Source organism: Hippopotamus amphibius, chromosome 6 (genome assembly GCF_030028045.1).
Source record: "Hippopotamus amphibius kiboko isolate mHipAmp2 chromosome 6, mHipAmp2.hap2, whole genome shotgun sequence".
Lineage (NCBI taxonomy): Eukaryota > Metazoa > Chordata > Mammalia > Artiodactyla > Hippopotamidae > Hippopotamus > Hippopotamus amphibius.
Window position 1 is genome coordinate 129,828,117 of NC_080191.1, and position 71,931 is coordinate 129,900,047.

At 43.5% G+C, this 71,931-nt stretch overlaps 2 protein-coding genes and 1 long non-coding RNA gene across 3 annotated transcripts; 2 read left to right on the forward strand and 1 right to left on the reverse strand.

The window, feature by feature from the left end:
• The first annotated feature begins 5,521 nt into the window (after positions 1-5,521).
• LOC130854818 (BET1 homolog) lies at positions 5,522-5,878 on the forward strand. Its single transcript, XM_057737674.1, has one exon. It carries the CDS (start codon positions 5,522-5,524, stop codon positions 5,876-5,878), a length of 357 nt encoding a protein of 118 aa, XP_057593657.1.
• Positions 5,879-13,438: 7,560 nt separating this feature from the next.
• SIAH2 (siah E3 ubiquitin protein ligase 2) lies at positions 13,439-30,595 on the reverse strand. The gene is made up of 2 exons (XM_057739315.1): positions 29,634-30,595; positions 13,439-14,059 (listed from the first exon to the last, which is right to left on the reverse strand). The coding sequence occupies exons 1-2, from the start codon at positions 30,057-30,059 to the stop codon at positions 13,502-13,504; spliced, it is 984 nt and encodes a 327-aa protein (XP_057595298.1). The 5' UTR covers positions 30,060-30,595; the 3' UTR covers positions 13,439-13,501.
• A 38,413-nt stretch (positions 30,596-69,008) lies between these two features.
• LOC130856045 (uncharacterized) lies at positions 69,009-70,133 on the forward strand. The gene is made up of 3 exons (XR_009054419.1): positions 69,009-69,201; positions 69,297-69,672; positions 69,987-70,133. It is a non-coding gene; the product is annotated as an uncharacterized LOC130856045 (long non-coding RNA).
• Positions 70,134-71,931: the final 1,798 nt, after the last annotated feature.

Consider the following 71,931-nt stretch of genomic DNA (forward strand, 5'->3'; position numbering starts at 1 on the left):
TTGGACCGTCTTCTCAGCAGCATTCCGCAGTCGACCCCTCTGTTCTACCTGATCCCAGAACTCTCCTGGGAGGGGAGGGGTTGGGACACCACATTCTCTAGGATTTTCCTTCACTTGGACAGCCACTCCTAGAAGTCCCATGTCTGTGCTCTGGTTCCTCACGTCACCTCTATGAGATCGGCAGTCCTGGGACAGGGGCCTGAGTTTGTCTCTTTTCCATCCATATTATCGCCCAGGTCTTCTCACCCCACCCCACAGCTCAGTTACCCTACAGATGGTGATGGTCCTAAATGGTACCTCCAGCCTGGCATCCCTCACAACTCCAGTCTCAGATGAACAACTATCTGCTTATTGTCTTCAACACGTGTCTCTCTCCGGACTTCTCCCCTGAACCGGCTCTTTCCTCCATCTCTTTCATCTCGATAAATGGAGCTCCCCTAGTTACTCAGAGTGAAAACCTCGGAGTGACCACCTCTGGCTCTTCCCTTTTTCTTATTCCTATGACTACTTTCCCACGCCGTCTCTCCTTCCAGTCCTTTAGCATCTCCTGTCAACTCTGCCTGTAAAACATGGCCCCTGTGTGCCCACTTCTCTTTAGCTCTCCCATCCTTGGCCAAGCCAAAATCATGTTGCCCCTGGACTAATGTAATAGGTTTCTAAATGCTTCCGTTCTTGCCTACTGCACTCATGTTTCTTCGCTAAGCAGCTAGAGCTAGTTTGAAAAATCTAAATCAGGTCATTTATGTTCCTTCTTAAAATTCTCCAGTGGCTTCCTCTTGAACCTGGAAAGAAATCCAGACCCCTAGCTTTGGCCTCATGGTGCAAGGATCTAGTTTCCCACTGACATCCCCTCAAACCATTCCCCCACCGTCCATCGCGCTCCAGCCTCGCTGGCTGGTCCTGCCTCAGGCCTTTTGCACCTGCTGTTCTTTTCTTGCTGTGATGCTTCCCTCCAGGTGGCTTTGCATTCATTTACATTCCTCAGCCACTTGATCTAAAGTAACCATCTGGTCATTTTTAGCACATTACCCCATTCCTGTTCTCCACAGAATGCTTCTCATATTTTCCTGTTTGGTTTCTCATCTCTTGTTCGTCTCCCCCCCGCCCCGTGGCACATATATTCCATGAGAACAGGTGCCAGGCTGGTTCTGTGCGCTGCTTTGACCCTAAGACCCAGCAAGGGGCCCAGCACACCCTAGGTGCTGTCAGGTCTAGAATTTGATTCTACCCTGCTCATAAGCTAGCAAGTTAGCCTTTTACTCTTCCATGGGTGCTGGCAGGAGACATGAGACTCCAAGGTCGGAAACAAAGGACTTTATTCCTCCTGGGACAGCAAGCAGCATGTTTGCACCAGGCTGGGTAGACACGACCTGGGCCAGATGGAAAGGACATGCACAGTGAGCTGTGCTCTAGGTGAAGGACACAGAGCTTGGGAAATTCATGACTTTGATAGTCAGCAGTATGCAAGCCTGTTCTTTGTCCCAAGGGAGACATTACTTCATCTCTCAAGGTTTCTTGCTGACGACACAGCCTTGAGAAATGACCCAAGTAAAGAGCAGTCAGGCCTTGTATCCTTGGCATACCCAGCTAGGTGTGTAGGTGTGAGTCCCATGGTGGAATGCGGTAAATATTTGTTGAATGAATGAATGAAAGAAAACCAGTCTAGTGACCAGGTACCAGGTGTTAATGTCTGGAGATGGTCTCACCTGAAGTCAGTATCTCCCTGGATCCCTGCCTCTTACTTACTCTGGGATTCCCTTCTTCTTTTTTTTTTTTTTAATTTATTTTTTTATCTTTATTGGCGTATAGTTGTTTTACAGTATTGTCAGTTTCTGCTGTACAACAAAGTGAATCAACCCCATGTATACATGTATCTCCATATCCCCTCCCTCTTGAGCTTCCCTCCCAACCTCCCTATCCCACCCCTTTAGGTCTTCACAAAGCATCAAGCTGATCTCCCTGTGCTCTGTAGTAGCTTCCCACTAACCATCTGTTTTACATTTGCTAGTGTGTATATGTCAGTGCTGCTCTCTCACTACGTCCCAGCTTCCCCTCCCCCAGGTATCCTCAAGTCCATCTCTACGTCTGCATCTCTATTCCTACCCTGCCATTAGATTCATCAGTACCATTTTTCTAGATTCCATATATGTGTTAGCATACGGTATTTGTTTGTTTTTTTGGTTTTTTTTTGCCTTAAGACATGTGGGATCTTAATTCCCAGACCAGGGGTCGAAGCCGCACCCTCTGCATTGGAAGCACAGAGTCTTTTCTTTTTTTTTTTTATAAATTTATTTATTTATTTATTTTATTGGCTGTGTTGGGTCTTCTTTGCTGTGTGCGGGCTTTCTTTTTACTTGCGGGGAGTGGGGGCTACTCTTCGTTGTGGTGCACGGGCTCCTCATTGCCATGGCTTCTCTTGTTGCGGAGCACAGGCTCTAGGCATGTGAGCTTCAGTAGTTGCAGCATATGGGCTCAATAGTTGTGGCTCACGGGCTCTAAAGCACAGGCTCAATAGTTGTGGCACACAGGCTTAGTTGCTCTGTGGCATGTGGGATCTTCCTGGAGCAGGGCTTGAACCCATGTCCCCTGCATTAGCAGGCGGATTCTCAACCACTGCGCCACCTAGGAAGCCCCTCTTTTTTTTTAATTAATTAATTTGTTTATTTATTTTATTGGCTGTGTTGGGTCTCCTCTTGCTGTGTGTGGGCTTTCTTTAGTTGAGGCGTGTGTGGGCTCCTCATTGCCGTGGCTTCTCTTGTGCGTGCTCTAGGCACGTGGGCTTCAGTAGTTGCAGCACATGGGCTCAATAGTTGTGGCTCACGGGCTCTAAAGCGCAGCCTCAATAGTTGTGGTGCACAGGCTTAGTTGCTCCGCGGCATGTGGGATCTTCCTGGAGCAGGGATCGAACTCGTGTCCCCTGCATTGGCAGGCGGATTCTTAACCGCTGTGCCACCTAGGAAGCCCTGGTATTTGTTTTTCTCTTTCTGGCAATCTCACTATAGGCATATACCCAGAGAAAACCATAATCCAAAAAGAAACATGTACCACAATGTTCATTGCAGCACTATTTACAATAGCCAGGACATGGAAGCAACCTAAATGTCCATTGACAGATGAATGGATAAAGAAGATGTGGCACATACATACGATGGAATATTCCTCAGCCATAAAAAGGAATGAAATGCAGCTATTCGTAGTGAGGTGGATGCACCTAGAGTCTGTCATACAGAGTGAAGGAAGCCAGAAAGAGAAAGACAGATACCGTATGGGATTCCCTTCTGCCACTGTTCTTAGCCCTCACCATGCCTCACTCCTGCCAGAGTTCAGTGAGGCTGAATGTCTGCTGAAACTGGTAGCATCTTCTGCTACTGCCTGAGCCAGATATGATCTTCTGCTTGCTGGGTGGGGCTGCCCCACAGTGGCTGCAGCTGGCTGTCTTCTCAGAATCTCCCCGCCACATCGCCCTGCCGTTAAATGGCCCAAGATTGGCCCTGTCCCAACACACGGCACGAGGCGTGTTAATGATAGTCCTCTGATGGCATTTTCTGGTATATCCTGGGCGTGTAAGAGCAGGGGTGGCTGCCGTACTTCTCTCGCTCCTCACCCTAGGAGGTACTCTGTGAAATGGCATGACGTTGTCCTTTACCATAATCCAGGGTCCAGACTCGCGGATGTAGAAGGATCAGATTTCTAAATTTTGAAACTTTGAACCCAGGCAGTGTCCTGGGTTGACGTAATTAGTGATGCGGACTGACCAATAGAGCTCTCAGAGAATGAAGAAATATTTGAAAACCAAGTAATTTAGTTAGCAGAAAGGCCTGTCGGATAGTTGGAACATTGACAGTAGTCGACCCAGAACATTCTTACCTGGTAAACAAACTACATGGAAGGTTAGATTCTATTTAGAAAGTGGTCTGGCAGGCACAGAATTAGACCCCACACTGCGAGGAGCTGGCCCGGTGACAGGGAGGGTTGATGGCATCCTGCTTTGGGAGCCTGATGTATCTGTCTTCATATTAGAAACATTCCCGCCAGCCTGAGCCTTATTGTTACCCTAAAGAGTTCTTATTGTGAGCCGATTGTTGACTCTTGGACTCTCCTTTTTAAATATTTCTAGGGTTGACAATTCTCCCTTTTTGATCAACAGAGTTTGTTAGTGATCTTTATTTTTTCTTTACATTTTTCTGTTTTCTTAACATAACTCATATATTATTTCTATAAGGAGAAAAAAGTTTTCTTAAGAAAAAAGGGTCTGTCATACAGAGTGAAGTAAGTCAGAAAGAAAGACAAATATTGTATGCTAACTCACATATATGGAATCTAAAAATGGTACTGATGAACTCAGTGACAAGAACAAGGACGCAGGTGCAGAGAATGGACTGGAGAACTCGAGGTTTGGGGGGGCTGGGGGTGAAGGGGAAGCTGAGATGGAGTGAGAGAGTAGCATAGACATATATATACTACCAACTGTAAAATAGATAGCCAGTGGGAAGTCGCTGTATAACAAAGGGAGTTCAACTCGAGGATGGATGATGCCTTAGAGGACTGGGACGGGGAGGGTGGGGGGAGTCGAGGGAGAGAGGGGATACGGGGATATGTGTATAAATACAGATGACTGACCTTGGTGTACCTCAAAAACTGGTACAAGAGTGTAATGCAATTATATTCCAATTAAAAAAAAGAAAAACAAAATAAAATAAAATAAAAATTAAAAAAAGAAAAACAGAAAAGGAAAAAGGGACTTCCCTGGTGGTCCAGTGGGTAAGACTCTTTGCTCCCAATGCAGGGGGCTCAGGTGTGACCCCTGGTCTGGGAACTAGACCCCACATGCATGCCGCAACTAAGAGTCCATATGCCACAACTGAAGATCCCACATGCTGCAACTAAGACCCAGCACAGCCGAAATAAATAATAATTAAAAAAAAAAGAAAAAGAAAAGAAAAAAGGAAAAAGAGCATAGCCTTTGGAATCCTGCAGACATGGGTGTGAATGCTGGCTGTAGCCCTTTCTCTCTCTCTGGCTGTGCACATACTACTTTACCTCCTTGAGCCTCAGTTTCCTCATCTGTAAAGAATGGGTATAACACTCCCTCCCTCTCTTATGGGGTTGTTATGAATAAAGTATGTGAAAGCACCTGATACATGGTTGTCACTCACTAAATCAGTTCTCTCCCAAGGAGAAGAAAATGCATGTTGCCCTGAAACCCCTGAAAATTTTCTAATTTTACACGTGCAAGGTTTCAGAGCTGCAAAATTATGAAGATACTGTGTATGCATATGTGTAGGTGTGTGCAGGAAGAAAGGGAATATTCGAATAAAACTGTTAAAAGGATGAACAACTATGCGAGTGTACTTAATACCACTGAATTGTGCACTTAAAAATGGTTGGGACTGCTGTCATGGTGCCTTGGGGGAAGAAGTTGGTGTTTTGCCAGGCACTGGTGCTGAGGACGCGGTCCAGGTGGCCCCTGGCCTCTTCCTACCCACCCCTCAGGCAGCCTTTTCTCCCCTCATCTGGCAGGATGAGGCGTGCAGGCCTGGGTGAAGGAGTACCTCCTGGCAACTATGGGAACTCTGGCGATCCTAATAGTGGGTATAGTGCCTGTGAAGAAGAAAACGAGAGACTCACGGAAAGTCTTAGAAACAAAGTAACTGCTATAAAATCTCTTTCCATTGAAATAGGCCACAAAGTTAAACATCAAAATAAATTATTAGCTGAAATGGATTCACAGTTTGATTCTACAACTGGATTTCTAGGTAAAACTATGGGAAAACTGAAGATTTTATCCAGAGGGAGCCAAACAAAGGTGTTGTGCTATATGATGCTGTTTTCATTGTTTGTCTTTTTTGTCATTTATTGGATTATTAAACTGAGGTGATGCAAGTAAGTGTGTTTGGAATTTGTTCCAACTTAATGGCTTGGAGTACCACTTCAGTAAAAAATCAGCATCAGGACATTCTTAAATTTCAAATAATACTATGGCTTTTTCCATCAAAGATTACTGAATTTTACTTGTTTTATAAATCACATTTGATAATACAGTGCTCTTTGAATACTGTTTCTTAGCGATTCATTTTTTGCCCCTGTTTTCAGGGGTACTGAGGTGGTCCAAGGTCAGTCTAGCCCTAACAACTTTTCTTTTCCTGTTTTTTTGCTGTCACATTAAATAGCAGTATAATATTCTGTTGTTACCATAAATGTAGGTTTGTGTTCCACATAAAGAAACTTAGAGGGAGAATACAGTGCCTGGAGAGCCTGGTGCTGAGCTCTGGAGGTGGTGAGCAAGTTTGTAATGGGTGGTAAATGTCATTTCCTGAGCTGTCATTGCCCCTGGTGATGTACTCTCCTTTCCTCCTTTATTTGGTTAACATTCTAGGCTGATTTCTTTTTACCTACAGTTTTCCTAAGAATTTTTGATGATATGACCCTTCTTCTGCCTCTTCCCAAGGACCTCATTCTTTAATAAAACTTGTTATTTTGGCATATTTCTGGTAGGGTCCAAAACAAATGTGTACCAGTGTAGTGGTCATTTTGTATTAACTTTGTATGTCTACCATTGACTTGGCTTATAATAGTTTTATGATTTTAGCTACTTAGGCCATTTGGTTATCATTTATGACAGAATAATGTGAAGCTGAAGTGATTGCTAAGCTCTGAATGGAAATAAAATGTTCAAGAAAAGTAATTGCCTCTGCTTTATTATGTGCTCAAAATAAATACTGGAATACTCAGCTGTTGAACTTGGGGTTAAGAACACTGTTGCTTTCATCCAGTGTATTTGTCTATAGAAAACAAAATGCAAAAGTGGATTGCTGAATAGAAAGATATTAAAATGTTGTAAAATATTCTGTATTGCTACTATTTTGGAATTTGCCCATTTATGGGCTCCAAAAATAAAATTTTTAATGAAATATAAAAAAAATGGAATGGTAATTTTATGTTAACTAATTTTATCACACCAAAAAATGTTTTTAAAAAAAAACTGCTAAGAGTGAGAACACTCCTTTTCTTTCTCACACCTTTTAAGCCTTGGATTTTCTCAGGTAAAGATGCAAAGCCACATTTTATATTTTCTTAGTTTCAGTCAAAGGGGCTATTTCTACCTGTGTTCATTCAACTGTTCCAGTAAATATAGATCAACATACAGTATGAAAAATGTTTTCTTTTACTTGTATATTAGAAAGAAAAAAACCTCAATTCTTATACATCTTTGACCACTGATACAAGCTGGTTCTCCAGTCAGGGTAGCTGGGGCAGGAAGCAATAGGGTGTAATTAGAGGTAGGGGCGGGTGCGGGGGAAGGGAGGTGCGGGGTCTGGGCGGTGGGAACATGTGGAAAAGGAGAGCGCCCTTGACTTCCTTTCCTGTGGACCTCACTTTCAACCACTTCTGCTTCTTTTCATCATAGTCTTAACGAACGTTTTATCCACACACTGGCTCCACACTTGGAGAATATGCTGGGGGAAGGAATTGCAGTGTTTCGGCTCTTGAATCCTTGGACAGCCATCTGCTGCTGCCTGGGTCGATCTGACTTGGGCGGTCAGAGTAGCTGTGATTTATCCAGGTCCTACTGTGTGCAAGCACAGATGTGCCGTCCTCTGTGCTTTGCCTGTATTTCTCACAGTGACCCGCTAAGGTGGGCATGATTACCTGCATTTTATAAATGTGGAAGCTGAGATCCAGGGAGGCTGGTGTTTTGCCTAAAGCCTCACTGCTAATAAGTGGCAAAATCAGGGTCCAGAGTTTGATCTGTTTAACCTCTGAAGTCCATGTTCTTTTCATCATGCTTGGTGGGTGACTTCACTTGTTTTAACTGTAACATAAAAACAAGGGGAAGAGAAAAGAAGGCAGTGGAACTGGGCTAGATTGATGGTTCTGGCTGCATATTGGACTCTTCTAGGAAGCTTGAAAAAGCACACAGAATCCCTGCCCTACTGCCAGGGATTCCAGCTCAGGTCCTGGTGTGCTTTAAAACTGCCCGGGTGATTTTAAAGGGCAAGTGGGTTGAGAACTGCTGGTCTACACCAGTGCTTCTCAAACTTGAACTGTATCCAGTCCACTTGGGTTTGTGTTAAAATGCAGATTCTGATCCAGCAGGCCTGGGTGTGGCCTGAGATGCTCCGTTTCTAACAAGCTCCCAGGTATTGCTGCTGCTGCTGCTGCGTGGACCACACTTTGAATAGGGAGGGTCTTAATGACCTCTAGGTTTCTGTGCCCTTCTGACACGCTGTGCAGTGCAGAAAGCAGTTCTGAAGCACAGGTGTTCTGTTCTGTATCCACCAAGCTTCCAGCACTCCTATATCCTGTCATCCTTATCTGTTACAAATGAGCGGTATTTCTGTTGGCGGTCAAAATATGAAAGCTGAACACCAGCACTGATGGACCATGGGACATAGTGAAGGGGCATGGACTATGCGTGGCTTCATATCCCAGTTCTGATGTTCACCAGCTGTGTGAGTTCAGGCAAGTTACTTGATCTCTCTGAGTCTTAATTTCCTCAACGCCAAATTCAGGATAATAAACCCTTATTGCATCGGGATATGGGGAAGATAGAGACAAAGCATTTTGTACCAATAGGTGCCCAACAAATGGCAACTGCTGTTATCTTGGTGGACTTTCCAAGTTGATCTAATCCTATGATAGAACTCCCTGCAAGTCAGAGGAACCTTGATCTGTGTCCTCTGCACAAAGCAGAGTCTGCCTTTGATCTGAATGTCAGGTGATGCTATGACATAAGACATCTCAAGACACAGGACCTTCGGGCCAATGTCCTTGCCTAGAGAACGATGGGGCAGAGAAACCCTTTGTTTCCGCCCTTCTCTGGATTGTTAGATTATCTCCCCATCTCTGTTCCTTGCCTACCTGTGGAAATTCCCCAGTGATTTTTGGTATAAAAATGGAGAAGAATAGTTCTTAAGGTATTGGTTCAATGCTGCTATCAGACTAATCGTTAGTAGTAATTTATTGTCAGTATTAATTGGGTGCCCAGGTGCCAGGAATGCAGGGACAAACAATACCTTCACAATCTCTTTCACCCTGGAGTTTGTCAAGGGGGTGGGAGCAGATGTTGAACAAATAAAACATACAGTTGCCATTGTAGAAAGTGCTATGAAGGGAAAGAACAAGGCTTCCTGAAAGAAGATACTGAAGAGCTTGTGGCACCATCAGTTTTCACTTAAAAAAAGCCTTGCGATCGTCTATGTGTAGACTGGGTTGGAGCAGGGCAGGAGGGAGGAGGACAGGCAGTTAGGAGCTCTGCCAGCAGTCCAGGCCCCGGTGGTGGCCGTGGAGCGGGGAGAAGTTGGTGGAATCAAGACTGGGGGCGAATTCCCTTCATTTGTCTTCATTATCGTAAAACGTCAGCTTGTAGTTTGAATAGTTTTATAATTTTCCCCCTTTTATTCAATACAGAAGACACCATGTCATCACCGCAGAAAATTCTAACTAGTTGTGTGGTTTTTAGGCCAGTGGTTTCCTCTCTGTATGTCTCCATCTGTCCATCCATCCATCCCTCTGTCCATCCATCCATTCTCTAAAATAGTGGTAGTGGCAAATGAACTTATTTACAAAACAGAAATAGAGTCACAGATGTAGAAAACAAACTTATGGTTACCAAGGGGGAAACAGGGGAAGGGATAAATTGGGAGATTGGGATTGACACATACACACTACTATATATAAAAGAGAGAACTAATAAGAACCTATTGCATAGCACAGGGAACTCTACTCAGTACTCTGTAATGACCTATATGGGAAAAGAATCTAAAAAAGAGTGAATATATGTATATGTATAACTGATTCGCTTTGCTGTACAGCAGAAGCTAACATGACATTGTTACTCCAATAAAAATTTTTTAAAAATAGTGGTAGTGGTAGCAGGTATTGGTATCAACAGGGTGTAACGTTCTTTCTTGGCCTGTCTTTGGGGACTCCAAGACAAATTAAATGTATTCACAAATAAAAAACTTTTAAGCTTCAAATGAGGAGTAGAAGCTGAAAGTTTAATACTGAGGGTGAGATTTCCTGTTCTTCAAGAACTCTTGACTCCCTTTCTTCTGGGCCAGCACAGGTCAGTGAAATTAAAATCGTACTTCAAGCCCAGGATGCATGAGTCAGGAAAGGTCAAGGCCACAGGCCCCTCAAGGCAGAACTACAAAGCCAAGCTGATTTTGATGCCCAGGCACCCTCCCTGGCTCTAAACCGTGGGAATTGAGAGGCAGCTGGAGCGTGACTCACCTGCGTCATGTTCCAGCTGCCTCACCTGCTAACTCTGAATGACACATGCTGGGTCGCAGTTATCCCTGGACCACCGCATTCAGAGCCACGCTGGAATGACTTACACACCTTAAATTTAAATAGCTCAGTTGTCTCACGAAACTAGTACTAGCGTAAAAACATTTAGAAAATAAAACTTCAAATGTTGCAGGTCAGGACATTTGGGACCAGAGAGGTCAATTCATGGACCTAAGGTCACACGGCTGGCTACTTGGCAAGCCCCAAGAGCCTGAAGTTAGGGACAAGGAGAATTTCTTTGGGATGGTATTGTTCGGGAGTTGTAGGATTCTGCTTCCGAGGCAGAGATAGCCATTTGTTTGAATCTGAGGGTGGAGTTTCAGATTCTACTCCGGTGCATTCCACGATGGTTGATGCCTTCGTGGCCTCTTCTCTGAGGTTTCCCATAATTTGCACTAGACAGTTCGCTGTGAGGACTCCATGCTCTTAATCCTCTAAATCTTAAGGATTCAGGGAAACCAAGGGCAGTTCCTCGTCTCGGAAAAGTTGGGAACCCCTGATGTCAAGGCTGGTTAGCTTAAAATGATTTGTAAGAAATCAGAGAATAATGTAAATACTAATATAACATCCATCGGATTCCTGCAACCCAGAATTAATGACTATTAACACTTCCTTCAAGGTATTTTGAGAATCTTTTTTTTCTTTAGAATGGCTCAGGCATTGTAAGATACAGGCTGAATCTACCTTCTTGCTTGATCAGCCAGATTTCTATCAAATTAGAATATAGAACTAGGATGAGAAAGAGAGATTTTTTTTTATATGGTACATAAATGGATCATGTGTTGAGTTCTGACACATGCTTATTATCACTGTGTTTTAAATTGCATTTTGTGATTGGAACTATAAAAAAGGAGATTTTAATTTACATACTCTTTTTTGCTATTTTCACTTCCCCTTAACACAGGGAATTAACCTGGGGATTTTTGTTTGTTTTCTGGCAGAAGATGCTTAAGTTTAAAAAAAAAAATCAGAGAGTAAAAGTTCAGTTTGCAGATTTCCAGTGACAGACATTAAAGAGAGCTAGAAAACTGTGGAAAGTGTAAGTTCAGTTTTGTTGCCTACACTTTACTTTCAATGTTAAGTTCTGGAAACAGGTTTGAATGGGGAGTCAGGAAGTCCGTATTCTAGAATGTGTGCTGCCACTAATGCTCTGTAGGACTGCTGGGCCATCCCTTTACCTCTTGAGGCTGATAACCTAACCTTTTATGATTTTGGAATAACTTGATTCCACTGTCTGCTCCTTTACAGTCTTTGATTATAGTTTTACCCTTCGGTACCTTGACCAATTGGTCCTGATTTCCTCCATCACGTATAGCAACAACAGTGAGCTATGGACACCACGGGATGATGACAAACTAGGCTAGTTTATATGCAAAACACATTGCCTGGGTGTTGTGCATGCCCTGGACAGCCACCCCGGGACCAGCTCTGCCCTGAGGGTCAAGGTCTACCTGTTCCTGGATCTTAGTGCCACCTCCAGGCATCCCTCTGTGTATTGGCTTGAAATGTGACTTTCTTGGTGACAAGAAGTGCAGTTTTCATTCACTTACCAAACATGTTATCAGCACGTTCTTTTATTCATGGCACTGTTTTTCACCTTTATATGAAGAATAGCCTCAAAGGTAAGTTTCTTTAGCAATTCCTTAACTGCCAGAACTCTTTCCTGACTAAAATCTCAGTCCTGCATCTCACCTAAAAAACAAAACAACTCTAAAGCCATCACTCCCACTTGGTGCTTCTCTAATGCCATCGGGTCACTAAGGGAAGCAGTCAATACTCACCAGGCATTCAGGGCTAATCTTGTGAATTCTTCTAAGAGTTTAGGGTCGGGACTGAGGGAGTGGGTCATCCTGGTTTCAAAGCCAGCACTCTGGACATCAGCTCTAGGCAAGCCTCTTCCTTCTGATTCTGTAAAGCAGGAGAAATACTCTCCTTCCACAAGCCCTGGTACTGTCAGGCAGAAAGAACCACTCCAAGGAGGAGACATACCACACCAGCGACACTCTGTGGTTCAGAGAAGTGAGTTCAGACCCCAGTGGTGCCACCAATCCACGCCACTATCTTGGACAAATGGATGTTTTTCTTCATGTGGAAACAGTGAGAGCTCCAAGCCCAGGGTAGGGGTGAAGCTTCACGGCACCTGCACATAGTAGGTACCCAATAACTATGCATTATTCCATTCAGAAAATGAAGCAGGATGTTCATTTTTGAAAAATATTTATTAAAAAACTAAAGTGAATGTGGCAAAAAAAAAACAAACCCAACACATACCTTTAAATAGCAAGCATATGACTGGTTATAAAGCTTTTCCAATTCTACTGATCTAGTCTTTCCCACCATCTAAGTTAAGGAGGGCCTCCAAAGGAAGCCACATGTAAACAGATCTTCTGTACTAGTGATGAACAAAAACTAACTACATGAGAGCCACCAAGTGGCCATCCGACTCACCTTCCTAGGCAGTCCACCCCAAACACAAGACAGTGACCCGACCTCAGGACTGTGTTCAGGGGACCTGTCATTCTAGTTTTAATTTGGAGGCGGGGGTGTGTGAAGGAAATAGTAGAAAGACAAACAGTATCAGTAGAGAGCAATCTTAAAGCACCTTTAAAATCTGGACCCTTTCCCATAATTTAACCCAGTAATTCTCAAACTTTACTGTTGGAAAGAAGCCCTCGATGAGATTGTTAAATTCGCAGGCTGCCCAAATTGCATGTTTCAGATGAGCACTCCAGGTGACTCTGTGCACATTGGTTAGCCATCCGGTTTGAGAAACAGTTTAAAATGCTTTAAAACAATTCCTACCGTCCCTAAACACAAGGTAAAAATAAAGTTAAGGAATCTTTTGACAGTCACTGTGCTTTCGTCAACTTGCAGGGACCAATATAGGGAGGCAGGAAAGAGCCTCCGATTCCTAATATGCTAGGTTTAGAGGAGCCTGAGCAACCTATCAGGTGCTGTTCAGGAAGTAAATAAAATTGAATAATAAAGTTGATTTTAGATCACAGAGCGGCCTCCAAATGACTAACAGGCCAACCTCATCCGTTCCCAGTTTAATGAACTTTGTTGAGCCAATGCCAGATGGGAAGCTGCCATTCAAACAGAACACGGGGTAACTGTGGGTCTTGACTTGTGAAGACATAGTGAATAAAACATCTATAAAAACCTTTATTAACCATAGAGCACTATATGCCCAAATCATTTCAGTGCATCACGGACAACACGTAGAAATAGTCACATTGATTCCAAGGTTCCCATTATCTGCAAAAAGATGCGCTATGGCTGTGTCGAACACCAAGCAGTCGCTGTTCATGATGGCCGCGGACACGCCATCATGGATGGACCGGGGCGTGGCCTCCCAGGTCAGTCTCCTTCGGTTCCCATTCAACTCCAGTCTGTAGGCGAAGTTCTCGGCCTGCTTGCGGGTGCCGATGAGCAGAACGATGGCGAAGAACTGCTGGTGGCCCTCGTACTTCTCTTGTTTCTCCAGCACCAGCATGAAGTGATGGCCGAAACACGACTGCATCATCACCCAGTCCACAGCCCCTGGGAGGTTAATGTCTGTGGCCAGGAAGACGATGTCTTCTCCCTGAAGGGTGGTGATGCTCTTGTGGGCGTGCATGAGATGGGACATCACGGCTTCCAGGGACCCCTGCCACTTGCAGGAAGCACCAGGACAGGGGCACGAGTAGGGACGGTATTCACAGATGTCTTCATGCTCCGGCTTCTCCGTGTGGTGCAGGGTCAGGGAACAGCCTGTGGTGGCATACTGCGGGAACAGAAAGAATCACAGTGAGACATCAGGCCTCCTCAGCCTCTATGGCTGCAAGTCTGTAAGAGTATTCACCTGCTCAGGTTTCCGAGACTTAAACTGCATTCTTATTTCAACGACTTTTGCTCCAGAGGAGTTAAATATTGAAGACTGCAAAGTCTCAGTGCCTATTCATCCTCGATACTGCTGTGCATAAAATCAGAGGCACATCCGGAACCAAGAATGAACTGCATTCCTGCCCCTGTTCCAACATTGTTAAAAAATGAGAACTCAAGCGCTCTTACTATAAAAGTCTCAAACAAAATTGTGGAGCCAGCCCTAGAAAACCTGGTCTTTCCCTTATTTTCTGTGAATTTAAAGAATTTTTTAAAAAAAGAATTTAGAAAAAAAAAAAAAAAAGAATTTAGAATTGCTTAGGGGTGGGACAAGGAATGTACGTTATCTCCAGTTTTCCCCTACAGACAAGTTTGCAGATAGTATAATTCCAATCCGTTGTCCCCGCCCACGTCTTCCTGGCTCAAATTGTGACTAGCAGGCAGGCTATGGGAAGGCTGCCCTGTGGTTCCCTGATCTTGCTGTTGGAGCGACCAGCCCAGGGCAGAAGAGGGCTGGAGCCCCCTCATATTACTAGAAGTATGACCTCATCGTCTTCACCTTTTACCATCCCCCCCCCCCCCGAGTAGGGGCCTTGAACATACTTTTTTGGGGAAAGGAAATCATATCCAAGAGCTACTTAACTAACTCGCGAGACTGCTGGTCAGTTTGGTTCCAGTCAATGGAGGTTAACATGAGAAGGGCCCCACCCTCCTCTCAAAGCCTGCTGGATGTCCCCCACACCCCTCCCTCAAGTCCATGGGCACATCTCTTCATGACCAGGTGGGTCAGTTCCTCACGACAGGCCCGGGAAGAAGGGGAACTAAAGTGGGTCCTGGAGTGGGCGCTTGTCCTAGATGGTTTTCCTGACACGGTCTTTCCTGCCAATGCTGCCTTAATAGGGTGGGGACAAGACCTTTTTCTCCCTGCCCTTGGGATGACATTCCTGATGGATAAGTCACATCTATCCTGAGAAAAGACCACACCAAAAGGAATGAGACTGCTACACTCAACTTTCATGAGAATGACCATGTTAATTCCCAGATACCAGATGGAGAACCAGCCCACAAGTAGACACTTGCCCGGAGGACTATGCTGTTGTTTTGTCAAGAATAAGGAAACCCGAGTGACCTTTTCGGGTGAAACCAGAAGTTAGCTTCCTCTCTCTCGAGCCCAGAGTGGCAGGTATGCCGTCTGGGTTCCCCCACTTGGATTCCCCCACCCCCTGTTGAGACATGAAGACACCAAGCGAGGGCAGGGCCAAGTCATTTTGCTTTTCATTTCTTTTTTGTTCAGCCGTGCCAGGTGGCTTGCAGGCTCTTAGTTCCCCCACCAGGGGTTGAACCCAGAGCCACGGCAGTGAAAGCGCCAAGTCCTAACCACTGGACCGCCAAGGAAGTCCCCCACGTCATTTTTCTAAGATGCTGTGTCCAATGTTACAAAAACAAAACTAAACGCCACAGCTATTTTTGCTTCTCCCTACCCTGCCTTAGGGAATAAACCCCTTCTGAACTTTAAATAGGTCACATTCTAATCTTTACAGCTGAATTCATCACCAGCAATAAGCAGGCACTGAGCATCTTCTCCTTACAAGACCCTAAGCTGTAGTCACTGAGCAGATACAGAGCAGAGAAGGCAGCTACCACCCTTAGGGAGATGTCTCCCCTAATAAGAAGAGGTGGCTTAAAGAGAGCAATGCAGCTCTTTCCTCCTCTGTACCGAAAGTGAATTTTAAATGGTCTTCAGTAGAAATTAGCAGAAATAGTTCACTGTTATTTACTGTGCCCACAGGAACTGTGTTTTCATCTTCTAAAACCATGGACTAATTTTAAAAGCACGGGTATAAAAAAATCAGATGGAGAAACAAATTTATTTATCCATATATATTTATAGCTTGTGTTCCTAACAGTGTAAGGCCCTAAAAAACAAACCTCTGTTAACTCTGTTTTAAATCTAGGGTAAGGCTCAGGATACAGAGCCTTCTGATGGGCTTCTGTGAGTGAAGGGTGAGGTGCGTCTGCTGAGTGTTTAAAAACACACATCCACACAATAAAAATAGCAAGAATTAGCCCAGAGCCTGGCAGATTCCGTAGCTGAAACAAGCCCTCAATATTTGGATCCGAAGACCTTTCAGAATGGGCTGTTTACCACAGCTGCCCAGGAATAATTCCAGGAACGAGATGAACTCTGGCACAGAGTGTACAGAAAAGCACCACCTGCCCCTCTTCCCCAACCCAAAGCCCCGAAGCACTCCAGGTTCATGAAGTCAAGTGTACAACAAGTATTTATCACCTAGCAATCATTTTAGAACTTTTTCTCATGTAACTCAAGTAGGAATATTTATATTCTGAGTTATTGGTTTGCCTTACAAGTCACACTTCCTTCGACCCAAATAAAGAGAAGAGTAGACCCCCCCAAATTACACAAATAGACCAGGCATCACTTAGCATCTGTGTGGACAGTGACCTTACGAGAAAAGATCTTGCTACAGCCTCTATTAACTTAAATAAACATAATTTTAAAGTCTTATGTGCTTACTCTGCTTTTTCTAAACAAGCTGAACTTTAATGCCAATCTATTCCTCCTCTTTTCCATCATGGGTGAGGGCGTGTCTTCATGACCACTGGAGCCACTGTTAAGACGACTGGATTAGAGACGACCTCTAAAAAGAAAAGATCTAAACTTTAAACGTGCGTGCCCTCACACGCACACATACACTTGCACTCTCGTGCCACACTTCATGCTTGTGACAGTCTCGCCATTGTCCTGGGATGATGTTCTTGTCACCTACATTAGGGGTGCTCCTCCAGGGATCAGAGGGCTGGCTGGCTTCGGGGTCTGTGAATTCTCCAAGACTGTCTGTAAAACGGTCTAGGTGTCTCTGAGGAGCAAACCCAGACTGCACTGGTCCCAAGGCTTGTGTTTTCTTGATAAGCTCCAAGGGTTTCTCAGGGCTGCCAACCTCTGTGGCACAGATCCCGCCCCTGTGGTGTCTGCTGTCATATCACGCAACAATAAACAGCTCAGATACATCAGAAATACAGGTAACTATGCAAAGGAAGACGGCGGTGGCGGTGGGGGGGGCGGCGGACAGGTGACTTCAAAGTGCGGACAGGTTGAGAAAGGGGGTAAGGGAAGCTTCACTGTGAACGAGGCGGACTGTGGATGGAGACGTTCCATGTGGTTATAGCACAGGGTGAGTGGAGCAAACGGGGGATAAAACCTAAATGAGCAGGCGGGTCCAGGCTCCGTGAGGGGTGTTGCTGACAATTTGGTTTACTCTCAGGGTTTCTCTGCAGCAGTGCTCTTGACAGAGAGCAGATACGCCTTGGCTTGGGGGCTGTGCTGTGCGTTGGAGGGTGTGTAGCAGCATCCCTGGCTTCTACCCGCTAGATGCCAGTGGCATCTCCCCACCCCCAACGCTGTGACAACCAGAAGTGTCACCAGGCATGGCCAAATGTCTGCTGGGTGGCAAAGTCACCCCCATTGAGAGCCACTGATTTCAGTGAGTGACAAAACCTGGCTGGGCAGCCAGACCTGCAGCTGCGAGGAGGGGCCACACCAGGAAGTGGGTCGGGCTGGTCCCTGGCCCGCCCAGTGGGCACTACCCAGAGCAGCTCAGGAACGCCAGCCCCAACGCACAACTAGACCTTGATGGCTTGCACAGCATGGAGGGAGGCTGGGGCACTGGTTCCACACGTTTTACAGGCCGACCGACGCATCCCAGCCACGCGGTCACTGGTGGCCACACCAGGGTCAGAGCCCTGTTCTGGATCCTCTGCTGCTCTTTCCACACAACAGCTCAGGAGTCAGGCAAAGCACAAATCTTTTGAGAAAAAGCAACAAATAATTTCCATCTGCCTTGATCCCCTCAACCTCCCACCCAATATACACAAAACCCAGGGTCCACAGATGCACTGCTTCTGGAAGCGGGTTCGAATATGAACGTCTTCCTTGGTTTGCAAGGAGGAAAACAGCCCTGAAAGCAGCTCTCCCTAAGGAATGGGGCGGCAGCACCTCACAAACAAGTAACCAGTAATTAGGCCCGCCCAGCCTTCTCTGGCATCTGGCAAGAAAGTCCTGACGGCTCCCTTCTCTCACTCTGGCTGAAGCCTGCCCACCCAATGGGAGGCTTCAAAGGATGCCCGCTTTCCTTGAGACTCCTGGTTCTTCACTGCACACTCTTGTTTCTGAGATAAAGCCCCTGGGCTGCTTCACAGAGGGCTGCCTGCGGCCTGGGACACGTCCACGGTTATAAATGAGATTTCTCCATCAGGAAATATCTGCTCGTCTGCCCCCAGGGCTGAGGTGGGATTTGCTTTAAGTAAACCTCTCTTTAAGGGGTGGCCAGGGGAAGCACGACCACACACAGGAGCCCAAAGCTAAAGAAGAACGTGGGGCAGGGGGAGAGATGGCCCAGCAGAGTGAGAAACAATGCGATGTTGAGATAACATTTCTGACTTCTCTTTTAGAAACTTTTCACGCTGAGATGGCTCAGAAGTCTTGTGCAAACATGTTCTGCCATGAAAAGGCAGCGTGTGACCCGGTGCCTCATTCTGATGTCTTTGCAGAAAGAAGTAAATAGTGCCAGTTCTTTTCCTGGACATGGGGTTCGAAGGTTCTTTTATTTAAGCTGGAATTTAGACAAGGTTTTTCCCTTTTTGGCATAGAGACCCCCTGACAGACAAATAACGCATGACAAGGTACGTCAGAAACACAGTCAAACACTAGACACCTGTTATTTACCTAAGAAACACAGGCATGTTATATTTGTTTATGGAATAAGCATATAAACAGAATTCTTAGCCTGGGTGCTAGTGAAGGTCGTGGATCCCGTGACTGGTTTAGAACAAGTCTTTTCACATATTTAATTAAATCCGAGTCCATGCAATTCAAGAACGATTTGCTGAACTCCAGCAATCAACAGTCTACAGCACTGGAGGCGCCGCAAACAGAAGCAGGTCCCTCTCGGGGGCTGTGACGTAACCGCACGGCCTCCACCTGCTTACCTCCTAGGAAACAGTGAAGTAGATTAGCAAACTATCCGCCAGCACCTCAAATGAGAATGGCTCAAAAAAACAAAACAAAACAAGGCATAATAGGTATTCGGTTGTTGATGCTTATATAGATTTGAATTAAATCCAAGAAATGCAAGAAATGACCTTGTCTTGGAGTAAGCAAAAGCAAACTGCACTTTCTTTCCATTCTAAATAAACTGTCATCATCACAGAATGCACACCGACGGCCAAATGCAGTGTCTGACCCTGGCCCGGGAAACCAAAATTGCTACAAAGGGCATTACTGGGGCAACCACTGAAATCAGAATATGGACTATGGATTAGATAAGAATATCTACTGCATATCACATTTCCTGATTTTGATAACTGTACCATAACTACAGAAGAAAATGTCCCTGTTTTTTGGAGAAACACAGTGAGGTACTTAGGGGTGAAAGAGCAGGATGTCTGCAGTTTACATTCAAATAGCTAAAAAAAACCCCAAACATACATACATACATACATACATATATATATATATATATATATATATATATATATATATGAATGGAGAGAGCACAAAAGATAAAGCAAGTGGGGCAAAAAGGAAACAACTGGTGAATCTGGATAAAGGGTATATGGGATTTTTTTTGGTACTATTATTGCAAGTGTTGTGTAAATTTGAAATCATGTAAAAATAAAAACATATTAAAAAAATCCAGGGACTAAGCGTATTTATCTTTCAGGGGATAGAAATTCTTTTTTGCAGAGTTGGTTGAATGACTTATGTTTTATCATAATAGTTTTTTTTTTTTTTTTTAAAGAAAATACACTTTTAACTACATACCTGCATGTAAATGCAACTAAGTCAATTGTTTATCTTATATGAGAAGCTCTTGGGACTCATTTTAGTGAACTGCTAAAATTTTGCAGTGAAGACATCAACTGTTATAATTGCCAACACTTCTTTGGCCCCCACAGAAGACAGAGCCTTCTCTGTTGCTCCTCTGATCCTTCTAAAGGTTTGTGGGCACCTGACAAATCTATGGCCCTGAATGATGGTTTCCAGTTTCATTATCCACCACCCTCAGTGGTCCAAGGCAAACTCCTATTCAATTCCAGACCACATCTAGAAGAGGAGCTCCAGGAATGAAACCCATACCCCTTTCTTATACAGATAAACCCCTTTAGCACTGGGCGGGTGACCTCAGGGATGGAATCAGAGTTATGTGAGTTCAATGGAAGGATGGATTCCTGGCGGTATAACTTATTATGTACGATCAGCAGACAATAAAGGGATGTTGGTTGACGTCTCTATTTCTCAGCATTCTTTAGACTTGTTCACATAGGAGTTGCAGCTAAACCTAGTCAAGACCCATATAGTAGAAAAACGTACATTTTAACGCAGCAGTTACACTTAAATTTTACCGCTTCCTAACAGGACTTCTAGCAATCCAAGCTAGCTCTTCTGCGACTAAAATTTTTTTTTTTAATTTGCCCCCAAAATATCACTGAGTGATCACAGGTTATTTTCCAATTAATTTATGGGCCTATTAATTTTGTTCATTGACTTACCGATTTACTGCCTGTTTCCTGCCCACCCAGTATTTGTTGGTAAATGAATAAATATTAGGTTTATCTGCAAAGGATGATTGCTCTCTACCATGTTACTTTAATTAAAAGCCTTCCTGTGGAACTTAGAATTCAAAAAAAATTCAATAGACCTTGAGACCCTGTAAGGAAAAACGTATATTTTAGACTTCAGTCATTCTGGGTTTGTTTTATAATTTTTGATAATGGCATTTCACATACTTATATAAACTATTTGTATGGGGTGTTTATAGCTTTTCTGAAACCTTAAGTAGCTGGGGAAACATAATGCTGTTGTCCTTTTGATGGCTGTATGTCCCTCTTGCTTAAAATGTGTTCACAACCAGTGGCAGAGTGGCTGTGATTAGAACTCAAGTACCCAGTGTCCTATGTGACCTTGGATTGAGCCTACCTGCCATGTCACCTCTGAGTGGGTCTATAAAACCACCTACTACTCAGCCCTTGACTGTTATTACCAGTGGAGAAGTTCAGACATGGGCAACAGGAGAAAGTGACATCTCTTCTTGTGACTTACTTATAATACTCACCCTGCATCTGTCTGTCTAGCATCCTTCCTCTAAGAACCTCAGCAGATTTTCACTTAACTCAAACAGTACATTCCTCCCCTCTGCTGTGAGGTAGTGCAAAGACATAATTATCAACCCATAGTGCAGTAACAGTTTCACAGATAATAATACAAGACAGTATCACTCAGTACCTAAACTATCAAACAGTCGTAGGACTAAGAAAACACTGACATTTAACTTTATAGAACTTTCTTCTGGAGAAGGCAATGCTAATTAAAACCTTAGGCTCAAAAATTCCTCCTTTTTGCCTAAGAAAAAGCCGATGAGCCCCCTGTGGCCGAGCTTTCTTGCAGAAGGTGACCTGGGGGAAGATTCTGCCCTCTGATTATCAGGGTCATCTGAGAACAATCCTGCTCTTGGGAGGGGGTGTGTGCATTTAGCCTCACAAAGACTCCTTGGGCTGGTAGGGGGTTCTTTTTTAATCCTGGAAATGTTAAACAAAAGTTGACTTTTGACCAAGTATACCTCTCATCTGACCATAGCTCAAGCTAGCAGGCAACCCCGCATTGTCTTGGAGAACCAGTTCCATAAGGTCCCTTCGGAGTCTCTGTTCAAACAAAAGCACCATAAAGTAGGAGCTGGAGTGAGAGGCTTTATGGGCCTTGTCCAGCCTTTCTCAATACACCCTTCCTGCCAGGCTCCCACCTGCATGATCACATTCACTGCCCTGCCCACCCTTCAACCAGCGCTACATCCCTCAGGACGCTTTATTTCTCAACGAATGCAACTGAATTCACAAGAAGGCTGAAGTGGTAGGGTTGCCAGATTTGGCAAATAAAAATGCAGCGCAGTATGTTCCAGGCAATATTTGGGTTATACTTACACCAAAAAAAATTATTTGAAACAAATTTAACTGGGCATCCTGTATTTTACCTGGCAGCTCTAATAAAAGGCCCCTTCTGGCACCACTGCCATCCCTCCGACAGCAACAATGTGATGCTGGGATCCGTATTCCTCAGCTGGGTGGAGTGGGTAGCAGAAAAGGTAGGAGGTTGAGGTGGAAAAGACATTGTATGTGTAATTATAAGGTGCATTCTGGAGTTTCTGCTCCCCAAACTTACAAGCTTTGGGCAAATCTCTCACAGGGGATGCTAACCGTGTCCTATTCCTTTACAAAGTAATTAGGAAGATAATATAATACACCCAGCTCAGACCAGGTAAACAACATTCTCTACAAGCACTGGCCTTGCATACAACCCCCTCAGGATCTTCCACCCCTTCCTTCTCCATGGGCACGCTGCTGCTCATCCTTTTCAGCGCAGCTCTGACATCACCACTGAGGGAGCCCTCCAGACGCTCCCGCTCCTAGTACCTCAGGAGGGCTCTGTTGGCTCATCTATCTCCACAGTTAGTTTCAGAAGGGTGGGGGGCGGCAGGGGGCGGGGCATGGCTGGCTAGGCAAGATGGTTTGTAGGAAGAGAGGTCTTGGGTCTGCAGGGGATTCCAAGGCAAGGGTGGGTCTGATGAACGTTAGTAGGTCATCAGGAGGAGCACACACTCGCCTGATGTGACATGAGAAAGAAAAAGCAGACAGGAGCATTAAGAAAAGCAAAAGGATAACACCCTTGCTGGTGAGGCGTCGACATGAATTGACTGATTCTATGTGAGAAGGCAATTTGGCCGTATGAGCAATAGCTTCTGATTTCTGCCCATACCCTTTGGCCCTATTATTCAACTTCTAGGAATTTATGATTAGGAAATAATTATTTTCTTATGCACAGGGATTCAGTTACACAGTACTTTTTTTTAAACACAGTAAGAAGACAGAATGATTTAAATGACCACAAACGGGAGTTTGATTAAATAACTCTGATACATTCATAACCAGCGTTATATTCCATAACATTCCAGAGTTATGGAGTTGCAGTACTATGCAGCCATTAAACAGGATCTTAAGGAATATTTACCAGACTGTGGAAAAGCAGTCACAAGGTGTTACATGAAATATAGGTTATGAAATAGTATGTGGATTTCCCATCTTACTTGTTTTTGTTGTCACTGGGTTTTTGTTTGTATATTTTGATGTAGAGGTAAGTTTGCAAGGACATATGCAAAAATGGTGTAGTGGTTATTCTAGGTGGTGGTTATTCTAGGTTATTCTAGAAAATAATATCAAATTAAAGTCTCCTCTATGTTCTACATTAAAACGTTGCCTAATCTAAGCAGGCTTTCCCTTCTAAAAGCATTAAATAATTTTTTAAAAGTCTCATCACTGTAAAACCAATGCCAGGGCCAGTTTATATCGCTCTGTGAGAACCCTACAAGATCAGGAGTAGGGAAGAGAAGCTTGGTGGGACAACTGATGGGAGAAAATAAGATTACTTTTTTTCTTTTTAGAGTGTATCCTGGACCTGACCTCAGACTCTGGCTGTTTGCTTTCTTTCTGTTCATTTCTAACTGTGCACATTTATTTAGCGTTTACTATGTGCTGGGCACTTTGGTCCTCATAACAACCCAGTCATCATCCCATTTTACCTACGAGCCTCTGGGGCTTGGAGAGGTCACCAAGCAGTCACAGTGGGGACGGAGTAGGATCTGGACCAGGAGGCTCAAGTAGGGCCTGCCCTCAAAACTACCAGAGTAAGAGGTAGCCTGGGGGGGAAGCAGTGACCCAAAGACACTACCTTCATTGATTCAAGTTTTAAAATAGGGCCTAGGCCGACTCATTTAACACAGGTTACTTCCCATCCATTTCAACAGCGTCTGTGGCTGAAAACTGGGAAGGGGGTAACCTTTTATCTCACGAATACTATACAGTGTAAAAATCATTACAATAAAAGCTTTACCCAACAGGAAATGAGAACAACAGTTTCCCAATTTTTAAGAAACAAATGGAGAAAGATGGACACATGGGGCAAAGTTGATGAAATTCTGCTATGGAATTTTCCGTATCTCTCATAAGCTGTAGAAAGCACACTCAGGTTTAATATAAAAACACACTTGCTCAGGAAGACTTTCTGTGTGACTCACCAGCAATACACAGTGGCCCAAATGCTGGTGTTCACTTTGGCAAATATGTACCTACTGTGTTCCCCTTTCAAGGAGTGAGGACCTTACGGGTGTGAATGAGAAATGCCACTGTTCACAAATTTTGTCAGATGTACAAGTCTGGCTCTTAAGACATTTTACACTGAGGTCTTACTCTAGTCATTTGTATACAGCACTTTATATGGGGCTTCAAAGAAAAGGGTGACTCTAATCCATTCCAAGGCTGGGGACTTTATAGGCCAGACATGCTGTACCTGTTGGTTCTCCTCCATTCTGGTTGTTCTAAAGATCAACTTCAAGTAACAATGATTTACTGTAGTTCCAGGCAGTGGTGACCTGTGAAAAACCTTTGGCCAACTCTGTGTAGAATCAGCATTAAACTTTAGTATTCTTTCCTAGCATTCTGGTGCTTCTGTTCTTGATTTTACACTCAAAAGCTGTCAACTTTGTTCTTGAAAATCTAGAGCCTCACCCGGCGCTTGTTAGCAGAGGCTTTTATGAGCCAACCTGGTCAGCTTCACCCAGGAGTGAGGATGGCAGGGACAATTTCCAAAGTAAATGGTTGTCTTAGGTGAATTTTTGAGGTTCAGAAGAGATCTTTGAAATGGTTTTGGCAAATAGGCTTTTCCCCTAAGACTTTTAGGTGATTGATCAGCCATTACCTAGCAACCACTCTGATCCCACCCATCTTCCATCTGATTTGGTGAAACAGAAGCCCTCTCCAGCACTTCCAGTCTGATCTGAGAGCGTCCACAGCTAGGGGTTATCTCTGGTCTTTGTAACTGAAGAACAAACAGGTCCAAGGAAGTAGTGACTGGACTGAGGTCATAGAAAGCCAGGTTGAGAACCTAGTTCTGTCTCCTGTGTAGTGCCCTTTTACCTTGGACAACTCACTAGATTCCACAATTTTAGGGCAAAAAAAGATCCTTGGTATAATCATTTAGTCCAACTCTTACTCTAAAAGACACTCAGGTGCCTTGTAAAAAGTCAAACATCTAGTCAATAGGACAACAGTTCAGGTCTCCCAAAGGCCAGAAGGTTGGCATTCTCTCTTGGCAAAACAAAGATGAAAAGGGAATAAGCTACAACAGTTGGAATGTATCAGAGTTCCAAAGTTCACGTATGCTCAGGGTTAAGTGAGAACTTCCAGGCCCAATGGGTGCTTTCTACAAGAGAACCAGGTCAGAGGTTGCACACTGGCAGGTGGAATCTGGTCTGCAGACACGGTTGGTTTGGCCTGCAAGTGCTGGCTTTACATTTGAATTTGGCCAATGTTAAAAAAAGAAAAAAGAAAAAAAAAAACAAAAAACTAAGACATTTAACATTAAAAAAAAATCTGGATTTCTGGCTTCTCTTGAAAAAATCCAAAGATCTGGCATGGCTGCATCCACATTCCCACCCCTGCCAATCAGCCAGAGGCAGGCAAAAGGTGCCCTCTTTGAAGGTGGCATGTGTGGTCCAACTCCCAGCCACCTCCACTGCCCCTGAGGTCCACCGCACCCTGAGGTCACGTGTCAGATGCCTCTCTCCCTTGTATCACCTGTCCCTGCTGGTATTTAAGGTTGTCCCCACTGGAGGAGATGAGTCCACACTGCGGAGCTTTTAACTTTCAATGGGATTATCTAAATTGACTTTTTTTTTTTTTTTTAAGCAACACAAACAACACTGTCACAACCCAACTGCTGGGGAGACTTATCTAACCAAGGCTTTCCAGTTCAATAATTATTTGGCAATAATGTTGCTAGAAACGGTTAGAGGAGCCAAAGAAAAAGTGGAAAGAAAATGTCTCAGTGTAAGTGGGCTGGGGTGGTTTAACACTTCCCATGGCTGTGGAGAGAAATACTTGGCTGATATTAAAATACACTGTTGAGTGGGGGGCACCCATGTGTCAACCTTCACTTCTCCCCCTACACCCACGCTCCTTGGAGGTGGCAGTGCATTTGAGATAAGGGGACAAGATGTCAAAACTTCTCAGGCGTGGCACAGGCCATAGAATGGACTAAAAATAACCGCAGGTGGCAGAGAGCCATACTCTGATAGAGATCCTTTTTTTAAAAGGAGACCTGAGCTAATAGTGCATGTGGTGCCCTCCATCAAAGGTGCTGGCAGGACTCTAGCCTTTAATTATTGGACCCCACACCTACCTAAGGAAGCTATTTGGCAACACATCCATTTTGGGGCCAAGTGAAGCATGAGCAATTAAGAGCTGGGTTGAAATCCCCCCAAATATTAAGTTTGTAGGCTATTCCCGCACCCCCCCCCCCCAATCTTCCTACCCCACAAGCCCTCCAAAATTCCTGCCAATGAATTTTATAGTCAGCATCTATGTCGTCTCATTGGGATGTATCCATCTGGTGAACGCATCCAGTGGGATGATTTTGTTACTGGTGTCAACCTCAAGTTATGATTTGGAGCCTTGGAGTAAAGCCTCAGATTCCATGCCATGAGTAGTACAAAGGATGTGTGCCTTCGGGATGCAGGTTTACAGGCTGGTCCACTGTGTGATCTTGACAAGTCACTTAACACTTAACCTCACTATAGGCGCTTGTTTTCTCACCTGAGGAAAAGAAAGGCAAACTCATAAAAGATGACCCACGCAAAGGGGCTGGCACACAGAAGGCATCCAACAAGCATTCCACAGAGCCTCCCTTCTTTTCATGGAATTCTAGAAGCTACAGGTCCTTAGAAGTTGAGCAGTCCAATCTCCTCATTACAGATGGGGACAGCAAGGCCCCCAGAGGTGGTCTCTCAGGCAAACAATGGCAGTGCCAGGCAACTCCTGAGACCTGGCTTCTGGTATTTGACCCAACACTGGTTTTCTCCCATAAGAGAGACTTAGAGCCGGTAGGGACAGTGACAAGGTGGTCCCTATGATTTCCAGGAGCAAGTGTGAGGCATAGGGCTTTCCAGGCAGACCTAGTTTGCTGAAGTTTGCCACAGGCCTCACCACACCCTATTGCTCTCAGCCTCCCCAAAAAATCATTATCTTGGTTGTTTGCTGAGCCTCTGTGTCCATCCAAGTTTGGTTTATCCAAACTAACTGGCTGAGCTGCCCAGTCAATAGTCTGGATTGCTGATCAACCAAAGTGGAGGCATGCGTACTCCAGCTTTATAAATCTCACACATATGCATTTGCACAAAAGTGAGCCCCCAGATCACTCTCTAAGCTTGGTTCCTGGTCTTGTAGGGGGATGGTTGACCCTGTTTAATTTCACCTTGCCAAGTGATGGTTTTGTCCAACTGCAGTCTTACAGAATGGGAACTTTAAAAATCACTGACATGTACAGAAACACTGGGTACCCTTGATTCCCAAGAGAACTCTTCTTCAAGAGAGACTTCACATTAGGAAAGAACATATGCTTCAATAGGAACCAGAATTCTGGATCCTGAAAGTGAAACTTCATACAGCATGTTATAACTGTCCCTTTCCCCTTCTCTAGGGAGCAACATTGAGCTTTTATGATATTGCTTTTTAAAAATAAATTAGGGATAGCTGACTGGTATCAAATGCTCATTTGTGAACTGTAATTCACCTACAGTCCTTTCTTTTATCAGCCACTGAAGGTCTGGGGGAAAGTGAAAGGCTGAGAAGATGGTGCCCCAGATACCCTGTGGGGCATCCCCCACCTCCTCACCCAGCCCCCACGAAATATCTCAAACCTCAAATATCCACTGTTATGTCACCTCTTACCAAATCTTCTCTTGATCACTAGGCTGCCACCTTCTTCATGACCCTAAGAAAATTCTGGAACTATTTTGTTTAAATCTTATGACAACCTACTACTGGGCTGGATGAATCATGGAAGCATTGCATGAGGAATGGCTGAAAGCAGAGTAATTTATTAAGGTTGACTGAAAACCCATAGCCCAAACACAGATTCTAACCCTTATTTGAATATGCTATTTTAAACCTGATTTGTGGCAGGGCACAGACCAAATTAAATCACTCATTTTACTGACTTGAGTCCCAAGCTTCAATCCTCTGGTGGATTATTTTCAATTTAAAAATAAGCTCTTGCCCTATAAAAGTAAGCAGCAGCAAGGAGAAATGCAAGACAGCCTACATGGCCCAAGAGACAGTAGTTACTTTTATAAAAAAACTCAAAACTATGAATGACATTATTTCTAAGTTTAGAAAATGAACTTTATGGTAAAATTCTAGGTTATAATAAGGTAGTATAGATAGGTATGTCTCTGAAACCGCTCCTGAAGATTTTTAAGCGCCAGATTTAGGTAAACAGATGTTACAATATGACCACACAATGCAACATTATGCAATCATTTAAAATACAGTGTGGTTAGAGCTAGGTTGCAGACTTAGAAAAAAGCGTGTGATGAAACGAATTTAAGACAGCAAGTTGCAGAAGCCATTTTTGGAGGAAAACTTGTGTGTGCATACATAAACCTTCCTGACACTGACATCCAGGATTCTATATTCAGCTGCGGAGAGTATATTTATATGTGGTTAGAAAAAACCCTATGCAGATGCATACTAAACCCAACATTGGTGGGAAAGGAGGTGCGAAGTCCTGGTCTTTCTCTTGTCTCAGTGGTGTGCTTTTCCTTCTTTTTTCTTTCTTTCTTTTTTTGCAAGAGCATTGATAATTTTATAACTAAATAAAAAAATAAAGTGATGGGCTTTAAAGAACTGTAACAGCTCCTGCGTGCCCTTCCTGTTAAATTCCCAGTTAACTTTTGTTTTCACCCCGCTGAGTTAAAAAATACAAATCCCCAGTCCTTGGAAGGCTAGGAGAGGGAAAGGCGTGGCTTACAGGGTTTTCTTGTTGCTGGAGGAAAACAGGCTGTAGGCGCCCTTTTTTTAGCTACCTTCCCGAGGGCTCCCACGTGTCAGGGGTGCGCAGAAGGCAGGCGCGGGGTGCAGGGGGAATCCAGTACCAAACCTTCCAAGCCCAGCGCTGGCAAAGGGTGCGTTTGGTTCGCCCTTTTCCCCCCTCCTCAGTCCCTGATAGACAGTCAGCTACCCGGTCCAAGTTTTCCTCGGGCGGCCCAGCTCTACCTAGCCTGAGTACACGTCTGCAGAGTACGCAGGCTCCGGGAGGGGAGAGCGTGATGTGTTCCAACAACGATCGAGTGCCAATTAGGCTGGGGTCCGTGATCGGGCAGCTGTCAGCCCAGAGCTACTCACAAAGTGGACAGGTGGGCATGGGGGAGGGTAGACAAGGTGTAAACATTTTAAATTCCTTTTTTTAAATACGAGAAATGCCACCTGCCTCTCAGCGCCTGCGAGTGGGCTGGAGGACACAGGCGTTCCGGGAGGCCGCCGGGCGAAGGTGCGCGGCTGGCACCTGGGCTTACCTTGCAGGGAAACAGGACTGCCGAGGCCACCTTCTCCATAGCCAGGTTCCTGATGCTGGGCGTCAAGGCGCCCCTGCACGTCGGGCAGCAGCTCAACTTCTGGCGGCATTGGTTACACACCAGGTGCCCGGCCTGGCACTGCAGGATCGGGGGCAGGACATAGTCAAAGCAGACCGGGCACTCGAAGAGCGAGGTCAGCTCGTGGTGCTGCGGGGACACCGGGCCAGCCCCGCCGCCGCCGCCGCCGCCGCCGGGGCCCGAGATCACCGCCGCCGCGGCGGGCACCGCGGACGAGCCGGGGCCCGCAGCCGAGATGGTGGCGGCGGCCGGGGGCGCAGCCGGGGACGGAGCGTGCTGGGGCTGCGGCGGCGGCTGCTTGCTGCAAGGTTTGTTAGCGCCGGGGCCGGTGGAGGACGGGCGGCTCATCGCGCTCCGAACCAACCATGGAACTGCGGGCGCCTGCCTGCCGCGGGGCCGCCGGGGTCAAGGCGCTGCGCGCCCCGCGGGCGGCGGGCTCCGGGGCAACGCCACCGCGCCCAGCCCGGGACCGAGCGGCGGAGACGGCCGGCGGCGGGCAGGCGGGGGGCCGGACCGCGCTGACGAGGTCCGCGGTCCGCGGCGCTCCGAACACCCCTGCGCGCCCCCGGACTCCTCCTCCCGGCGGCGTCGCGGCCCCGAAGCCGAGCGGTGCGCAGAAGCCGGGCCCACCCGCTCCTGGAGCGGCAGCTGACGCAAGCCCCGGGGGCGCGCGCGGACGTGACGCCCGGATACGTGTGCGGCCGCCCAGGCGCGCGGGGACTGGCAGAGCCGCCCCGCGCTGGGACGCCGGCTCCGCCCGGCTCCAGCTGGCAGCGCCGGGGGCCGCCTAGCGCGGGAGCTTCCTGCCGGGGCTGAGGGCCCGGCCGGCGCCAGTGAGCATGCCCGGCTTGCCGCCGCCGCCGCCGCGCGGGGTCTGGCTTTTCCGGGCTGCGGAGGGCCGGCTCTCCGGGAAGGCGTTGCCGGAGTCCTCTGGCCACACCCCGGGGAGTCACGCCGACGCGCCCCGCGGGCGCAAACCAGAAGGACCACTTTAGGCGGGGCGGGACGCGGGCGCCGTTGGTCTGGTTGGAAAAAACCGAGAGGTTTCTCCTTCCCCGGTTGAGTCAGCAGCGGGCGGGGGAGGCTTGCGGCGCGGCCAGCCCGGCTCTTAGTCTGGAGCGCGGGGTCAGGACCCGGCGCTTTGGGCGGGAGCCGGGCAAGGGGCCGGGCTTGGGTCTGCAGAGGGCGCAGGACCTAGTGCTGGGCGGTTAGGGGTGTGTTTGGGTCACTCCTTGGTCCTGCTCCCCACGGTGGAGAGGAGGTAAACTATTCCTTTATCTTCGGAACTGCCGAAGCCTTCGTTGCTTTGAGCGCCTCTGACTTGCTAGCAGGCCCGGGAGGGAGTTCATGGACAAGAGTTGGCTAAAAGGAGAGTTCGAGATCGCCAGAATCCAGGAGTGCCAGAAAGGTAGCCTGGATCCTGAAGCTCCTGGAAGACGGTGGTGACCCTCCAACATAACGCCTCCTCATCTTTGAGATCCCCAGGAAGTCCAAGACTTTGTGCACGATGTGGGCACTCGCTCAGCATGCCCAGCCCTAGAGAGGGGACCACAAGTTAAATTAATGTGTACTGAGTTAAATTGCTTTTGTGCGTAGTTTGAACCACTGACACTGGAAGGAGTTCTGTAGCCAGGACTCGGGTGATTCTTTGTAGGGGAGACAGTGGTAAGAACTGGGCGAAGAACGGCGGCCGCTGCTTACCATCTGTGTGGCTTTGGACAAGTTCTTTAATTTCTCAGCGCCTCAATTTCCTCGTTTGAGGAAGTGGAAGAAGAACAGTACCTATCTTACGGGTGAAATAGTGAGGACTAAATGAGTTTGATATGTGCCAAGAACCTGGCCCATCATGAGCACTGCTTAAACGTTAAAAGTTATTTTAAAAAACAGTATTAGTGAATGCTTAATAATATTAATGAGTATCAGTGAATAAAGTCTGTCCAAGAAATATACTGTTAGAGGCTGAAAGAAAGAAAGCTTAATCTTATACAGGGCATCTGGAAAAACTACATGCGTAGACGTGGTGGAATTTGATGTAAGTCTTAAAAAAAAGATAGATGTGATGCCATTCAGTCATTCAGTAAATGTTTCCTGAGCATTTATTATGTACCAGCCACTGTTTGGACTCTGAGAATCGTTCCAGTTTAGTCTCCTTTATAGTAAGGGAGCAATGCCAATAACCAAACACTCATGGAAAAGGGTTTCAAATGAATAGGTGGGGGTGGGGGTGAAGATGCTGTAGCAGCAGCTAAAGCACATGAGAGAATGCACTGGGACTTGGGGGCATGGGGGTGGTGCATGGGAACCTCAGTTGGCCTGATAAGACCTTTACATCAATGTCAAGGGGTAGCCATTATAGGTTTTTGAAAAGCACAAAAAACGTGGCTGAATCTTGAGTTTTTGGAAGGGTACTCTGGGGAATACAAAAAAAATAACAACTGATATTTATTGAGTGTCCACTATGTGCCAGGCGTGGGTGGTTCTAAGGATTTTGCAGTAATCCTACATGATGGATACTATTGTTATCTCCATTTTATAAGTCAAGAACAGTGAGACACGAGGAGATTAATTTGCTCAAGATCACACAGCTGATTGTGTTGGAAAAGCTTCAGAGCCTTCCTTCTTAACTACTCATCTATATCCCTTTCACTTATAGCCAACAACTACTTATAGTCTGGTTAAGGAGTTAGGGTTAGCACACTCAACACAGAAAACAGTTACACAGCCTGTAACAAAGCACTGAATTTTGTGGGTACACTTTATATAAATTCTTTCCTTAGCTAGCCATGAGAGGAAAAAATTTAATCGTATTCTCTTTGTTCCATTTTTATCTTTTTATAGCATAAAGAACACAATAGTGACAACAACAGAACAAAAAAAATCACCCAGTTTCACTTTTCTTGGAGAAAATATAATATTTTCCACTTTTAATTTAAAACCCAAGCAAGTGGAATTTATTACCAGAATTTGCTTTCTTTCCCTCCAACTCTGGCCTCTCAGTGCAGGTGGCCCCCATTCTCAGGTCTTACTAGCTCTCACTGGAGAAGTGGGGTCCCTACCCTTGCCATCTTGTTATCAGTTTTCAGTATTCCAGCCAGCTAGGCCCTGGTTGTTCTAAAAGCAATTTGGTTTTAGAGGTGTTGAAACAAAGGACAGGAAAAGCAATTCTCTGCAGAGAGAATTTGGTTTATTTTTCTAAAAATACAACCAATCCGTCCACTCTTACCCTGGCAGATGCCTCCCGTGATATGGAGACATTCTTGCGTCCTCCTTCACATCATTGCTCTTCTGATTAAGTTGACCTGGGTAATTTAAAAAAAAAAAAATCTCTGGGCAGTTGCGGAGGGTGAGTGGGATGAGCGTGGACAGGCCTGCTGCTAACTCACAGCAGTGACCTCTCCAGGCCGCCAGGCCGGCCTTTCTAGGCCTCCTTCCTTCTTCCTGCTTCCTTGGGGCTTTTGAATCAGACAAAGGTGGCTTTGCACACGAGGCGCTGTGAGCTGGAGCCCTCTATCAGGAGGGCATGTGTGCCGAGTTGAGTTGTGTTTATTTGCCCTTGGGAGTTGCTTTGGGAGTTGCAGGGTGACTTTGTGGCCTGGGGAGGGCAGGGGGGAAGGTCCAGCCTTTTGTTATAACCTGATTCATGACCCATTTACCACATCTGCTGGATGACAGGTTGGCTTCCCTCCCCCGCCCACTGAATCCTGGACTGCACAAAAGGGACACATGTGAAGCAGAACACTGCTCCTTAACCCATCTGCCCCTCTGTGCTACCCTTTAAAGTCTAGGGGTATGATGAGGAACCCTTTTCTTAATGTATCTGGGTGGGTCTTGTTTGTAAAAACTCACAGGTGACCCCTAATCTCACCTAAACTGCTGAGCACAGTGAGAGACGCTCCAGCTAGGCAGACAAGCTCTCTGCTCTTCTTTCTGTAACTTACAAATTGTGTGGTTTTGCAAATTAGGCAGCTTCTGCAATCAGGCAAATGGTGTGCATTTTCAGAGTGAAGTGTGGTTGGCTTTTTCTGTTTAGATGTAGAGATGACTCAGGAGTGCATTGGAGCTTGCGGGGTGGAAATTTCTGATAAGGGGAGAGCTTGTGGGAAATTTGGAGGTGACTGTGAGGCCCCACTTGTAATCATGGTAGGTACTTTTACCTTTAGAAAGTACTTTTGTTTCTGAGGTAATTTCCATGTGCTCAAACTTCTTTTGCGTAAATAGGGGTCATTTAAGGCAAGTATTTCTTTTTTTTTTTTTTTTTTAAGGCAAGTGTTTCTTGAACAACCACCACAGACCTCGTACTGTGCATTGTACAGAGTAGGTGTGTGAATTTGCTTTATTTTTGTATCCATACTTAGCTAATATTTCTCTAGGGTTCATCGTGTGCCAGGTACTGTTCTCAGCACTTTACGTAGTTTAATTCTCTTAATTCTCATGTCTCCTATAAGGTAGATGTTTACAGATGACAAAACTGAAGTACAGAGAAGCCAAGTTACTTGTAGTAAGTGACCTTTAAGATGGCTCCAGTGATCCCTCTTCCTGGTGTCTGCCCCCTACGTAATCCCCTCCCTTCAAGTGAGAGCTGGAGGTGCTGACTCACTTTATTTATTTATTTTTAATTAAAATATAGTTGGTTTACAATGTTGTGTTAGTTTCAAGTGTACAACAAAGTGATTCAGTTATATATGTATACACATATATTCTTTTTCAGGTTCTTTTCCGTTATAGGTTATTACAAGATATCGAATATAGCTCCTTGTGCTGTACAATAGGACCTTGTTTTTTATCTATTTTATATAGTGTTATGTGTATCCATTAATCCCAGTCTCCTAATTTATCCCCCCACCCCCCACCCTTTAAATGAATAGATATGGCCAAAGTGATAGAATGGAACTTCTGAGATTATGTTACAAGAGACTAAGACTTCTGTTTAGCGCTCTCTCTCTCTCTCTTTCTGTCTTTCTCCCTGGAAGCCCTCTCTGTAGGTGAAGCCAGCTGCCACATTACGAGTAGCCCTATGAAAAGCCTCATATCACAAGGAACTGATGTCTCTGGCTAACTGCCAGCAAAGATTCCAGGCCTGGCTGACAGTTTGATTGCACTTGTGAGACCCTGAATGAGAGGATCCAGCTGAGCTAATATACAGAAACTGTGAGACAATAAATGCCTGTTGTTTTAAGTCACTAAGTTTGGGGCAATTTGTTATACAGCAGCAATATATAACTAATACACTTGTCCAAGGTCAAAAGCTTGTTTGTCAAAAGAGTAGATCCTCTACTTTCTCTTAAATTGTCATTATTATAATCTACTTAAGTATATAGAAACAAACCTAGGAAGAAGATTTTTATGGTTATTTTTGTATACAGCTATAAAACTTTTAAAAAATGCAATACTAAAAAATCTAGAATTCATGTTTTTATTTTGATTTAAATTTATATTTTTAAAATGATAACTCCATACGATGGAAGTGTGCTAAGATGAAATCATCATTTATTTTGGAACAACTTCAATACCCATCAACAGGAAAACAAACTATGTAAAGACATCCCACAGAATCCTCTGCAATTTGGAAAAGATCTCTAAGACAAATTTCTATATGAAAAAAGCAAGCGGCAGCCAGGAAGCCCCCAAATGATCCCATTTATATAAAAAGGACCAAGCAAAACAAAACTACTGTTTCTTTACATGTGCGAAAGGGCATAGAAAGGTCTAGAAGGAGGCAGTGAACTGACGACAGTGATGGTTTCTGGGGAAAGAGTGTGAATGGATGTGGGGGAGCTCTGCTTTGTATTTTCAGTATTTCTGTGGTTTCTTTTTTTCTTTTGTCTTTTTCTATTCTTTCCCCCTTCTCTTGCAATAAGAATTTATTCACGTGTTTCATGTGTCATTTTTTAAAAAGCGTCATCTTTGCCTTCTAAGGTTATTTTAGTGTAGACTTTATGTAGCTGTAGGGTTGGTGCCAAAATGAGTGATACATAAAAGACCAGTCAGCCAGCCAGAAGAGGTCGTCCCCACCCTGCCATGGGAAGGACCAGGAGCTTTGTTCTGGGAGATGGCTTGCTGAAATTGATGTTTTAATAAGAGTAACCCAAAGGCAGTGTGTGTGTAGAACTTGCAGACCCGAGAGAGAAGGACATGGACAGGCTGGGGGGCCTGGTGCTCCAAGGGAGGCTTGGTGGCGTAAACAAAAATTCAGCCCTGGACAGAGGTGGGGGAGGAGCTGTTAGCTAAGTAGTTGTGGCCATTGGCCAGCTGACCAAGTGCAAAGATTTATTTAATAGTGTCACATTTGGAGGCCCAGGATAAAAATCAAACCCAGGCTTGGCCTCTTGGGGAGTTAGTAGCCCAGAGGGGAGTAATATTAGTGGGCACTCACTCTTACACAGTGCGGCCATGCATCTGACATCCTTTGATGCACGTAATGTTTAATCCTCTGAGGCCTGTACTGTGACCCTATTTCATCGATGAAGAAAGTAAGGATCTTGGAGGTTTAATATTTTGTCCTACTCATACAGCTGGTATGTGGCAGAACCTGGATTTGGCAGGTGGTTTTAACTCCCGTATCTGTGCTTTTAACTACTTGGCTGTCCTTCCAGAAATTCTTTGGAAACTCTGGTACAGTGCAACAAATACCGTAAGAGTTGGAAATAGAGAGGAGGGTGAAACTGGTGCTTCCTGGGCAAATATGAGGACAATGTTAAGAAAAGAGGACATCATTTGGATCTTCAAATAAGAGTGTGACAAGCAAAGAAGGGGGTAAAGAATGCAGCCCATAGAGAGGGAACAGTATACATGAAGGTGTGGAGCTCTTAAAACTTTTACTTCCCCCAGGAGTCTCCTGTTTTCTCTGCTTTATATATGCCCTAATCAGACCCCTGCTCTCCTCCTCTTTCTGAACTAGCTGTTGAGGTAGAGTTGCATAGCAGGCAGCTCTCCCAGGACTGTTTGTTCTTAGGTCTCTCCCTTCATGAGACAAACAACATTGACATTGTTAGTGAGACATGAAGAAAGGCAGAGCAGAAAGGGTCCCCAGCACTGCCACCTTCTCCCTGCATTCCTAGGCTTGATCTAGAATTCCCCAGAGAGCCTCATCCATGTAGGGCCCAACACAGAATGTGGATCATTGAGAACCAGCAAAATTGACATAACCTAACCTTGAGGCCTCAAATAGTACATTCCTCTCCTTCAACATCAATTTCGTCAGATTAAAAATCCAATAACAGGCTGTCCTTGAGTCTGAGAAAAGAGATGGTAATAAAAGGGAAAATCTGATTCCATAATGGAAAGCAGGTGATTTTTAAAATTAGTTTCTCTAGCTGTCTATGCTACAGAAATTCAGAAAAGGCAGAAAAGTCTGTGCATGTATGTTTCTCCCCCGTTCTCCCGACTTCGCCCCCACACACTGTCCTTCCCCTTCTGTTTTCTTGGACTTGGTGCAAGGCCCCATTATTACCCCTATTTGCCTGTCTGGGACTCAGGGAGTCATCCTCGCTTCTCCCTCCTACCGGCTCAGCCTGGTTCTCTCCTCAGCATCCCACAACGTGCCCTCCACGCCATCCCTGTGGCCCTGCATAAGTCATGTGGGGGCTCTGCCTCCTGCCACCCCGTCACTGGCCTCCCTCCTCCAGCACCTCTTTTGCCACCTCTAAAGCACATATAGAAATAATCCTGGCAAGTGAATGGCTGGATACCATGTAATAACATGTAAATCGTTTACCTTATCATTGTATTCACCAAGTATAAAAGTAAGTGCTTGGGGTGTGCCCTGCCTTAGGTTAAGTCTGCAGAGATTCTTGTTTGCATGGGACTTATTTCATACTAATCCAGGGGGTCTCCCGTGGAAAACACAGGTAGACAGTGCTAGCGGACTTTGACATTTGAATCAGAAACTCGCAAGCCTCCAGGAAGAGGCAGCTTGTGCTTTCCAATTCTTCCTCATAGTCTAGTCTTTGTTTTTCTTCCTCTTTCTGTAAACTGGCTCTCACTGCTTCCCAGAGCACAGGGTCAAATGTAGCCAGCCTGCCCATTTGGAGTTTATGGTCCCCTGAAAGATGAGTCACTGCCAGATTGCAGTTGCAAGCCCGGGTCTCAGGAGAGAATCTGATTAGCTCAGCTTGGGCAGCTGACTATTCCCTGTGCAATTGCTAAGGCCAGGTTGGCAGCCTTGCTCAATGGCAACTTGGCTGCTAGTTGCCCACCGTTGTCCAGGTGGAAAGAGTTCTGAGAAGGGGAGTTTGGGGCTGGCCAGATATTCCTAAAGTTATCTATTAAGTTTCTGTTATCTGTAAGGAAGGACATGACCTCTAGCTTCTCAACTTCGTAAGCTCCATTGAGGAAATTGAGTAGTGAGTTGGGTTACTTCAAACAAATGTGAAATATTTGATTTTGCGGAAAGAACTTGGAGTTTATGATGGAAGTGTTGACTTCAAGGAAGTACAAGTCTTTGAATTTTGGAGAGAATGGTTATTTCAAATAAGAAGAATAGAAGGATCATTGGTTCCTAACAGGAATGAGTGAGAGCAGTAAAGACTCCTTCCTAGGGCAGATTCAATTTTGAATGGTGAGGGTTGAGATTAGGTGGGTAAAGTGGGAACATTCACTGGGAAGCTTTAAACACCAAATAAATTAGCTCAGACTTACCGCATTAAGGACAGTTAATTGGGGTGGTTAAATGGAAACCAAGAGTGTTTTGGAATCAGACACTTCTGCATGTGAGTCCGTTTCATTTTGTAGTTTATGTGACTTGGGCAGATTGCTTACATAGAATCTCAGTATCCTCATCTAGAAAATAGGGATAATTGTAGCAGCCTGTAGTGGGAATCTGTTAATTTTTTATGCTTAGTATCCATTCCCACTGCTGATAAATGCTCCTCGGTGTCACTTTGGCGAACCACTCTGTGGTTTGGGTAGGATAGACCCCACCTCCCATCTTGGGGATGAACCGATGATGATTCTGGCCAGGTCTACTCAGGTAGCACCTATACTTCCATCTTTTGGAAATTATTATAATTCGTATACTACAGATCTATGATATCTGGTATGAATGGTGCCACCTACACGTGGTGCTTTATGTACTACATAACCTAACTGCATAAATTTGCTCTGATCCAGCTAAAACAGTCTATCCCCTGGCCACAGATGAGGGAAAAGGGAGTGACCCAAGCCCTGCCAGTGGAAGGTAATTGTATCACATGAAGAGTCTGCCTGAGAGTAATGCGAACACAGCAGAGAAAAGAGCTGAGCAATAGAGAGAGACATAAATGTATCATGTGAGTTCCTTGATCCAGCTATGACTGAAACTATAGAATTACTACTAGAATTTATCAGTTACATTATCTAAAAATTGTTGAGAGAGACAGTCCTCCATGGATCCCTCATGCTTCTACACATGTATGTTGCTGAGTGTGCCAAGAACCCAAGGGCCATTCTTTTTTTTTTTTAATTTTTTTAAATTAAAAATCTTTTTTTAAATTTTTGGCTACATTGGGTCTTTGTTGCTGTGCACAGGCTTTCTCTAGTTGTGACGAGTGGGGGCTTGCTCTTTGTTGTGGTATGTGGGCTTCTCAGTGTGGTGGCTTCTCTTGTTGGGGAGCATGGGCTCTAGATGCATGGGCTTCAGTAGTTGCAGCACGTGGGCTCAGTAGTTGTGGCACACAGGCTTAGTTGCTCTGCAGCATGTGGGATCTTCCAAGACCAGGGATTGAACCCATGTCTCCTGCGTTAAGAGGCAGATTCTTAACCTCTGCACCACCAGGGAAGTCCCAAGGGCTATTCTTCACAGTTATGTTTGCATCAAATAACCTTGAAGGATGAGGTGATGTCTGCCTCCAGGACAAACAGCAGGCTTTCTTATTGCTTGCTAGAAAAGTAATGGATTTCCCAAGCTCAGTGTTCCTCAGCTGTGATGCAGACCTACTGTGTGCAGACCATCCATCTGAGCCATGTCACCCCCAAAGGACTCAGAGGTTAAGGGAGCCAAAGTAAATACGTTGATGTGCATGCTACTTGCTGTGCCACGAGTAGTAAAGCCCTTTGTCTCTAATCCAGGAGTCTTGTGTCTTCTGCCAGCCTCTCTAGAGTAGTAACAGGCTAACTTATTAGCAAGTAGGGTAAAATTAAATACCAGACCTGACAATAAACCTCTCCTTGTTTTTGTTTTTAAGGCAGAAAAAATTTAGATTTTCTCACTTGCAACAAAAAGTTCTAACAAACTGTCTCCCACATCAATTGAGATTTAATTTATACTGGGCTCCCAGGTATGTACAGTCCTACAATAGATTGTTTTACTAAACAACTTTATTGAAGTTTAATTGATATACAATAAAACACATTTTTTAAGATACTTTCTTTTTTTTAATTAATTAATTTATTTATTGGCTGCATTGGGTCTTCGATGCTACACATGGGCTTTCTCTAGTTGCAGCAAGCGGAGGCTACTCTTCATTGTGGTGCGCAGGCTCCTCATCATGGTGGCTTCTCTTGTGGAGCACATGGGCTTCAGTAGTTGTGGCACATGGGCTCAATAGTTGTGGCTTACAGGCTTAGTTGCTCCACAGCATGTGGGATCTTCCCATACCAGGGATTGAACTGTGTTCCCTGCATTGGCAAGTGGATTCTTAACCACTGCACCATCTAGGAAGTCCTAAACCACACATATTTAAAGTGTACAGTTTGATAAGTTTTGACCCATGTATGCACCAGTGAAACTTCACCGCAACTTAAAGATAGATAATTTTTCCTCTTATCACACTTAGTTTTAGCACTTTTATTATGGAAATATTAAAACATACATAATAGTCGAGAAAATGGTATAATAAACTCCCAGGTACATATCACCCATCAAATCAACATTCTGCCACTTTTGTTTCATTGACCTCCCTCCTACTTTTAAGAATTTTGCTGGAATATTTTAAACCAAATTCCAGATATGATACTATTTTACACACAGGTAGTTCAGCATATATCTTTAACAGATAAACACTTTTTTCTTTCATATAACCACAATAGCGTTATCGCAGCCAACAAATTGACAGTAATTTTTTAATACCAACCAAAAGACAATCTCTGGAATTGTTTCCCCAGATGACTACAAAAACGTCTTTATACAATTTGATTTTTGAAATCAAAATTCATTAGAGTCCACAGATTGCATTTAAGCAGATAATATGTCTCTTGAGAATCCTTTAATCTATAAAAGTCTCTCCTCCTCTTTATTTTCCCTTACCATTTATTTGTTGAAGAAACTGAATCCTTCACGTAGAATTTCACAAATTCTAGATTAGGTTAATTGTATTCGTCCTTTCGTGGAGAGAGGTATTACTCTTTTTCTCATATTTCCACAAAACTGGCAGTTGGGTCTAGAGCTGCATTGTCCATATCACGACCACTAGCCATGTGTGGCGATTAGGTGTATTCAGTATGGTTAATCTGAATTAAAACGTACTGTAAGTGTAAAGTACACACCAGATTTCAAAGACTGTGAAAAAAGAGAACGTAGGACAATTTATTAATATTTTTATATTGATTACATATTAAAATGATAACATTTTGGCTATATTAGCTAAATAAAATACACTTAAAATTAATTTCTCCTCTTTATTTATTTATTTTTAATGTGGCTACTAGAAAATTTTAAATCACATATGTAGCTTGTATTTTCTTTCCATTGGGCAGTGCTGGTCTAGAGGCTTAATTAGATTCTTTTTTTTTTTTTTCTTTTTTGACAAGAGCACTTCTTCTTCTTCTTCTTTCTTCTTTCTTCTTTATTCTTCTTCTTCTTCTTCTCCTTCTCCTCCTCCTTCTCCTTTTCCTTCTTCTTCTTTTAATGTTTCAGTATCTTATTTTATTTGGGAATGACCTAGCTATTCAGTAAACTTCTGTCACTTAATTTAGCACAACTCTAGAATTTCAAGTTACCAGAATCTAGAGAGACTATTTTAGATAGACATTTCTAAAGCATAATCATTATTAATAGAGTTTATCTAAAGGCTCTAATCTCACTTACATTTTCTTTCCTTAAAAGTTTCTTCACTTTGAATTGGCCACCACCCACTTTTTGATCTTTGATGGAACTGACATTGCACTGGTGAGTGTGTCACCTAGCTTGCTGATGTGTTACAATGAGGGTATACTGAGGCTCAAGGTCTAGTGGAAATCAACTAGTCCCCATCTTAGACGTATCTGGTTCTAATTAACCTATATCATGTCCTCAGGCTATGTCATTCCTTTAAAGTTTGTGCCCTGCCCCCTTCCCTCCTGTGTCATTTCCCCCTCAGAGATTTTATTCCCATATTCTTATGGGAAGCAGAGGGGCAAAGGTCCTGTCTTCCGTAACTGCTTCAAGGCTGAGAAGGGGCACCAACCCTGCCTGTCAGGCAGTAAAAATCTCTGGATGCCCGATCTAGGGGCCCCGGGGCAGGACAGCTCCTTGTTTTAAGTCAGTATGGAATGGAATCCCTGCATAGCCATCATCTTGGTATGGAATTGTTATAACTGCTTCCATAGACATTCTATGAATCTTCTTGATTATGAAGCACTTTTTGTAATAGTACCAGAGTATAAAAATATCTGTAAATGACAAAAGACTTAAAAGGTATGGTTAAGCATCTGATTATAGTGTAATTGATAAGGAAATGGTTACAATAACTAGAATTACGAATGATTACATTTAACTTAACATACCAAATAATCCTTGTTAAATATTTCTCTTTAAGATACCTCAGGGACCCTCTAAAGTACCCCAAAGTTAGCTAGAAATCAAAAGAAACAATTAAAATTTGGTATTTGGGGAGTTTGTCAAAGGTTTTAAAATACTTTGTTTTTAACATTGTAGGCCACTGTGAGACATTACTTATTCCTTAACCAAAGTTACAAAAGATCTCAAAAGCAAATATAGATCACTTAAAGGCAAAGAAACTCATACTATCTGTTAGTAAAAGCAGCATTTCAAGAAAACTTTGGAGGGAGAAACTAAATCCAATCTTGTCCCAGCCTACTCCCAACAAAATCCATTTACCCAACTAAATTTAATCCTGTCTTAGAAAATCCTGATCATGCACAACTCTTTTCAGTATTTTTTTCTCATTCCTCCCATCTTCTTTTACTGAAAACATACATACAAACATCTTACTTTCCTTAAAATATTTTTTTCATATTGATTTACTTTCCTTGTTGACAAATTTATAACAGATAGAATAAGGTTTTATTTGACCTCTAGTAAACCTAGGTACAACAGAAGTATTATACTCAACACTGATGCCTCTAAAGATATGTCTATATTAATCAAACCAAGTTTAAACCATCTTCAATACCAGATATCAGTTTAGTACTGAATATTTTTCAGATGAGATGAACCTGAAATTCATTATGGCCAGACTGTTTTTTATTTCTGAGTTTAAGTCAATTAAATAGGGCTCTTTTACAAATTCATTTTTGGCAATACCATACATCTATGACACATGTAGATACATATAAACACACGAACACACACAAACACAGGGCCTCATATTTCCCATTCCAAAATTTCAGTCCTGAGTAAGGTACAACATAAAACCCATCAGTTACAAGGGGTTGGATTCAAATTGGGCTTCTGGCAGATGGAACAAATCAAGGTCACCTATCTAAATGGCTAAACCCTTTTTACTAGTGTTTACAGAGAAGACACTTAGGATTTTTATTTATCCTTGACAAGTCAAGTTCTAAATTACTTTACCCTCTTTTTAAAATTTGCATTCAAAAAGAGTCTTAGCTTTATAGTTCACTTCAAAGTATCGTTCATTTTCCCCACTTTCCCTGAGAATTGGGGTTTCCATGCCTCATGAAGGGAATACTTTATCCCTAAGGCTTTAGCTACTTGTTGGGTAATTTTAGAAGTAAGACCAGATCCATTATCACTTTGTATAGATTGAGGTAATCTGAAACGTGGGATTATTTCCTTAAGCAAGTTCTTTGTTATCTCTGAGGCCTATTCTGTCCGTGTGGGAAAAGCCTCTACCCATCCAGTGAATGTGTCTACCATTACCAATAAATGTTTGTATCCTCTGGACTTGGGCATCTGAGTAAAATCAATTTGCCAGTCCTCCCCCTGGTAGCTTCCTCGGTGTTGAACTGATTTAACTAATGCAGGAGGGGGTGGCATTGCTCTAGGATTATTTTGTAAACGTGTCACATGATTTGGTAACCTGGGCCACCACCATTTTCATTCCTTTACCCATAAACAACCTTTGCAGTAAGTTCCAAAGAGTTTCATGTCAATAGTGGGTGGTTTCATGTAAAGCCTTTGACAAGAGTGCCTCTGAGGTGATGTGGTATACTTCTTCTTGCATCACACCTGGAAATATGTATTATTCAGCTGTCCTACTTTTAATGATGATAATATTGATCAGTGTTGAGAAAGAGAGGTCCTGATGGGAGTGGGCCTGGCATTCATAGCTAAAACTTTGGTGTTCTGTTGAGCATCAAAAATTTCACAGAACACAAACATCACGCAGGATCACTCTCTGACTTTAATGAAGCAAGAGTAAAATACGAGGACTCCGTAATCACGTGTGAGCACATATAACAAGAAGAGCAGTGTCCAAACCACAAAACTCCCTTCCCTGTGGTCTAATATGAATAGCTGGTGCTTCTTTACCAATTGCAGTTTTAGCTTCATTTTGTTCCTTCTGCCTTTTTTATGAGAATTATTTAAAATACTGAATAATAGAATCACCCTGTTCCTGACAGCATCCAATTAAGAGCAAAGCCCTGTTCCCTTGAACTATCCCCCAAAACATTACCAAGTCCAAATCTTATCAGTCCTTTCTGACATCCTTTTATTAAGACCTCCATAACTCCCTTTGGTGTGCATTCTCCCTTGTTACAGTGAGACAATAAACACAACTTTGATTGTAGGTGTGTTTCTGGTAGACTAGTGGGTTTAGGTATTGTCAACCTCATCCCTCCATTATCAAGGTTCTTCAGTAGATTTTTAAGCAGGGATACAACTTAATGGAATTAGATGTTTTGGGAATTACATAGTTAGTAGCTATTGGTAACTCTTGTGAAACTGGACTTAGCAGTCCAACCAATTATTGAAGCCTTTTTACAAATAGACCTAAGCCTATCTGCTCATTGTATTAGTTTGTTGGGGCTGCTGTAAAAAAGTACCATACTCTGGGTGGCTTAAATAACAGTCTTATAGTTGTCTCAAAGTTCTGGAGGATAGACTGGTTTAGAGCCCATTCTAATGACTTCATTATAACTTGATTACCTTTGTGAAGATACTGTCTCCAAATAAGGTCACATTCAGAGGTACCAAGGGTTAGGACTTCAACATATGCATTTTTCAAGGATACAATTCAACTCATAATAGTCACTCACAACTATTAGATTCTTTCTGGTAGGTATCGATAACTGCCAATCTTAGAAGTCAGTAACAGTGGATGCTTCCTGACAATCTCACTATAATTTGTTTATATTCAAAGTGACTCTTTAGTCTAATTCTGCACACATATGGACATTTATTTAAAAAACATGTATCAATAAATTGAAACAGTTCACACAACATGTTCTATAATCTCAGGAAGTCCCAGTTTTCTTCTCTTTTGGGCCTCTAGCCACATCTTGTATGAAGGATTCATCTGAGACAGATGCCCCAGTTAGAGGCAGGATTCAGTTAACCTTACAGTGGTAGCAGCCAACCAGAATCCTCTGAAATCAGGGCTGGACATAGGACCATTTCTGATCCTAGCTCTGGGAGCCATCCTTATGGACAAAAGTGAAGGGCTGACCTTGCTTGTGAGAAGGTGAGGAGTGTCTCTAAAACATTTTATCTTGAACAGCACCAATTTACCAATGGCAGTTCATTTATAGTCTCCATTACGTTAGTAAACAAGTCACTAATTTCACCAGTGAAAGCCTATTAATAACATTTATTATAATTAGCAAAGTCTCTGGTGTTGATTGAAGGTAGCTGAAGTCTTGTGATACTTCTCTCTGGTGTGTGGCATTTTGATTAATTCCAGCTGTGAATTCTTGATTAGGGCAACCAACTGTCCTGAGAGAGACTAGCAAACCCATACAGTCTGAGCTGAAGTGTTTAAGGTAAATTATAGACACCATAACCTGGCCAAACCATTTTCAGAGTGTGCTTGGGAGGGTGCATAAGAAATGAATGCCCCTTGGAGTATAAAGACCATGGAATTCGGTCAAGTGTGCCCTTGGTCAGCAATCTTTGTGACCTTGAGCAAATCATTTAATTTTGCTGAGTTTCAGTTTCTTTATCTATAAAATGAAAGGTGTGGATTAAATGATCCTTTAAGTTCCCTTCAGCAAGTAAATTCTGCAATTCAATTCCAAGAACTAATAATTCAATAAGTATAAAATAATATAATGTAGACTGAATGCATGACTGCTCAGAGGAAATGGTATAAAGGTGAGATTGGATTAGTCAAGGAAAACTTTTGGGGGAAGTAAGGCAAAACCAGTTACTAGTGAATTATTTCATTTGCCTGTGTGTGTATAAGGTAGAGGTGTGTGTGTGTGCACGCACACATATGTCTCCGTTCCTCCCTCCCTCTCTTTCCTCCCTTCCTTCTTTTTCTTTCTTTCTTTCTTCCTTTCTTTCTTTCTTTCTTTCTTTCTTTCTTTCTTTCTTTTTCTTTCTCTTTCTTTCTTTCTTTCTTTCTTTTTCTTTCTTTCTTTCTTTCTTTCTTTTTCTTTCTCTTTCTTTCTTTCTTTCTTTCTTTCTTTCTTTCTTTTTCTTTCTTTCTCTCTCTCTCTCTCTCTTTCCCTCCCTCCCTCTCTTTCTTTTCTTTTTTTCTTTTCTTTTCTTTCCCTCTAAGCCCATTGACCTGTGTAGATCAAAATGATTCTTAATATTCTAAGACTGAAACTTGGAATATTAGATATCGTTTAAGGAGACTTTGTTACCTTTTAGAATTTGTGCTTGGTGAGGAGGCAGAGTGTTGGTTTTGCTTGCTTGAAGTTGATAAGTTCTTCCAGGGCAGATCTGCATGCTGGCTTCAACTCAAAAATGTCGTGTCCTAGCAGTTAAGTTCTGCGCCTTCTCTAGTGACACTTGGAGTAAAATGGCTATTTTTTTTTTTTTAATTCATGAATGGTAATTTTTAAAACATTTTTATTTATTTATTTATTATTTTGGGGGGGTTAAAATGGCTATTTACATGACTAAAGTCTAAACAAAAATGCACACTTCTTTCTGGTCAGTAAGAAAAGGGTAGAGCATACTGATTTCATATACCTTGCTTAAAGCACTCAAATCCTAAACATTGCCATAGGCACATTTAAATGAACGTTCAAATGAATCCCAGAGGCAAATTAGCTATATTTCATTGGATGGAAAGTGCTTCATAGCGCTGCCCAGACTTTCTGCCCAGGGATGCTAGTGGAGGATGTAGCTGCTTCCCTCTGTCTGGGATGAAAACACATGTTGGACAGAAGTGGGGATGGGACAAACTGCGGTGTCCGCAAGGGCCAGGCAAGTGAAGTCAGCAAATGAAGCCGGCCGATATGAGTCAGTGGGATACAGAGGGGCAGGCCTGGCTGCATCAGAGGGGTAAGGCTACCAACCAGCCCCTGTGGGCAGTGCTAACGGCAACGGGACATCCAAGGTGGCCAGATGTTCCAGCGTGTCCAGAGTTGCCAGATGGTACAATATTTTATCTTTCCCTAAAGCTGGAAATCCAGATTTTTATGAGACAATTCTTGATTGTTGAATGTTTGTAATGAACTCTACCTTTTTAAAGCTTCATAGACTGAACAAAACATTCATCTGTGCAATGTGGACATTTAAGGCATTGGTTTTTCCTGGAAAAAACAAGGGCTTTAGACACACATGGGAAAAAAATTTCAGCAAAATCAATTAAGATATCTGAACCTTATTTTGCTTATAAGTGCAGATGAGAGTATTTTTACCTATTTAATAGGGTTACTGTGAATGTTGAATGACAGAGGTATTTGACAAGGAATGCAAATACACCTGGCATTTAATTCAATAAAAGAGATAATTATTTGTTCTTTTCAGACACCCTTTAGGCCAATGGATATAAATTGGGTGCTCACAGGTTGAATCCAACCCACAAATCCCTTTTTAAAAATTTAATATATAATTAACATATAACATTGTATTAGTTTCAGGCATACAACCTAATGATTCAATGTTTGTATGTTTTGTGAACTGATCACCACAGTAACCCTAGTTAACATCTATCACCACACATAGTTACGCATTTTTTTTCTTGTGATGAGAACTTTAAAGACACAAATCCTTAAAAAAAATTTGTGTGTAATTTTTTTTTTCCTCCTGGGTTTCAGCATGCCCTCCACCATTCTACTTACTCTCAAGACTAAGCATAAACAGGATAGTTTGCCCAGAGGAACTTCAGTCTTCTCTTCTTTGCTCACCATGATCTGGCTGTGTTTCAGGTTGTCAGTTCATTGTACCTATAGCCAGTAGTGTAACATTTCAATGAAGTAATAATAGATTACTTCCAAAACTGCAAGCAGCTACTATAATAAGCCTAAAAGACAGGCGTTGCCATTGGGCCATTATTTTAATCCTGATGTCAGTATGTCGAAGACTTTGCCCTCTGTCTCCATGCCTGCATGTGGATATGCTAATACTTTTGATTTTCTTAATTCTCTGTTACATCAAAGTCAGATTGTCTTCTGTTCAAAGAGCAGAATGCCATGGCAACTTTCATCTCTGCATTACTAAATAATGGCATTGAGGGTGTGTAAACTTTGCTGTTAAACACGAGACTAAACTCAAGGTTTTACGAGCACCTTTCAATATTCCTATCTCATTTGAACTTCAAAGCAATCCTATTTCTATCCCCACCTCACGATGTGAAAAGTGAAGTGCAGTGAAGAAACTAGACGTGCCTGTGGTTACAAAGCTCACAAATCCTTTTTCAGGGCAGCGTCTAATTGTCTGGAGTGGAATGTCAGCCTCCTCCCTTGAAATGAGGCATGAGTTCTTCAGCAGGTCCCTGTCCCCACCGGTCTGCTATTTTCAGTCTTGCTACGCGCCTGATCCCTTAGCCATGTGAGTTTGTGACCCCAGCATAGAGGGTATTCACCTGACTGTGTCATGTAGTGATGCCGACCGCCATGTTTCCAGTCCCTGCTGCATCAACAAGTTCAGTGATCAGAAGCCTGATAGCGCTGACTGTGGAGAATCAATGGAGACATCATCACCTGTCCAGAGACTGGCCGGTGCCACCACGATAACAGTAAATTCAACCTAGTGGTTTTATATGGCTTCCGTTTCGGCCGTGGCACCAAAGCGCAAATGCTCATTTCCCCAGCATATACTGTGCTAAAAGCGTGATGTAAAAATCCGACAAAGAGTGTTTCCTTTATCAAATAACAACTAAATGGTTCTGTCTCAGGGGTTTGGGAAATACCATGGCTTCCCCGGGAAATGGCTGTGGAAGGACTTCCCACTGTGGCTCAACAGTAGGCAGTATGGAAATGAATGCAGGGGCCGTGAAAATATGCACAAGGCCCAGCTCCTGGGCCTCAATGAAACATAATGGGCGCCTGGTGGATCTTAACGTTTTCAAGCCTGGAAAATTGTGATCTGGGGAGTTGTAAGTAGTTTTGAGTAGAGTCTGCAATTTGTCTTTGGGGCTGTATCAATTAGAGTCATCTGGTGCAAGCAACAGAAACAGACTGGCTGATTCAGCAAAAGGGGTTTCATGGGGAGGCTATGGGGTAGCTTAGAGAACAGGAATAAAAATGGGTGAACTGTGGTCTTTGATAGAACTAGGAAACAGGTGGCAAGGGCTACCAGACAGTCTCTTTGGGAGTGCTATTAGGGTGAATGATCATTCGTCTTCAGCCTCGGAGTCACTCAGCTCAAGGTTCGGATTCAAGGGAACAATGTTTGATTTTCTAACCGGTCTCTCACTCACACGTGGGAGAAAGTGCACTTTGATTGGCAGTTCTCACCATGACTACCTGCCATGGGGTTGCACAGTCAAAATCAAATTCTGATGCTGATTCCAGGAGATGAGGGCACAATGCTGAGAAGCCATCTTCCCTTTGTTCCAGGAGGGGCTACTTCCCCACACCTATTGGTTAAACAACTAAGAAAAATACCCACTATTTAGGGGTTGGGATTCAACCAGACCTGGGTCAAATTCCCAGGGAAGAGCATCACATTGTCTAAGATTGGGTCAGATGCCCCCTCTTGGTTCAGGGTCTCTGCTGTAAGCAGCTTGTTACCTTAAGAGGTAAACTGAGGGATTAAAAAGCTTTGAGGGAGATTGGGATTGACACATACACACTACTATATTTAAAATAGATAACTAATAAGGACCTACAGTATAGCACAGGGAACTCTTCTCAGTGCTCTGTAATGACCTATACAGGGAAAGAATCTAAAAAAAGAGTGGATCAATGTATAAGTGGATCTATGTATATGTATAACGATGTAAAAAAAAAGAGTGGCTCTATGTATATGCTCTATAGTAGAAACTAACACAACATTTTAATTAACTATACTCCAATAAAAATTTTTTAAAAATAAAAAAAAAGTAAAATAAACAACAACAATCACAAAGCTTTGAGCAACGCTTTGTAAATGGTACAATAATTAACTGAGAGGATTTTTGGTAATGGCAGGAACCCTAACTCACTCCCCTGGAGGGGAGGAAAAATGAGTTCTAATTGTTGAGATTGAGAAGGGGCTGGGGATGCACAGTTCAGCCTCCTCTTTCTGTCTGGAAGCCAGTTGGCAGACAGGAAGCCAAAGTGAATCTGGTATTGCTTTCTAGCACAGAGGTTCTTAAAGCACAGTCCTCAGAACACTGGGGGTCTCCAAGACCTTCTCAGGGGGTCGGCAAGATCAGATATATTTTCATAACAGTGCTGAGATGTTATTTGCCTTTTTTCACCGTGTTGACATTTGCACTGATGGTGCAAACACAAAGGTGGGTGAAACTGCTCGTGCTTCAGCATGAATCACACCAAACTGTCCTAATAGTCACTGAGTTCTTTCCTGCCACACACTCAGGAAAAAAGAAAAACCAAACCAAACCAAACCCAAAGGATTTCATTTAAGAATGACTTTGATGACCACTGTTAATTTTCTTACAGCAGTGGTTGAGTATACTGCTGCTGCATCCTGGAACGCAATGATCGTCTGGAGGAAAAGCATTTGTGCTGTTGTCTGAGTTGTGAGCTGAACTAGATCTTCCCTCCAGAACATCATTTTACTTGCCAGTTGTTGCTGACAGACAAACTATGATTAATCAGACGCGGGCATTTGGAAAACATTTTCTCTTATGAAGTGACTGTCATTTCAAGGTAACTGACAGTATTTGTTGCTAATGATAAAACTGTTTACAAGCAAAAATTAGAATTTTATAAAACTTGTATCTGCCACCATAGGCTTGACAGCTTTCCGGTACTTAAAGACTTTTGTGATGATATTGGTGGTGATATTAATGAATGCGGTTTTTGGATACTGTATAACGAAATGAGGCAACATTTGGAAGATCAGCTTGACCCAGTGAAACATAACTTTGAAAATAGTCAGTGCATTATGTTACAAAGATCCATTCAAACTGCAAGATAGGTCGGAGAATTTGAATGTAACAGAGTTTGTAAAGTTTACTGATTTGGTTTTATATTCCACGTTGCAATTAACCTTTAGGAAATGATCACTTATTGAGTTTTGGTGTAGTATCAAAGCAGAATATCCACAATTATCTGAAAATATTAAAATACTCTTCTCTTTTCCAATTGCATATCTTTGTGAGGCTGGATTTTCTTGATATACTTCAACCAAAACATATTGCAAAACCAATTCAACACAGAAGCTGCTGTGAGAATCCAGCTGTCTTCTATTAAGCCAGACACTAAAGTCATAAGAATACGTAACAATTATATTCTTAATTAAAAAAATTTTTTGAAAATATAATTATTTTTGATAAATGTTATTTATGTTAATACTTAATGGATTTACCCCTGTTATTTAAAAATGAATTAATACATAAATATTTATTTATTTTTTTCTGTTTTTGGCCATGACGTGTGGCTTGTGAGATTTTAGTTTCCTGACCAGGGATTGAACCTGGGCCTTCAGCAGTGAAAGCGCCAAGTCCTAACCTCTGGACCGCCAGGGAATTCCCATAAATATTTAAAATTTTATCAGTTTTAACTTCTAGTGTGGTAAATAGCCATAGAGATAACCTAGATTAATAAAAGCTTTTTAAAGTCCTCAATAATTTTTAAGAACTTAAAGGGGTCCTGAGCCCACAAAGTCTGAGACGACTGTCGTAGTGGGATTCACGTTACGTGGAAGGAAATATCAGGAGTAGGAAAAAGAGACGTCTCCCCTGAACAAGTGAGGGTCCTACGTCAGCAGATGTTTCGGAAGACTGTTGATTGGCCACTGAGTCATTCATATCTCACAGCAGAGGCTGAAAAACCAGATATTTACTTTCCTAGCATCCATTGTACCCAGAGGCAGCCGTGTGTCCTAGTTTTAGACCAAAAGATTGTAGAAGATGTTTTGGTGGCCTGTTCAGCTCTCCTTTACTGAGACAATGTACCTGACCCCTGCTGCTGTGAGTTGCCCTCTGCCAAAGGGAGCCTCCTTGCTTGGAAACGACTAGGAGATTATGCCACACACCCTTGGCAGCCTGCAGCCAATGGCTGACTAATGCGGGGATTTGAAAGCCAGAACCCCTAGCCTCAATATGAGATGGCTCTGTGGTGGGATCAGGCTGAGGTGAGGTTTCAGCTGAACCCACATCTTTGCCTGGCTTCTTGCCTCTGCTCTCTTTACTCCCTTAAGAGCTTTACAGAAATCACTCCCTCGATAATCACTTGCGCAAGAATCCCCATTTCAGCCTCTAGAGAACCCAACCTAAGACAGACATGAGCAGAAGTCAGTGGGAGTGCCTTTCTGGGAAAGCATTTGCTTTCTAGATTAAACAAAGAGAAAGGGGAACAAATGCAGTGGGCATGGCCCCTCCCCCTTCTTGCCTTGAACATGGCTGTGATGTCTGGAGCTAGAGCTCCCATCTTGAGGCCAAGAGGCAGTAGACAAAAAGGAAAGGCCAAGAGAGTCCTAGAGTCAGTGCCAGCAGCTCCTACCTCCAGACTTTTATGTGTGAGAAAAATAAATCCTATTTGCTTAAGTCACTTTAGATCAATGTTTCTGTTATTTGCAGCTGAACACATTACTATCTGACAGAGTTGTGAGAATATAATGAGAAAATAAAGAGTCTAGCATATAATAAAGGTGCAAAAAATACTAATTTTCTTTCCCCCCATCTCTTCCCAAATTAGTTTTCCTGGTTAGAGGTTATGGAAGGCCAAATGAGATTACGTGATACTTTTGCATATTATATGTTAAAATTTGCCCTTTCTGAGTGACCTGTATTTTTGAACCAATGCCCTGATTAAGAGAGGGGTGACTAAATAATAGGAAGAAGCAGTAAATTTTGTCTCTTCTTCCTTACATTTCAGCAGTTGATGGTCTTATGTGTTGGGAGGGTTGACCCACCTCACTGCTTGAATATCTCCTAAAGACTCAAGGAAAAATAGCTTTACATTTTATAAAAACATGTTATCATTTTGGGCTCATATCGGCCAACCCTTCAAGTTTATAATAATAGCACCAATATTTGTACCAAAGTAGCAGAGTATGGTTGGGTGGCTTGGGTGTCAGGGGCAGCAGAGCCTTTGTTCTGGATTGTGATCCCACGTATGTATCACAGCATCTCTTTGTTTTTTGGGCCACCATTCTTGCTCTGTACATATGCATCTTATTATTTATGGACGTAAAACTTGTCCTTGGAGTAATGAATCTTCTGGTGACAGGGATATATTGCTTGAAATGCACCAAATGCCTCAGGTTTACATCATGTTAAATAATGCAGTTCAACCTGCTTTAGCAAATATTTATTGAACGTCTGCTACGTGCTGGGCACGGTGAGGCCTGTGGCCTTGCATCAGTCGTGGCCTCCCTTTCTGGAACCAAGATCTGTGGGGTAGCAGACATACATACAGGTCACCTAGATGCAGGATTGGTGCTACAATAAAGATACTAACAAGGTTCCTTGAGACTTTTGAAGGCGGGAAGGAGAGATCCATTTCACTTCGGGGATTGAATAAAAGCATTCAGATGTCAGGGAGAAAAGCAAATGATCTCCATTTGTGCTTATTTTTCTTTCATCTAATTACGTCTTGTGATTGTTAACGTATTAAATCTTTCCACATAGTCTGACTTAAATGAATCCTCACAACACCACCATGGGGTGAGTTTGTCATGTAAATTTACACATAAATTTACATGACAAACCCTCAGGTAAACTGAGGTTCAGCAAAGTTTGAAGCACTCATGTGGCTTTTTTTTTTTAACATAGATTTTTTTTTATACAAAAAAGTGTTGGATCTTTATTGCTGCGGTGAGCGGGGACTTCTCTTCACTGCGGTGTGCAGGCTCCTCATTGTGATGGCTTCTCTTGTTGTGGAGCACAGGCTCTAGGCACTTGGGCTCAATAGTTGTGGCTCACAGGCTCTAGAGCACAGGCTCAGTAGTTGTGGCGCATGGGCTTAGTTGCTCCAAGGCATGTGGGATCTTCCTGGGGCAGGGATCAAACCCGTGTCCCTGCATTGGCAGGCAGATTCTTAACCACTGTGCTACCTAGGAAGTCCACTCATTTGGCTTTAAGTGATGAAGAACCCAGGTATTCTAACTCCAGGTGTGGTTCTCTCTCTGTAGACCAGTGATTTTTACAGATCACAGCAGTGCTTCTCACATGAGGCTGCACATTAGACTGTGCTGGGAGGATTGAAACATCCCCATGCCCAGGCTGTACTCCAGAGCAATTAAATCAGGTTCTCTGGTGGTGGGACCCTGGCATCAGCATTTGTGTTTGCTTGTTTAAAATCAATTAATTAACTATTTTTAAATTGTGGTAAAATACACATAATATAAACTTCATCTTCTTAGCCATTTTGAAGTCTAATGTTCAGTGGCATAAAGTGCATGGAATTTGCTGTGCTATCGTGGCCCATGGCCACCATCCATTCACAGAACTTTTCTTTTTTTTCTTTCTTTTTTATACACACCTTTTTTTTTTTTTTTTTTTTTGGCTGCACCTAGTGGCATGCGGAATCTTAGTTCCCCGAGCAGGGATTGAATCTGTGCCCCCTGTTGTGGAAGCGAAGAGCCTTAACCACTGAACCTCCAGGGAAGTCCCCATCCACAGAACTTTTCATCTTGCAAAATCGAAATTCTGTACCCATTAAACAATAACTCCCCCTTACCTCCTGCCCCCAGCCCCTGGCAACCATCATTGTACTTTCTTTATGAATTCAACTACTTTAGGTACTTCATATAATTAGAGTTATACAGTATTTGTCTTTTTGTGACTAGCTTATTTGACTTAGGATAATGTCTTCAAGGTTCATCCTTGTTATTCCATGTGTCAAAATGTCCTTCCTTTTTCAGACCAAATAATATCCCCTTGTATTTTTACACCACATTTTGTTTATCCTGCATTGTTGATGAGTACTCGATTTGCTTCCAGCTGTTGGCTATCGTGAATAATGCTGCTCTGAACGTGGGTGACCCTGTGTTCTGTTCTTTTAGGTGTATATCCAGAAATGAAATTGATGAGTCATACGGTAATTCTATTTTTTATCTTTTTGAGGAAACACCATGTGGTTTTCCAAAGTTGTTGCACCATTTTACGTTCCCACCAACAGAGCATGAGTGTTTTTTAAAGCTCCCTAGTGATTTCAGTGGACAGCCAAGGTTGAGGACCCTTGTGATAGACTGACCACCTCAAGGACAAGGCTTTATTTTATTCACCTTTGTATCCACAGCACTGTGGCAAATTGTATCACGGCACCCGTGTTGAGTGGAATTCCTCCACGCTGTGTTCATTTTATTTCTATATAACGTTTGCAACTCTGTAGCTAGACCTGTTTTCCCTGTAAGGCAAATATATTGGCAGACCTCTGAAATTTTCTTCCATTATGAACACATATTCCTGCCCTAGGCACATTTATTCTTTGGTATTGCTGGCACCAAACATACAGGAGAAGGAGTTGCTTCTCCTAAACCAAATAGAAGAGGAGAAATAAAACAAGAGAAAGGCAGGCTGCCAGGTTTTCTTTAGATTGATAGCACATGCACCCACTATTTTCCGTGACTGACTAAAGATCTTCCAGATGTGGCTTCTTAATTCAATTTCTTCACCAGCACCCCCACCTCCACCTCTACCACGCTAGTTCTTGCAAACCAGGAAGGAGCCTTTATTACTTAAAACAAATTGTGTTTTCCTGTTGGAAAGAGACAACAATCTCCTCAAGCTAAGAGAAAGTTTGGGAACTTGATCCATAATCATCTTTTCTTTTTTTTAAATAAATTTATTTACTTAGTGGCTGCGTTGGGTCTTTGTTGCTGCGCGTGGGCTCAGTAGTTGTGGCTCACAGGCTCTAGAGCACAGGCTCAGTGGTTGTGGCGCATGGGCTTCGTTGCTCGGCGGCATGTGGGATCTTCCTGGACCAGGGATCGAACCCATGTCCTCTGCATTGGCAGGCGATTCTTAACCAGGGACGTCCCAATCCATAATCATCTTAATCTAAGAGCTATCAGCCCCCCCACCCCCACCACACACACATCTTATTAAGAATGAGAGTCTGTGAGTTTGTGTAGGGAGGGTGACAGAGGAAGAGAGAGAAACACGATGGGGAGGGGAGGACAAAAGTCATTGCATTCAGTGTCTGTTTTCTCTTTGGGTTGTTGTCAAGAATGATTTATATAATCATCTTGATTCAGAAGACTTTTAGTGTCAGGGAACAGTCTTTTTTATTACTTCTGTCTTCTGCTGGCCTTTCCTGGGCCTCTTATATTTCCATTAGGCTATTGGCATTCTGTCTGAATCAATAGCAGGCAAAAGGTCTCTTTCCTGGATACACAGCACAGTTTATTCTACCTGAGATCAGAGATGAAGAATTATAGTTGTTTAGAATTAAGGGAGACTTTGAGAGATGAGCTTTTAGCCCAATCATATTTGGCCTACAGACACTGTGATGTAGCTGGTTAATGGCAGAGTTGAGACAAGGACCCAGGTCTTCTCTCACTGTGTCCGTTACTTTTGCCATATTCCCTGCTTGCATTCACTGTTTTTTTTTCATTCAATATTTATTGAGTATCTATTATATTTTAGACCCAGTGCTAGGCATTGGGAGGAGAGCAACACAGATGTATTTCCTATTCTTGTGATCTCTAGTAGAGGAGATGGCTAATTAACCAAGCAGTGTGGTATAAAGGGAGGCACTCAACCCCCTTGGCGGAGGAGATCAGGGAGGACTTCCTGGAGGAAGTCACGTTTAACCTAAAAACTGATGAACAAGTAAGAGTCTGCTAGAGGAAACGTGGAGGGTGTCCCAGAAGGAGCAAAGAATACCTGCAAAAAAGAGTGGTGCATTTGAAGAACTGAAAGAAATTCAGAGTGAGGAAAGTAAGCAGGGGCTGAGAGCAGGTAAGTCCTTGTGGGCCATACTGAAGAGTGCGGGCTTCATTCTGAGGACAGTGGGGACCTGCTGAAAGGGTTAAGCAGGGCTTTAACATGATCAGAATTGCATTTGGGAAGGCTTATTCTCACTGCCACGTGGAGAATAGGTTGGGGGTGGGCCAGACCAAGGTGGGGAGAGACCAGTTAGGAGAACCTTGTGATAATCCAGGTGCGAGAGGATGGTGGCTTGGATCAGGTTTGTTGCTGAGGGGATAGGAAGAAGTGAGCAGGTTGCAGAGGTATGCTTGTGATGGGTGGACCATGGGAGGTGGTGAGTCACACGGGTGCCACGTCCTGGGAAGGGCCCATAGGCAGAGGATGAGGTGTGAGGGATAAAGATGGAGGCAGTGGTGGACATGTTGATGCTGAAGTGACTTTTGGACTCACTCGTACATCTTACGTCGACATACCAAGTACATGCCTGTTTGGGGGCTGAGCTGCGCTCTCCTCAAATTCACGTGTTGAAGCCCTAACCCTCCAATACCTCAGAGTGTTACTCTATTTGAAGACAGGCCCTTTAAAGCAGTGATTAAGTTACAATGGGGCTGTCGGGTGGGCCCTGATCCAATCTGACTGGTGTTCTTACAAGAAGAGGAAGTCTGGACACACAGAGAGACCAGGTGAGGACACAGTGGCAGGTGGCCATCTGCAAGCCAAAGAGAGGGGCCTCAGGAGAAGCCAAGCCTGCCGACACCTTGATCTTGGACTTCCAGCCTCCAGAGTTATGAGAAATAAATTTCCATTTTTCAAGTCATTGAGTCTGTGCTATTTTGTTATGACAGCCTGAGCAGACTATTACAATGCCTTAGGCAAGTTCATAATTTCTCTCTCCTTCCACTGATTCTCTTTAAATGGAGATGCCCGTAGTTGGATCTAAGAGTCTGCAGAGAGAGCCTGAAGTTAGAGCTTTGAAGTCCTCAGCATTTGGACACACCTAAAGCTACAAGAGGATGGGGTAGCTGGCAGTGTGTGGATAGAGAAGGGGGCGGGGGGGGGGGGGGGTCGAGGCCTGAATGCGGAGAAAGGCCATCATTTCAGGATACGTCAGAGAGGTGGGGGACATCCAGATCCCCAGGGCCATGGGAGTTCAGGAAGGGAGTGATCAAGGGTGTCAGAAGTGAGTGAACTGTAACTTGGAGAGCACATTCAGGGAAGTGATGGGAGGAAGGCAGACTGTGGAGCTGAGGAGTAGGAAATGGGGAGCTGAAGATGGTGGGATAAACATGCCTTACAAGCACTTTGGCTTGGTGGGAGGACTGATATTCAGAGCAGAACCCGGAGTGGGGCCAAGAGGAAGAATCTTTTTAGTTTTTATTTTTTTAAACAAGACAAAACAAAACCCAAAACACATGAGACACTTGAGCAAGCCTAAGAGACAATTAGAAAGGTGACGATTAGAAAGTGGGAGGGGGGCTTCCTTGGTGGTCCAGTGGTTAAGACTCCTTGCTTCCAATGCAGAGGGCACAGGTTTGATCCCTGGTTGGGGAACTAAGATCCCACATGCCATGGAGTGGCAAGAAAGGAAGAAAGGAAGGAAGGAAGGAAGGAAGGAAGGAAGGAAGGAAGAAAGGAGGAAAGGAGGAAGGAAGGAAGGAAGAAAGAAAGAGAAAGAAAGAAAGAAAGGGGGCTTCATGGTGATCCAGGAGGAAGGAAGGCAAAGACCTGCAGACACCTGGGGCTGAGGGAGTGTCCCCTCTCTGGCTATTTCCTTTCTCTATGAGAGAAGGAGGGACCATCTGCAGAGAACAGAGGGATGCAGGTGGGGGGACATTGGAGGGAATGCAGACCCCACAGTGGGTCAGACCATTGCAGGTGTTTCACAAATGTTATTGAAAATAATCTGAAGGATAAAATTATCCTTATTTTACAGAAGAGAAATCCAGGGTTCCAGAGGTCAAGATCCTGCTCAAAGTTCCATAATTTGTAAGAGCCCCAGGCAAGATTGAAACCTAGAATCCTTAAAGCCTGGGCCCTCTGCCCTCAACACAGTGCCCTCTCTGACCTGGACCGGATCTGACTAGTGGAGGCCTTGGCAGGCTAATAATTTGTTTACTCTTCAGACTTCTACGTGTTTGAAATTTATTCCAGGTTTTTTGGAGGAAGGGTTGAGTTCTGTGTGCAGGAAGGGCAGAGTCCCAAACCTGCACAGTCATCACAGGGAAGCTAAAGGCCTCAGGGTAACTGGACCCACTCTTCTTGAGGATGCAGTTCACATGCTCACCTGTGGGATTTGACGCCTGTCTGGGGAGGGGGTATGAGGGGTGGATTTTGAGGATGGGAGGAGTGGGGGAGCTCCACATCTTTCCAACCTCGTGGCTTATCAAATTGCAGGTGCTCCTTTATTTACAGTGGGTTAGGTTTGAAAGGTGGTTCCTAAACCATGTGTGTAAGTCCAACTAGACATTCATTAGACACGCCCCCACCCCACCATCCGTGGGGTGACTTTCCTCTGCGGCTTTGTTTTTGTGCATCTAGGAAAGATTTAGAGCTGAGTAGTATTTGTATTTCTTCCAGCCATGGACAGTGGCCTCCCTAAAAGGAGTTCTGGAAAATTCCATCTTTTCCACCTTGTTCTATTTCCAGTGCCTTTTTCGTGTCCTCATGTTTAGCACTATGGACGTGTCCTGGATGGTGGTCCAGCTGACCTGTCCCCAGGCCAGCTCTGACTATTACTGTACTTCACTTTCTCATAGGATGTCAGATAACAGACCTGACTTGTTTTGCGTGTAGAGGTGATTCATTGCTGAAATTGTGTCTTATGGTGTAAGAACACATCAGAGCTGCCGTAACCGTGTTTCTATGAATTACTCATGATTTGTCAAGCCACAGATGTTGAGCATGGGAAACGTTGAGGTGCTAACTTGACTATGTCTGACAATGTTTTCTTTTCTAACCATGGATATTTCCACTGAAGTGAAATCCTTACTGTTTGTGTCTTGCTGTTTTTTAGGTCGGTTATTGGAAGCAGCAAGCGTTTCAGCGCTAAAAGAATTTAGGCAACAAATAACCAAAACCTCAGGAAGGAAAAGCTAGCGTAGTTTACTAATGCATTCTCAGTGCCTCACAGTTTATATTGGGGAGCGGGCTGGGGTATCATAGGGTGACCAACCCTCTTGTTTTGCCATGATTGAGGGGTTTCCAGGGATGCCATACTTTCAGTACCAAAACCAGGAAAGTCCTGGCCAAACCAGGATGGCTTGCTCATCCAATTTTTTTTTGAATAATTTTTTTTTTGAATAGAATAGTTTTGAATTTAAAGAAAACTTGCAAAGATCGAGCAGAGAGTTTCCATATACCCTGAACCCAGTTTCCCCTACTATCAATATGTTAGTATGAAACATTTGCCACAATTAATGGACCAATAGTAATGCATTATTATCAAAGTCCATGTTTTATTCAAATTTCCTTAGTTTCTATCTAATGTCCTTTTTCTGTTCCAGAATTCCGTCCAGGGGACCACATTACAATTAGCTGTCATGCCTCTCTAGGCTCCTCTTGGCCCTAGCAGCCTCTCAAACGTCCCTTGTTTTTGATGACTTTGACAAATTTGGGTGGTGCTGGTCAGGTATTCTGTCCTTCAGCTGGGATTTATCTGATGTTCTCCTCATGATTAGATTGAGCTTATGGGTTTTGGGGAGGAAGACCACAGAAGTTAAAGTGGCATTCTCATCACATCCCACAAGGGTATGTACTATCAATGTGACTGAGTGAGGATGCCAGCCTTCACCATCTGCTCTAGGTAGGTTAGTCACGTTTCTCCACTGGAACGTCACACATCCTTTCTCTCCCTTTCTACACTGTGTTCTTTGGAAGGAATTCCCTATGTGCAGCCCACACTTAAGGAGTAGGAGGTTGTTGTGCTCTGTCTCCTTAATCAGAGGGCATTTACATAAATTATTTGGAACTCATCATGGGATATTTGTCTATACTTCTCAATTTATTTATTCCACCAATTATTTATATCAGTGTGGACCCGTGGATATTTATTTTATACTTGGCGCTATAGTCCAATCCTACTTTATTTATTGTGTTGCGATTCCCTAATGATAGATGATATTGACCACATTTTCATATACTTATTTGCCCTCTATATATTGTCTTTGGTCTGATGTCTGTTTAGATACTTTGCCATTTTTATTTTATTTTATTTAAAAAAAATTTTTGTTGGTGTATAGTTGTTTCACAATGTTGTGTCAGTTTCCAATGTACAGCGAAGTGGAGTTCCCTGTCCTAATCCCTGTCCTAGCAGGTTCTCATTAGTGATCTATTTTATACATATTAGTGTATATATTAGTTATCTATTTTATATATATTAGTGTATATATTAGTGTATATATGTCAATCCCAATCACCCAATTCATCCTACCCTCTCCCCGCTTTCCCCCCTTGGTGTCCATACGTTTGTTCGCTAATCTGTGTCTCTATTTCTGCCTTGCAGACTGGTTTACCTGTATCATTTTTCTAGATTACACATATATGCATTAATATACGATATTTTTCTCTTTCTGACTCTCTTCACTCTGTATGACAGTCTCTAGGTGCATCCACATCTCTACAAATGACCCAGTCTCGTTCCTTTTTCTGGCTGAGTCATATTCCATTGTATGTATGTACCACACCTTTATCCATCTGTCTGTCAACGGACATTTAGGTTGCTTCCATGATCTGTTTTGCCCTTTTTAAAGTGGGGTTATCCTACTTTTGACAACAATTTGGTACTTGAGGCCAGGGGTGTGTGTGCGTGTGAAGACTGGGAAACTCTGCTGACCCTAGATTTCCTCAGCTGTGGCTTCTGAGACTCTCCTTCCGGAGGCTCAGCCCTCTGATCCTGAGTCAGATCTGACCAGAGCAGGGTGGGGTATGGAGGTAGGCTCTGGCCTAGACCTCGTTGTGGTTCAGTTGAAATCATTTGCTCCAGTTTTCAATTGCTTTCCACCCCTTGCCGAATGCTTCACGAAATAGACTAGGAGCTAACATATTTCATAACCACACAAACTCCCGTTGCCTTTCCCCACCGTTCAGAACTAATTTAGGCAGAGTCAGCCACAAGACACAAATGCTTCACAGGACTGAAAATATTCTGGTTTCTAGGCTTTCCTGTCTCACCAAGCCTCCAGCAGGGTGGGTTCAGATGGCTGTGTGGACGCGTAGATACTTCCTTACCTTCAATGCAGTTCTTTACTCCTTTTTAAAAAGACAGCCCTCGTGGCTTTGGAACCTGAGTTTACGGTTCACGGAGAAAATCAGTTCAGGAGAAATGCCAAGTAGCGCTGTTAGACGACAAAGGATTGCTTGTGTGCTTTGATGTTTAGACCTCTCTGGTACTTTCTCTGGAATTTACTTGTTTTGAAGACCCTCTTAAAGTCGGAGACCCATTACTGTGGCAATTTACAAACATCAGTTTTTAAAAGGAAATGCCGCTTACCTGTCAGCAAATTAAAATTTTGACAAGCCAGCAAATTAAAATTTTGACAAGCCAGCAAATAAAGGCAGCTGGGCTGCTGCAGCTGAGGGCAGTATGGCCACTAGGGGTCAGGCAGTGTCCTGATAAGGGAGGCTCAGTTCTGGGGAGAAAGGAGCGGGGGCAGGGGAGGACAGGCTAGAGAGGAAGATGTACACCCTTCCGGATGGAGCTGAGATACAGGCATTCTAAGCTTTAGCAGTAAGAGGTGGTTGTTATTTTTCTGGAATGAAAGCTAATTCTCTGAAGAGAACCATAGATTTTTAATTTTATTTATTTATTTATTATTTTTTGGAGGGTACACCAAGTTCAATCATCTGTTTTTTTTTTTGTTTTTTTTTTTATTTTTTTATTTTATTTTATTTTTTTGGGGGGGGTACATCAGGTTCAATCATCTGTTTTTATACACATATCCCCGTATTCCCTCCCTTCCTTGACTCCCCCCGCCTTGAGTCCCCCCCACCCTCCCCGCCCCAGTCCTCTAAGGCATCTTCCATCCTCGAGTTGGACTCCCTTTGTTATACAACAACTTCCCACTGACTATCTATTTTACGGTTGGTAGTATATATATGTCTGTGCTACTCTCTCGCTTCGTCTCAGTTTCCCCTTCACCCCCCACCCCCTCCCAAACCTCGAGTTCTCCAGTCCATTCTCTGTATCTGCGTCCTTGTTCTTGTCACTGAGTTCATCAGTACCATTTTTAGATTCCGTATATGTGAGTTAGCATACAATATTTGTCCTTCTCTTTCTGACTTACTTCACTCTGTATGACAGATTGTAGTTCTGTCCACCTCATTACATATAGCTCCATCTCATCCCTTTTTATAGCTGAGTAATATTCCATTGTGTATATATGCCACATCTTCTTTATCCATTCATCTGTTGATGGGCATTTAGGTTGCTTCCATGTCCTGGCTATTGTAAATAGTGCTGCAATAAACATGATGGTACAAGTTTCTTTTGGGATTATGGTTTTCTTTGGGTATATGCCCAGGAGTGGGATGACTGGATCATATGGTAGTTCTATTTGTAGTTTTTGAAGGAACCTCCAAATGGTTTTCCATAGTGGCTGTACCAACTTACAGTCCCACCAACAGTGCAGGAGAGTTCCCTTTTCTCTACACCCTCTCCAACATTTGTGGTTTCCAGATTTTGTGATGATGGCCATTCTGATCGGTGTGAGGTGATACCTCATTGTGGCTTTGACTTCCATTTCTCTGATGATTAGTGATGTTGAGCATCTTTTCATGTGTTTGTTGGCCATCTGTATGTCTTCTTTGGAGAAATGTCTATTTAGGTCTTCGTCCATTTGTGGATTGGGTTATTTGCTTTTTTGGTATTAAGCTTCATGAGCTGCTTGTATATTTTGGAGGTTAATCCTTTGTCCGTTGTTTCATAGGCAATTATTTTTTGCCATTCTGAGGGCTGCCTTTTAGTCTTGTTTATGGTTTCTTTCGCTGTGCAAAAGCTTTTAAGTTTCATGAGGTCCCATTTGTTTATTCTTGATTTTATTTCCATTCTTCTAGGAGGTGGGTCAAAACGGATCTTGCTTTGATGTATGTCATAGAGTGTTCTGCCTATGTTTTCCTCTAGGAGTTTTATAGTGTCTGGCCTTACATGTAGGTCTTTAATCCATTTGGAGTTTATTTTTGTGTATGGTGTTAGGAAGTGTTCTAATTTCATTCTTTTACATGTTGCTGTCCAATTTTCCCAGCAGCACTTATTGAAGAGGCTGTCTTTTTTCCATTGTATACTCGTGCCTCCTTTGTCAAAGATAAGGTGCCCATATGTGTTTGGGCTTACTTCTGAGTTCTCTATTCTGTTCCATTGATCTTCCTTTCTATTTTTGTGCCAGTACCATACTGTCTTGATGACTGTGGCCTTGTAGTATAGTCTGAAGTCAGGAAGCCTGATTCCACCAACTCCATTTTTCCTTCTCAAGATTGCTTTGGCTCTTCGGGGTCTTTTGCATTTCCATACAAATCGTAAGATTTCTTGCTCTAGTTCTGTGAAAAATGCCATTGGTAATTTGATCGGGATTGCATTGAATCTGTAAATTGCTTTGGGTAGTACAGTCATTTTCACGATATTGATTCTTCCAATCCAGGAACATGGTATGTCCCTCCATCTGTTTGTGTTGTCTTTGATTTCTCTCATCAATGTCTTAAAGTTTTCTGCATACAGATCTTTTGCCTCCTTAGGCAGGTTTATTCCTAGGTATTTTATTCTTTTGGTTGCAATGGTGAATGGGAGAGTTTCCTTCATTTCTCTTTCTGCTCTTCCGTTGTTAGTGTATAGGAATGCAAGAGATTTCTGTGCATTAATTTTGTATCCTGCTACTTTACTAAACTCATCAAAATTAATAAACCATTAGCCAGACTCATCAAGAAAAAAAGGGAGAAGATGCAAATCAACAGAATTAGAAATGAAAAAGGAGAAGTCACAACGGACACCTCAGAAATACAAAACATCATGAGAGACTACTACAAGGAACTATACGCCAATAAATTGGATAACCTGGAAGAAATGGATACATTCTTAGAAAAATACAATCTTCCAAGACTGCACCAGGAAGAAATAGAAACCATGAACAGACCAATCACAAGTACGGAAATTGAGGCAGTGATTAAAAATCTCCCAACACACAAAAGCCCAGGACCAGATGGGTTCACGGGCGAATTCTATCAAACATTTCGAGAAGAGCTAACACCTATCCTTCTCAAACTCTTCCAAAATATTGCAGAAGGCGTAACACTCCCAAACTCATTCTATGAGGCTACCATCACCCTGATACCAAAACCAGGCAAAGATGTCACAAAAAAAGAAAACTACAGACCAATATCACTGATGAATATAGATGCAAAAATCCTCAACAAAATACTAGCTAACAGACTCCAACAGCACATTAAAAAGATCATCCACCATGATCAAGTGGGGTTTATCCCTGGGATGCAAGGATTCTTCAATATACGCAAATGAATCAACGTGATACATCATATCAACAAATTGAAGGCTAAAAACCATATGATCATTTCAATAGATGCAGAAAAAGCTTTTGACAAAGTTCAACATCCATTTATGATAAAAGCTCTCCAGAAAATGGGCACAGAAGGAAATTACCTCAACATAATAAAAGCCATATATGAAAAACCAAAAGCCAACATCATTCTCAATGGGGAAAAACTGGAAGAATTCCCTCTAAGAACAGGAACAAGACAAGGGTGTCCACTCTCACCATTATTATTCAACATAGTTTTGGAAGTTTTAGCCACAGCAATCAGAGAAGAAAAAGAAATCAAAGGAATCCAAATTGGAAAAGAAGAAGTAAAATTGTCACTCTTTGCAGATGACATGATATTATATATAGAAAACCCTAAAGACTCTACCAGAAAACAGCTAGCACTAATTGATGAGTTTAGTAAAGTAGCAGGATACAAAATCAATGCACAGAAATCTCTTGCATTCCTATACACTAACAACGGAAGAGCAGAAAGAGAAATGAAGGAAACTCTCCCATTCACCATTGCAACCAAAAGAATAAAATACCTAGGAATAAACCTGCCTAAGGAGGCAAAAGATCTGTATGCAGAAAACTTTAAGACATTGATGAGAGAACCATAGATTTTATGTCTGTCATCTTGGCTACAATTTCTCTTTTCTGCAGGTTTTCGACTATCGTTTAATTTCCCCCTTATCAGCTTGTCCGGCCATTGCTGGTGGACTTAGGGTGCAGAAATCGCAACATTCTCTCCATTTCCCACAACACATTTTTTCAGGTGACTTCCGGATGAAAGGAGAAAGGATCAAGGAAGGGGAGGGCTGTTGGGGAAGGAGTAGGACCACGTTGAGCCCTGCAGCCTCTGTGAGGAGGAGGGACGAGGGGGCTGGGATGATGGTGCCCTCTGTCCTTCCTCCCACTCAGATCAAAGAGCTCCAGCCACCTTTGAACCCCAGGGGCCAATCCCATTCTCTTCCCACCTGGGGACAATATCAGGGCTCCCCACCTGGGATATGGCCCCTCTAGATTCCTGTGCCCGTGATACATGTAGCACACAGAGCTACTTGGTCTGTCTTTTCTCCTGAGCCCTAATGGGCTTCAGAATGCTTCTCAGTCCAGTGCTTCAGGCAGACAAGATCAGCTTCACCTCTGTTCCATGTCTGGCAATGCCTAGGTGTCAAAAACAAGTTTATGTTGAACTTGGCAATCATCTCTCCTGCCTCTGTGGTCATGTTTTTTGCAATTTAGACATCTCTGCAAGTGTTTTGACAGTCTTCCTTCAAGTGTGGTCAAGCTCTTTTGAACAATGGCCAAACTGTGGACTAGTTTCAGGCACTGATTGGTTTCTGGCTAAAATTGTTATTCCACATTATTTTGCTAGAGATTTAATCCAACTCCTTTTTTCCCATGAGCATACTGTCTGTCCAGAGCTAAAGTCTGACCTACTAACTAAAGTTTACTAAAGAATGAGGTGAGGGGCTTCCCTGGTGGTGCAGTGGTTGGAAATCTACCTGCCAATGCAGGGTACACGGGTTTGAGCCCTGGTCTGGGAGGATCCCACATGCCGCAGAGCGACTGGTCCCGTGCGCCACAACTACTGAGCCTGCGCTCTAGAGCCTGTGAGCCACAACTGCTGAGCCTATGTGCTACAACTACTGAAGCCTGCGTGCCTAGAGCCCATGCTCCGCTACAAGGAAGCCACCACAATGAGAAGCCCACGTACTGCAATGAAGAGTAGCCCCCACTTGCTGCAACTAGAGAAAGCCCGTGCACAGCAGAACCAATGCAGCCAAAAATAAAATAAATAACTTTATTAAAAGAAGTGAGGTGACTCACCTTACCAGCATTCAGAAATGCAAATTAAATAATGTGAAATGTCATTTTTTCCTCATCAAGTGGCAAAAATGAAAAAGGCTGATAATTTACAGTGCTGGTAGGGAGGGAAAACCAGGCCTCCTCATATCATGTAGCTAAGAATGTAAATTGTTACTACCTTTGAGAATATAGTATAATGATATCTATTAAAATAAGAAATACATATTATTGCCTCACATCTCATTTTGGGGAATATAGTCTTCAGATATGAAGGTGGGAGAATGTAATAACTAATCAAGGATGCTTGGTGCACACTTTTTAGTGGCAAAACAAAGCATAATTGAGACACCTCCTGAATGTCTCTCAGTAGGACATATTTTGACATAAATATAATTTAGTGTATTCATAATTTCAATTAAAGGGAGTGTAAATGAATGAATTAGATTTGTATGAATTGTTCTGGAGGATATCTACGGCAAATGAGAAAAATGCAAAGTGTGGAGTCTTGAACATAGTATAATTCAGTTTTTATAAGAACAAAAAATTCAAACTCTGTATGTAGGAATAAATGTTTGTACACAGCATGATGAAAGATATGGGAGGGTACCCACTAGGCTTTTGACCTTTCGAGGGATGGGATAAGAGGAGGGGTACGTATACCTGTATGGAGTGGGAGTATTATGAATCTTTTCTTTAATGCATTTTAAAAATAGGATACATACAAATACTTTTAAAATAAAAAAAAAAAAATGAGATGAGGAAACATGGCCCTAAAAAGTTAAGGCCATTGACCAAAGTCTTCACAACTGGTTGATAGCCAAACAGGGGCTATGATGAAGGTGTGCTGAGCCCGGGTTCCCTGTGTTCAATTCCCCTGTACAGATTGCTGATAACTGGCAAGACTCCTTACTGCTCCTTTTATTTGATGTTTCGTCCCTCCCCTCCATCTCTATTGAGTAGCTGAGCTGAGAAGGAGCGCGTGCTTTTAATTGTAGCCAGATCCTCTGCTGTTCATCCTCAGGCAGACACTTTCCTTTTGACTGGATAAGTTAATTTCCATGACTGGGTTAGCTACTGAATGACAATCCCCAGAGTTAAAAGGATTGAGGGGGCAACTGAAGAGTTATATATTTTCTCATTGTCCAGTCAAGACGTTCTCCTTGATCTGACACTTTTTCAGAAGCCAGCATTTTATTTCATTTCCAGCTTGACATAAAAGTGATTGTGTCCTTGGGGGTTATAAGAAATATAATCTCACCTGTGACCTCCCTTTCATGCTGTAAGCTCTCCGAAGACTTCACGGAACCTGTGCAGTTTAATTTAGGTTTTGCTCAGCTTTCTTTTGGTTAAAGTTAACCCGTGCACCCTTTTGAATAGCTCATTATTTAATCCAGGGAGACATTGTTACCCATCAAATAGAACATATTGCTGTATTCACTTAATTTTTTTCTTTTTATTCCTAGGAAATCCTTTTTTCCCCCTAATGTTCTTGATCTCTATGTGCAGTTTGGAAATATGCAGCCACAAATTATGAATGTGGGCCTGAAGAAATTATGAGTCAGTGTGGTAGGCAGAATAATGTCTTCCCAAAGCAGTCCACATCTAACCCCTGGGATATGTGACTATATTATCCTGCATGGCAGAAGGGACTTTGCAGCTATGATTCAGGTAAGGGTTTTGAGATGGGGAGATTATCCACTGAGGAGGTGGGCCTCACATAATGACATAGGTCTTTAAAAGCAGATGCCTTTTCCTGGCTGTAGTCAGAAGATGGGACCATGGAAAATGGTCAGAGAGATGCAACACTGCTGGCTTTGAAGATGAAGGAGGGGTCTATGAGCCAAGGAATGCAGGAGGCTTCCAGAAGCTGGAAAAGGAAATAAAACCATTCTCCTCTAGAGCCTCCAGAAGGAACGCAGCCCTGCCAACATCTTGATTTTAACCCAGCGAGACCCACGTCGGACTTGAGAGGCATGGTAAACCAGATGTGCTATAGTTGCGGCTCTGCCTCTGTTTTCCACTCTTCTCTCAACTTTTCCTTCCTCCACATGGAAATGACCTCAGGAAGACGATCCCCCGTGGTAGCAAGGTGGTGATCAGCAGTGACTGGACAATAAACTTTCTAGTTCACATCCATGGGTAAGAAAAGAAGCATCTCCCTCAAGCATGGAATAAGATATTCCCTTCAGTCCGATTAGACCCATTGGATCATAGGCTCACCCCTGGACCAGCCCCGGGAGTGCCAGCTGCTGATGGGTTAAGCCTGGTTCCTCCAGCAGAGGGGATAAGGTGGCGGTGATGGGCATCCACACAGATGAGGGAGGAGCCAAGGGAAGAGGAAGAGTAGGGCTAGAATCTTCATCATAGCACGTTTGCCTCACCCTGCCTCTCAAAGCCTCGTTGAGCGGAATATCATTCACCTAACTGTACTCATGAACTGTTGTCTCCTACAGTTCCACATCGTTCAAGCAGGTCGAGTTGGTTTCCTTTCTCTATTACTTGCTGCCAAAAATATTCTACTAGCCACACGCAAGTCCCTCCTGCCTACTCTTTTCTTTCCTGGTACCTGACTGGCTCCTGCAGGCCATTCCGTTCATGAATTTCTGAGCCCGATCATATCTGGTAAGACACAGCTTTCCTCCTGAGAACTGGCTCCCAGGCCCAGGGCCAGCAGTGCACGGCAGGCCCAGTGCCTCTCCCCAGCCCTGCACTCACGGCTGGCATTGCTAATGGACCCTGGCACTCCTTCTTGCTGAGTCCACATGCGGGCTCACGATGTTCCACACTGCGCTCCGGGCAGCCACGTCTGGCTGATTGGAGCTGGTGCAGAGGAGGGACCCAATTTGGCACATTAGCGTAACTGGACATCGTCTTTTTTTTCTTTTTAAGTAGTTGCTTTGCCTGGTCAGTTCCTATTGAGATAACAACCAGTTACAACTCTCAGGCCTCCCTCCCTTGTCTGTCTCTGTATTTCCCTAAGCTTGCGCTTGGCACAGCCGGTACATAGCCACGCCGAGGTACCAGGACTTAGGTGGTTAGTGTTAAGTCTTGAACCTCCACTGCTCTGCCATTTTAGTTTAAAACAGTTTCTAGGGTTAAATCCTCTATTCCCAGCCTCTTAAATACTCTACAGTTTTGTAGCATCATTTATATTTTATGAAGGGAATATAATTCACTAGAATTCCCGATTGGGGGCATACTGCTCCTTTCAAGAAAAGTGATCAGAACAGGAGACATTGTGGCAAGTCCCAGGGGAAGGGTAGTCACATATCAAGCTGCACAACTTTTGGAAGAAGGCAGTTCATGGGCAGTGGACCTCAGGGAAGGAGGAAACAGGAGAGCAGCTTGATGTTGTGGGGACCACATGGAGGGCAGTGATGAAATTCCTAACAACTGCTCAGAGGTGGGCTTTTAGGCAATGAAATGAGTCCAGAGAGGGCTTTTAGAGACCAGTCAGGCTGTCCTGTGCCCTGTAATTCCCTTTATCTTGCCTCCTCACAAGACCTTCCGTAATGACTTCTATTTTCTTCTTGTTCCATCTACAGGCAATCTTGGGTATCTTCTGGATGCAGTTCCACGCCGTTCAATCCTAAGGTCACAACATGGGGGCACGATATTATTCAGATTATAGTTTATTTTATGCTGTCGTCTTTTACATAGTTGAGCCCTCTTATTCTATCTGTGTCTTAATAGTTGTAACTTCTTTTGAAGGGTACTAGAATATGCCACCCCAAAATATGCCACATTGGCATAAGGATTATTTTGAGCCGAAGGCAATTGAGAAGAAGCAGGTATAAGAAAAGCTCTCTGCCCTTCCTCTATTTGCCTAAAAATAGGACATAAATTTGTAAATGTGTCCCCTTTCCTTTCCCTACCATGAAGGACAGAAGTTAATCTCCATCACTGGAGACAACTCTAGATGGTTAACAGCCCAGACTTGGCACCACAGGAATCTGCACAAAAAACCTTACTAACTAGTCCTTACCTTCTATTAGTTCCCCTGTACATTTACCCTCCAGTAATTCGCAGCCCTAGAAATTCAGTCTTTTTCCTTTGTCTTGTGATTTCTTTAAAAATATATTGTTCTTGGACTTCCTAGGTGGCACAGTAGTTAAGAATCTGTCTGCCAACGCAGGGGACATGAGTTCGATCCCTGCCCCAGGAAGATACCACATGCCACAGAGCAACTAAGCCCGTGCACCGCAAATATTGAGCCTGTGCTCTAGAGCCCGTGAGCCACAACTACTAAGCCCATGTGCTGCAACTACTGAAGCCCACGCGCCTAGAGCCCATGCTCTGCAACAAGAGAGGCCACCGCAATGAGAAGCCTGTGCACTGCAGTGAAGAGTAGCCCCCACTCGCCGCAACTAGAGAAAGCCTGTGTGCAGCAACAAAGAC

Coding starts and splice junctions, on each gene's coding strand:
- LOC130854818 (XM_057737674.1), top strand. CDS start 5,522: ATGAGGCGTGCAGGCCTGGGTGAAGGAGTACCTCCTGGCAACTATGGG.
- SIAH2 (XM_057739315.1), bottom strand. CDS start 30,059: ATGAGCCGCCCGTCCTCCACCGGCCCCGGCGCTAACAAACCTTGCAGC. Junction 14,060..29,633: donor CAGTCCTGTTTCCCTGCAAG/GTAAGCCCAGGT, acceptor CTGTTCCCGCAG/TATGCCACCACAGGCTGTTC.